General features: G+C 37.9%; 1 protein-coding gene across 4 annotated transcripts; it reads right to left on the bottom strand.

The window, feature by feature from the left end:
• Nucleotides 1-19144: 19144 nt before the first annotated feature.
• GNAI1 (G protein subunit alpha i1) lies at nt 19145-56334 on the bottom strand. 4 transcript variants are annotated; one of them, XM_074827904.1, is made up of 10 exons: nt 56318-56334; nt 55262-55446; nt 35509-35551; nt 35288-35429; nt 30506-30663; nt 28588-28716; nt 23573-23702; nt 22216-22369; nt 21078-21292; nt 19145-20976 (listed from the first exon to the last, which is right to left on the bottom strand). In XM_074827904.1, the coding sequence occupies exons 2-9, from the start codon at nt 55377-55379 to the stop codon at nt 21102-21104; spliced, it is 1065 nt and encodes a 354-aa protein (XP_074684005.1). In that variant the 5' UTR covers nt 55380-55446; nt 56318-56334; the 3' UTR covers nt 19145-20976; nt 21078-21101. The 4 variants fall into 4 exon arrangements, with proteins under 4 accessions (XP_074684005.1, XP_074684004.1, XP_074684006.1 ...); XM_074827903.1 differs by lacking the exon at nt 56318-56334 and adding an exon at nt 55538-55756; XM_074827905.1 differs by lacking the exon at nt 56318-56334 and having other exon boundaries at nt 21089-21292; nt 55262-55749.
• Nucleotides 56335-72089: the final 15755 nt, after the last annotated feature.

The following is a 72089-nucleotide window of genomic DNA, read 5'->3' as shown; positions in this document are numbered from 1 at the left end:
TAAACTGCTCCAGAGCCAGCTCTGATAGATACTGCAAAACCAAGGAAATCATGTGTGCAGAAAGATTTCTGTCAGGTAAGAAACCAAGAGCCATTAAGCCCACTATAGACTGTATTATTTTCAATCATTTATATATATATATGACTCAGTGACAATACCCTCTCCACTGCCTTTCTTTCACTTCATGTTATTTTAAATGACAACACATAGACAGTATTGTACTGCAAGACTCAATGTGATAACAGATTTTCAGCCAAATTCTCGGCTTATGGGACCCAATAAATATGCAATTATTTAATGTAACCGGACCAAATTACCCAGCTGAGCAACTTGGCTCTCCATGTATATAAAAGACCCACAGTGATGAGCCTAAAGTTTAACTTTGTAATTTTAATCACTTGCTACAATATACACCAGTAATTCTACACAGTTGTATACACCTCCCCAGGAAGCAAGCTGTCAACATCATGACCGCATTTAAATAGTGTTTCTGAGATCAAGCTGATTTAAAACAATGAAAAATATAACAAGTCACTAGCCTTCACTACCTGCTGCTTGTGTGTTAGCATCGTGGAATGACTGTTTCCTTACAGCCTTCCTAGGTGGGAAACTCCAAACTTCCCACTCCAAACTTTCTATCTGCAGCCGGTAACAGATATTACAATGCCAAGCAAACGTGTGGTGCCAAGAGACTTCTCAGTGTTTGTTTCTGATAACTCTACTGCTGTCCATGCTGTTATTCAGCTAGAGCAGCCATGCTAGGCTTCTGTAATTCATAATAAGTCATAACAATAATGGGATTGTCTGTGGATAATCATCCGTGAGAATTGCTGACAGAGCGTCAGGAGAAAAGACTCTCCATTACACTAAATCCAGCTTGGAGGAGGCCAAAAAGAGAGGAAATACAGACCCATGGCCCTGGGGTGCTTTCAAAGCACCCTACCATGCTCCAGGCAACATCCTCCCTCAGCTTTCCAAAGATATGACATGCCCAAGTAGGACCACCCAGCAGGGTCAAAGGCAGCCTGTTGTCCTCTTACAGCAGCTCTGTTTGTTGGAGACTCTCTACATAATAAAAAGCCCAGAAAGGCAGAGGGTTGGATTCCACCTCGTAGTCCACCAGACTCTCCCTTCCACAGAGGACGAGGGCAGAAAATATTTCCTCTGTAAAATCACCCACGTTATGGAGATGGCTTGGCATCGCAAGAGCCAGTGTTGGTCCCAGGAGCATCAAGAGGAACAGTATGGTTAGATCCACAGGACAACCTTTGTTACTTGTAACTCTCCCACTCATCTTCAGTGCCATTTCTCTAACCTCCAGCAAAGCAAGCAGCAACATATTCCACACTGTTGCTTAGAAGAATTTTTAAAATAGGTGTTCTACAGGTGTGTAGAGTACTCAAAGCAGAAAGGAATTCTGTTGTGAAGAATTACAGCAGATAAGAAAAAAAAATCTCGATTTCCTTTGTTGCATTCATTGGTGCATTTGTGCTATTTTGTTTCTGACACGTTTGTTGTTGCTATGAAATAGAATATTGATTGAAGAAAGCAGAAAGAAGGCACTCATAAAAGCCTGAAATGTCAAAATTGGTAAGTATGCCAATTTTAGGAAATGTCTGATCTAGAATACTCCAAAGAGCATTTGATTTTTGCTTTTTTTCCCCTCACCCACAGACATAAGCAGCTGCAAATCTAGGTTTGAAAAAACAAGTGATCAGTCGCACAAAGAAAAAGATGTTAACTTTAGAAGTTGTTTTATGTCTCTTATTGCTGATTATTAGGCATCATAAATATTTGCTTAGAGTCTTTACTTTTATTTTGTTAGAGTATAGGTCCTACCTATAACATACCCTATCTGCTTTATACTACCCCAAAGATGAAGAGCCACCATTATCTCTGCTGAGAAAACCTGGTTACACTTGCTTTGTATGGACAGAATGAAATAAAACAGCAAGAATATACCAGTCAATGTAGACATAAAAATCTGTCTCCGCTGGTAAGACATTTTGCGTTCCTAAAATGTTAAGCTTTAAATGGAAAATGTGTCTCTTGGCTACTGACATAATTTCCATCTTTCCTATAACATTGAGTTATGTCTTTAAAATCGCATATTCTGATAGTAGTTCATGTTTTTCAAAGGTCGCTTATATCACATTTCCAAATCTGTTGTTGATCGAGCTTAAACACCAGGGGAATGATTCTTGTAATGGCTTTGTCTGTTCAGTGTCTATTTCTCTCTACTTCCTGAAGGAAATCACATCATGAGGAATATTTAAGTCCCTGGTCACATATGTGAATGTTTCATAAGCGACTTCTGTATTTATTTTACTAAAAGAAAAGGGATTCATCACCTCTGAATTACTCTCTTCATAAAATATTACATCCAAAGCATACAAAGGTCAATTCAAGTCCCCTGAATAACATTAGTAGGCTTAACATCATGCCTTAAAGTTGTTTACTGGAGAACAAAGGTATCCCTGTGTGCCTGGGTTTTTAGACTGAAAGCCACTGAACTTGTTCATTATGAATAATTTAATGATTTGAACATTATTTGTTGTACTTTCCACTCCAGATACATGTCAAAGACGACTTGGAAGACCATTTCCTCATTTTATCCTCACCTCCCTTATGGTTACATATTGCAACCCAAAGAAACCGTCAACTATATATACAGCAAACCTAGGTAGTACACACAAAATCTGTATGTTATTCAGCTGTTTTCTTTATAGCTTGCAGCACTTTGCCTGAGCTGTTAATGTAACTGTCTGTGTACTAACTCAGCCAGATCAAAAAGCATCAGTAGGTACAAGAGCTGTCTACTGGTTGTCTTTCCCTCCCTGCTAGATCATCTCTATTTCTCAGGAAATAGAAGATGAAAAGTTCTCAAAATTCTGTCTGTAATTTGATTCATCGTTCAAAAAATATAAGAGCTCATAGATCTCAGTCATAAGTAGCAATGCAGTTTTCAGGTTGTTTAGCTAGAATCCCTATTTACTGAAAATCTTGCAACATTTTAAAAGGTTCTGGGGGTTTTTTAATTACACTTGAGATAAAAACCAACATTGTATTCCTCTCCCAACAGATAAGTAGTTTGATATTGTTTTCATGACAGTGTTGTCTTTAGGAAAGAAAGTCAGAAGACCACCAGCTTGCATTGTTCAAGCAACAGAAATAGGCTGTGGGGAACCCTTCTTGCTAGACTTTGGCTGTGATGACTATTTAGTTACATGATTCAAGTCATGTGATATCCCTCCTTGGACTCATCTGAAAACAGCAATATAATATTTTGAGGACAGAATTATAAGCAAACCTACCTGAAAGTAGTAAGGATGCCTGGCAGTGAAAAGCACATGTATTTACATCACCTTTGAATGTAGCTGAATGCATTAAGCTGCAAAGAGTGAAGAAAATAAATGTTCATTTGCTTTTGACACTCAGAGTCAATGCAGCTTATTAAACAAGATGAATAGAGTTGGTGTCAGACATCCAGAAACTCTTAGGAGTCCTAGTGTTAGGCAGAACAAAGTCAGAGCTTCACTGCCTTTTCAAGCCAGAAAGGAAATAATATTACATAAAATGACATCTGACCCTATTCAGCATGGCAGGACACAGATAACTTCATGAACTGCACAAGTAACCAAAATATGAAATACAGATGTAAGCCCTCCTAAAGAGGGAGTCATACACATATGGGAACTTCAGGCTTTGGCTTTTTGCTCTGCAAACTTGCCATTATCTACAGGATTTTTGTCTTTTGAGTAGAGCAGTGACAGCCCTTAATATTTGAACATATTATGTTTGCTTATGTGGATGGTATGGGATGCATCGAAACAGAATTCTGAAAACAGGACAATCTTTCAGACCTTAACAGTAGGCTGATGTGTTGCCCCAGTGACTGTTTTCACTCTCTTCTCCATCAGTTTCCCACTCATAGGAAGGGAATAACTGTATTGACTTTTAATAAAGCATCTTGAATGAATATTAATATATTCATAAGAATTCTGTAACACTGCACTATGAATAATTTCTGTAACATAAGAATCGTAACATTTATTTATAATTAATTTAAGGATGCCATTCATATGAATCTTGATAAAGTGATTGCACTAAGGTAAAACACTTCACAAAAGTGTTAAAACGCGTAATGCAAAAGGTGGCTGAAAATAGTAGTGCAATCAGGACAATCCCTCCTCTTAGGGCCAAGGTACTCACGAACACCAAAATCTTCAGACACAAACAAAAATTTATATCACTTGAAAAAAGGAAGCCAGAAAAAACATGGGGTTCTTCATGACTGAAATTTAATCACTTCTGAGATTAGATTTCTGTTAGGAGTCTAGGCTGCAGCCATTAACACATTTAAATAGACCTAACCACCCCTCCTCAGGGAAAAAAAAAAAAAAACCACAAACAAAAAAACCACAACAGGAAATAAGCCCCAAAGCAGCAAAAGTAAGAAAAATCACTGAAATTTGGAATATAGGTTATAATTGCAAATCTTTCTCCTAACATTAAAATACCATTGGCTATTAAAGTAGCCACTTTAAATAGGCTCATGAGTTACAAGTTTCATTTGAAACCAATACCTTTAGCTTGAGCCAAGGCACTTCAAAAGAAACTTTTCATCTGCCAAAACCATTATCATTGTTTTCTAGAAAATAGGAGAGTACTTAATTGAACAGACCCCGCATTTCCTTTATTGAGACAATAGAGTAATTTTTATTCTTTTTGTTGCTGTTTGTTTTTGCCATTTTTAAACAACAAATAAGAATTCTGATAGCCTAAATTAAGTGCTAATTTGTGTCACTCAGATTGCCAGGTGATTTCATTAACTGGAGAAATGAAAGGAATAAGGACCTGCAAAAACACCATTTTAACTGTATTGGCATAAGGAACACAACATTAAATACATGAGTTTTATCAATGGCTTTATCACATAAGCAGAAAAAGTGTATATGAATATACTTTTTTTGAAGATAATAAAAGGTGCCTCAGAAGAAAGCTCAGATGACCCTGCCTTCCTATTAATAACTGCATATTGGCTCAGCCAGATAGCTAAGCAGAGATCAATTCATTCAAGCATAGGATTGTGGAAAAAAGAAAATTACTACTGTTGTTTTCAGGACCTAATCCTTGTTTTAGAAAGGTGACATCATTATCAAGCACTAGTAAACTGAAATAACACTGAGCTGATTTCCTGTTACGTTGTGTACCTCCTTTAAAGATGCATTTTACAGTCCGTGTTCACAGCCTTGCAGGAAGAGGATGTTTATTTTTAGCAACATCCTTGAATGTTTCTACCAATGAGCAGATCTATAAGAAAACAGTACAATTGCTAAATCTCATTGATCCAACTGGTTTTCTGTTACTGAAGAACAAAGTTAAATAGATTGCAATGGTGGATTTATATCATGCAATCAAGCACCAAAGACTGGAAAGAACAATATAATCATCTTACATTCTTTTTTTTATTACCATTTTAATTTTAAAAAATATAAGAAAACAAATTGAGGTCACAGCTTATTTTCCCAAACAGAATGATTCACATCTACAGTTATGAAAACGTTACAAAATTCAGGCCATGTAATCGAGTCCTGTGGTACAGATACAGACCAGCTTCAGAAGATTTGAATTCAGAAACCTCCAGCAGCAAACCGGCCCTTTTCCTTTTCTTCCTGTGCCATCGGCATCTGTTTTGCCATATTATCTGCCATAAAATTCCTGACAGGAATTCTGCGCTATGTCACTGGATTTTTCTTCACCCCAGTCAGTTCTAAAAGGATATTTCTTGAATTGAGACAAGGACAGATGTTGCAGATGCTCAGGTTTGCTGTTGTGGCATTCCAGAGTACCAGAATCCACATCTCCTGGTAGCTTTCCTTGGATTTGGGAAATCCTAAGTATTCCATATTCTGTAACTGCATGGACTCACTATGCTTGAGGACACTAAGGCCACTGAAGGCCTTAAATACATCATCACCCATCCTTCTGCCTCACTCATAAACAATTCACCCCCTAATCCTTTATGGTAAGACAAAATGCAGAAACAGCCCTGCTGTATTACTGTGGTTTGATTGTGCTTGCTTGGGGCAGGAGGAAGTGCCAACACAGGCTGCACACTGGGGACACATGGCATGGTTTGAAAGCAAGTAACTGTTGGCACTAGAGGATGGACGTCACAAAACACCTATCATCCAGTACAGAAGAAGCCCTGATTACTATCCCACTCCCATCTTCCCTGCCCTCCACACTCCACCTTCTTCCACAAGACCACTCCAGGATCCTAAGGCTGCTTGTCCTCTATCAGGACAGCCTGTCCATGGTAGGGATCCCAAATGTTGACCTCCTCAGGAGAAGGAACATCAGGAACTTTTCCTGCAGTGCCCACTCCAGGTATTTCACCACCAGAAAGAGCAGCAGATCACACAGACTCAGTCCCAAATCTGGTTGAGAAGCAGCAAGATTAAGAGCAGCTCCCAGACGAGGAGGCTGTTTCCCTAAAGGATGACGTGGCTATTGTGGTTAATGATGGAGCAAATCCTTGCAACAGCACAAAGGAGTCAATCCAATCCCTCCAGAGCAGACAAAGAAAAAACAGGGATGGACCATTAGCATCAAACCCTTCCCACAGCAGACCCAGACCAACATTCCCATTTCAACTGCTGTTTCCCACAGTTACAGGAAAGCTTATTCCAAGTTCTCATCTCTAGCTTACTACGAAAACAGAGAGAACATTCAGACTGAACACAGGGCACTGCCATCCACTCCCTCTCCATGCTGAAGGATGTTTAGCAGTAGTCAATAAGTCTTCTCGGCAAAGGCCCTTCTCCAAGAAGTCTTTTTTTGGTATGATCATCAAACTGAAGATTCTTACCAAAAACTCTGGTTTTGAGGTCCCAATAAGCTAAGTATAGATATGGACAACAGTATGTGTCTTCAGACTAGAACAGTTCCTCACCACGAAAACATCTGAGAATTTAGCCTCACCTGTTCTCAGGCTGGCACATACAATTCAGTGTGTGTCATCCAGCAGCAAGTTGAGCGTCAAAATGTTGCAAACGAGAAGGAACAGAAAAAGATTGTCTCATGGTCTGCATTCAAAGGAAGGTCACGGATACCAAGAAAAGAGCAGTTCCTTGGTTGTGTTTTCTAATCTGAGCCTCCAACCTCAGAAGACCCCATGGCAGGACACTTCTCTGGCCCCAGAGGAATAGCAGGTGTCCAGGAAGCAGCTGCCCTGGCAGAGGCCAAGCAGACTGCCACCAAGACAGCTGACAAGTTCTTCCCAGTCTGCTCCCCACACACAAGATGGCTGGATCCTTACCAAAATTGTAAAAGTAAGTCTTAAAAATTTGTTTCATTGTTTTGTTGGGAGCTTTTTCAGCTTCTACTCCTTTTCCAAACAGCAAGCTTTTTGCCAAGAAGGCAGCCCACGTAGAAGGGTTGATATAGAAATCCAGGTTGCTAGACAGGAGAGATATTACAGAGGAACAGTTTATCTCCATAGATTAAAGACTGGCAGCAGTAAGGAGGAATGCCCAGAAGCTTGTAGAGGTTTGGTAGTGGCTAAAAAGCAGCTTTCCAGCACCCATGCCTGTGAGTTTTTCACAAAAATTTTCCAAGCCCTGTAGAATAGGGATGAAGTTTATGAGGATTAATGGTCTGAGTAAAAAGCAACATACTACTTACGCCTTGTATTGTACAAGTATCCTTGTAAGTGCCCTTATACGGTATAAGATGTTTTGTGCATATAGCATGTTTTCACTACGGAGAAAAGATCAGTGCTTTAGGCAGGGAAACAGAAGCAATACAGATGCATGCAATGTCTAGTTGTGCTAGAAGGGAGGCAGGGATGTTCGGAGAAAGGCAGCCTGGGCCAAGGCTGAGCCTGCTGACTCCTGCCCTGCTGAACAACTCACTGGAGTAATGCCACAGCTCACAGCATTCTGTTCCCTGCACAGTGATTTCAAGCACTTTGCATTACTGGGAGAAGGGCTGTCCCACAGCATCCTTCTCCTTAGTGTGATGACAGAAAACACACTGCATGTAAACACTGAGGAGTTAGGACCCTCTCAAAGAAAGTGCCTCTTGGTGTCCTGGTACAGCTGAATGGTAAATGAAGAGTGTGGATTAATATACTGGTATCCTAGAGGATGAGGTTTTCTTTGAGGAGAAATGCATCTTCAGTGGAAAATAGCTGAGGTAAAAGCCAATTTGTGATGTAAGCTGTTGCTGCAGAGACTCACAGAAACCACTGATCTTCTACAATGGTTCACAGAACCTGTAAAATAACAGATAATTATTATCAGTTAACACAATTGTATTATGAAAGCTGCATACAGGGATGCGTAGTCCTTTCCAGTTGAGAGACCCCTGATGATACCACCAGTACCGATTAACCTCAGGTATACAACCATTACGGGCCAAACTACACTGAAACTGAAATATGGCATCACAAGCTTAGGTCACCAGCAGATGGTTGTCTTACTTTGAACTGATTCCTCACTGACCACTGCAAGTAAAGGATTTCCAAGATCCGGAGGGGAATGGCAAGGCTCTCTTCCAGAGAAATGGATTCCCAGGAGACTGTATGCCCCTTCAGCAGAAATAAGAGCACTGGGCATGGTAATTGTAGACAGGTTGTTGCCTCTTTCTATAGTAGTGATTCACAGTCACTGAGCAACTGTGCATAGACTCTCACATCCAGCAAATAGCATAACGTGTCTACATTAGATTTAGTTTTCATCAGGAATGTGCTTCCAAAGCAAATTTCCTAGCCATCCTCACTGGTTCTCACTGTGGAAAAGTTCTGCAACATCTGAACCAGGAGTGCACCTACCATGTTCCAGCTGCTACGGGGCACTTGGTCCAAAAGAGCAGTAAGATCCCCTGAAACGCACAAAGCTTGGGCATTGCATCCTTAGCAATAGGCATTTTACTTGAACAAATCTGCTTTGCTTGGTCTGTACTGCTTGCTAACAGGTATAGCCAAGGTGAGTGTGAGACAAGTGACCCACAAGCAGGGGTAACACTAGAGACACATTCCAGAAGCAGCAACAGCGTGGGCTGCAGTTGAACCATGGTACAGCCCAGGGAAGCCACTGTAGAGCACAGCAGGACAGAACAGTATGGTCACAAACCAGTCTGCAATACTTGGAAGAAGGACTTTAATGCACTCCCTGATAATACCTATTAAATTTAGCATCGACACAACTTTCCTCAGCTTCTTTCTATGCTCAAGGTGTGTTTCTGGTGTTCAGTTTTCCTCTAATGCATATAAAAAGCATGTCAGAGTGGAACAGGTCTGGCAATTTCACTTTCAGCTACAAACTGGTTTTAGTATCAATTTTTATGAATCCTTGAAAAATATTTTACACTAATAGGATTGCTGACAGATCATACTGTAAACAGTGTTAGTATGAAACTTACTTACAACTGGATTTGATAAGCACACAAAATGTGAGGAGAAGCTATGGAATATATTTCTGAGAAGTTAATCCCACTCTGAAGTCAGCTGTTTTTTAAAGCAGAGAAAACATGATAAAACAGACTAATCTAAGGTTCAGATAAACATGCTTCCTAAAAGGACATAAACATACATTTTCCAAGAAAAAGGTTATATACCCAGTTTCTAAAGTAGCATTTTACTCTTCCTCTGTGGAAAGTTTATACTACTTTTCTAACATATTCCTTTAAAGAAAGGCTCACTACCTTTCCAGGCCATAAGGATAATTAAGCACTAAATAAATTGTCTGTATTCAATCACTGCAGCCCAGAGAACCAGATCTCAAAAATGACTGAGGAATAACAGTGCAGTTTTGGAGACATCCTAAGGAGTAAGGCTGAATATGATTATCTCATACTCACTTGTTCTGCCACAGACTTCACATGCAACTTAGAGCAAGAAATCTGTTATAATGAATTAGGTATGCCAGGAAATGGTCTTTGATTCTACTGAAGTCAATTTTGGCCTTTGTTTTTGGTAATAGTGTAATACCCCACGTAATTTTCACCAGTGGAAGAGAACTTCCAGTTTGTTCTTACAGAAAATATCTTAAACACAAGACAGCACATTACAATGTGCAAGGCGTCTGTTTTACAGGTGCAAGAACCATCCTTGCCTGAACTGTACATGGTATTGTTTATATATGCATACATAATAAATAAAAAGCAACTTAATTCAGAATAAAAGTGGAATTTTAAAGTATATAGTAAAATTATTTAGATGTGTTATAATATAAATACAGGAAGTCTTGTTGCTAGTTATTATACGATGCTATTGTTTATGGCAGCATTTAGATCTAATTGCATCAGACTAAACAGAGACCATCTTAAATGCCCTCTGGATGCCAGATCTCTTGCTAAAAAGTACTGCTTCTAAGCCATTACACATCAGACAACATCCATTAAAAGTACAGCCGTGTTAGAAGGTGGTTGTTCACCTGACTTATTATCCTGCATGGAGCTTTCTGGCCATCACAGGTAAGTCAACCAGTCATCCTCTAACCTTAGTGGAAGCAGAATTCAGTTGTGTGGGATAGACAATGTTGAACACAAAACTCCCGTCTCAAAACTTTGGCAGCAAAGCAACAAAAAGCACTGTCAGGTACATACTAGTGTTGTATTCTAGTACCAGTAGCTTTTGCTAGTGTCTTGAGAGAAATTCCCTACCTCTAATGCCGTTTTTTGAGGGATGAAGTGTGATAAGTGTTTTGATGCTTGATCAAGGTTTTCTAAAAAGGATTTATATCCCTCTCAAAACCAGATTAATCTGTCAAGCTTATTTACTGCAGTAAAATCCTATCTGACTGGTAAATCATGATGTCATCTGCACATGCTGCAAACTCCTTTGTCTGGGATTAACTTTGTGGGATGACTTCTTATGTGTCCTGATTAACTGTGAGGAACTGAATCTTAGCCATGTCTTATTTCCATTAAATGCTATTCCAGATAGTTCACCTCAAATGATCATCTATGGAAACAAAGCCAAAAGGGTTTTGCATTGTTGGTTACAGCAGGTAATTTGTCTAGGAAATGAGGCAACTTCCAATTCAGGATGAGTTTGTACACTTTAAGTGGGAATGATTTAGAAAGTCTGGTTTTGGCAGTCCTCTTAAATCCTCTTGTACCATCACTGCTTTATCCCTAATCCAGCATGGTTTCATACTTAGCACTCCACTGCCTTGGATCAGACAGACCAGCTGTGACTACCACCATTAACACAGCAGCCAGTCAGGAGTTCTCTCTTTTCATCAGCAGGGTAACAGTGACCGAGAACTGCACTTTTAGAAGTACCAACCCCAATAAAGACACACATGATATAGTTGATAGTCATGCACTGAGCACTTAAAAACACAACACAGCAAATGCTCAGAAACACATGCCCAAACCTCCTTTGATTGTACATACGGCATGGAGTTCAGGAGTTCCATGGAAGACAGCCAGAGGCTCTGTGTAAGTCCATATGATCATCGTATGGAGACTGTTACAGAAGAGACATCTACTCATAAAGATTATATATTGCTTTAAAAGGGCTTACTCTTTATCTTTCCATGTTGTGCTGATCTGATAGTCTCCTTCCATCTGCTTCCTCTCCAAAACATTAAAAATAGCATTCACAACAGAGATGTTTAAGTCTTATTTTTCTGCTACAACAAATCCCACAGCCACTGGCATCCCCAGCTGCTTCCTCTTCCCCAAGATCCACTCACTGCCTTTCCTGTTACCTCCCTCTGCTACTAAAGATCCCCATAAATCAATGAATTACTTGGCAAGTACATTTATTGTAGCCATAGATAAGTAACTAGAGGGGAAAAAAACCTGTAAGTAGAAAGGTACACTGGCTCACAGCTTGGGTTCTGTATTTGGCTCTTACTCCTCCATTATCTAGAGGCTTTGGCATTAGGAGCAAATTCATCTTTGTGACTCAAAATACATTTTGATTATGCTGTCTCATGATTATCATGCTCTGTGGCATGCCCTCCATGTTGTCTGACAGCAATAAAAAAAATCCAATTTTAAAGATTAATAGATACAGGAAAGTAAAAGATGGTAGCTTCTCACCATATTTCTCATGTCATCTCTTTCAAAGAATTCAGCACAGAGGCAGAATGCAGCACCACTGGGCACCTACTCCGAATAGAAGTGAAGTGCTGTGCTGAACAAGTACCTTATTTTGGTATAATGAAATTCTGTAAACATCAATTTACTGTGCTTAAAGCACAGAAGCCTGTATAGACATGTTAACTCCACTATTTTGCCTTCCAGAATACAGCTTATAAGAAAAATCTGCCTTAAAAGTCCAGCTTACACCTCCTGGGCCATTGTCCACCTAAGAACATAGAAGTCCTCTACGGAGTTAAGAGTTAAAGCGAAGAAGAAAACTGACTTCCTAGGAATCTTTTCTGAACCCAGCAGTTAAAGACTAATGGCTCTAGAGCTGAATTCCAGTTGGCAATTTGGCAAAGAATTGCTTTAGCAGCAGCCTTTAGTCAAAATCAAATCAGGCAAGAGAAAAATACCTCACAAGGAAGCTGCACGCCTTCATTCAGAAATTTAAGAAATGTTGTCCTAAAGTGTTCTGGTGTCTGCAATCCTGTTTCATTGATGGCCTTTCCTCAATATACTACCTGAATCCTTCCAGAATGAACACAGTATTCTGATTTTTGTCTATCTTTCCCCAGTCTAATAACATCATGACTTAATGGAAGTCATCCATTAATTACTCTGGTCTGACCAGAAACAGCATGGAAGTAGAAAGGGGTTTTGGTATTTCAGCCTTTGATAATGTATTTTTCTGTCTTTTAATCTGCATTTTTTTTAAAAAAAGTGCATTAAACTGTTTAGTAATTACAAATCTCTCAAGCAGTATCTAAGCTTTGGGAATGGAAAATTTTGAAGCTTGTTGAAATGATTCAAACTGATATTTTTTAGTAAAATGCTCATTTTGTATTCTTTCCCCATCCATCTTACCAAAAGGAAATTTTTTTTTAAAAAAAAGCTTTCCACTTTTAAACCCTTTTCACTTATAAATAGCTTTGCAAGATACACAAGGAGAAATGGAAACTGATGCAGGAAAGAATTGCAAGAATGGAAGGACTAAAAAAACGTGCACTGTACAGAAAAAGTCTCATCAGGCCGAATCCATCCAGCTCAAAGACACAGCTAAAGGATGACCAGATCAGTCTTAAGGGAGCTCTGTAAGTTTCTCCTGTTTGCTGGTAGTTCAAAAAATAACTAATAAATTTCAAATTGGACATTGTAAAGCATTATAAATAACATGGTGTCTGGAAAAAAGGTCTAAAAGGATGGTTTTGTTACCATTCAAAGGTGAAGAGCAGGGACATGGCCATAGTCTCACATACAGCTGGCTAGGGTACTCCTTCAGGACACAGGCGAGTTCAGCATCTGCTTTGGTTCAAAGCATGCATCTGAGTAAATGTCTAACTCTCAGATCGTCTATTGAACTTATTCGTACAAGATACACACGTTTGTTGCAAAATAATTAATTATTAGGATTGGTAACTGTGATACGTACAGATTCTAGCCCCTGCAGAAATGAGAAGTCATATTATCTAAAATGAAATCAATTTAACAGGACAAGTTAAAAACAACCATTTGAGTATTTACTAGCCCATTCATCAGGGCATTTTTCTCAGTTTGAGCATGTCAAATGTATTTCAAAAATCAGGCTGAATAGCCTTGCAACTGGACTACAGAAAATACTGTTAGTGCCATCATCCCCTCAGTTCTGTATATAGTATGATGATAAGTGCTATCTCCAAAAACCTGGCATAGATCTACTTCAGAAATGAGTTTCTGAAATGCTGACATAATGTGATTATGTGTTTAAGTGTTACTGGAAAAATGCAAGGCTTTGTTACCTAATATGAAATCTTAACTTTGCAAACTATTTCCTTAGTGATCATGTCCTCCTTACTTATTAGATGTATAAATTTCATTGTGTTTTAAATAACCTGAACTACATTGCACTTGCCAAAGGCTAAGAAAACACACTCATTACCACATGCCAGCTGATAGGCCATCACTTGACAAACTGTTTTAACTCACTTGAGATGCTTCACTTTAATGTTCAGCAAATTATCCCATTTCTAACATAACTGCTCATTGCTTTCTGAAGTCCTTTTGAAAGTGATGAAACAGCTAACTCCTTTTAAAGCTTTCACTGAAAGTCAGTTTATGTAAACAACCCTTCTACAGCAGTCATCGCAGTTTGGCCTCAAAGGACCTTAACACTTGTACTTTGGTAGTTTAGGGTCCTGTATCACTGATACTATTTTACTCTTTCCTCTTTGACAAGAACATCATCTATCAATCTACTGGATCAAAACATTAGAGCTATCAGGAAGTGCTATCAGTTCTTTGCTGCAATTCCACAGAAGATACAAATGCTTCATTCTACCTCTCTTACAGCCTATGGAAGCATTGTATTTCAGCACTGCTCTCAGGAAGGCTCACACTGAGCACTGAGTACTCATTAATCTTCTTTTCACAGGTCTACTGGGGAAAAAAAAAAAAAAAAGAAGTGAAATGAAATAGCTTGTCCCAGTCTCTGCACTTTAATATTTAAAACACTATAAAACTCATTAAACAGTCTTGGGATTTATCTTTCAGATCATCTTTGAGACTCTACACTAAAAATTCTGGTTTTGAAGAAAAAACTCATTGAAAACTAGCAAAGTATTACTCTACAGCTGTATTAGCATTTTATTCTTTCTGGCATGGTTTTTAAGTAGAGGAAGATAGATCTTCAAGGGCTGAGAATGTGGATAGGACAAGATGTTTCAAGATTAAGTGTACAATACACTAACGTTCTTCTAGCAGCACCCACACACATCATCTCTTCTTGTAAAATTGTATTAAACCCTGAGAGCATTCAAATACAAACTTAAATATCCATTGCAGCTGCCTCCCTCCCTCCCTCCCTCCATCTCTATTCACCCCTCCAGGGAGTGCTCCCTCTCTCCTCTCCAGGAGAATCAGGGTGCCTCTTGCCTCTTCTTTTTGCTAAGTAGCTCACAACCCTCTTCCTCAACATTTGTAAGATCAGGCTGCCTGGTCCTTTAATACACAGACATCTAAGAGCCTCACCTGGAAAGGGGCTAGGAAGCTGAGCAACTGCAGATACCTCACTGTATCTCCTCAGAATTAAGAGCCCCAGACAACCACAACCATTAAAAAACATACCAAAAAAACCAACTTTATGCCACATCACTCTCCCAAAGTTGCCTTCTTCAATTGCTGGAACACAGCTGTGAAGTTTATCATGGAGTATTTTCTTTAAAGCCTTCCCAGAACATCATCTGCCTGATTGACTACAAGTATCTTGAAAATGTTCTTTTTGTCTCAGTAGATGATATAGTTTATGACTTTCTTCCATCCTTTAAATAGTCAGAAGGCCAAAGACAGAGAATTTTACAAAGAATTAAGTTATACATAGAAAAAACAAGGCAAACTAATGACATTTAAGCCAAACCAACATAACTTGGCTATGAAAGATACTGGCAGAATCTATAAGCAACAACTTCAGAATGTACTCATTTCCATGTGCAGTATCTAACAAATTTGACTTTTTTACAATAACATTTCTAGAAGTATGAAGGATTTAAACCATATTTATGTTAAAGATTAAAAGTACTAGAAAGATCATTAGAAACTGGATGTGACGAACTATACTTGCTAACTTACAGATAGCTTTAAAACGTAATATACAGGACAAAAATCACATCCCGAACACATGTTCAAGTATGTTTCCTACAATTACGTCACTGAATATAATTTGGATATGCTTTTTCGGATTGCTGCTGTTCAGTTTCATATTCTATATTATGCAGTTCAAATATAATTTTTGGCAATTTACACCAAGTGAAAGGTAATATTATTCTCATTGAAAAGTTATCCTTGTATTAATAACAAAGCTTTGAAAAGTTAGACAAAGTATTTTAAAGTTTGTGATTTATGGAATCAAAACAGGAATAGCTGAAACTTTGTTTTAATCTACCAAAAAAATCCTGGCATACAGGACAAGTAATAACCTTTTTCAATCAAAAATATGTAACATTCTCAGGATTACTTAGTTCCATAGAATTTTTAGAACCGATTTCGGGGGGGGGGGGGGGGGGGGGGGGGGGGGGGGGCATATCACATTGTAGTAGAATCATTACATTGGCAGAGCAGGAGAGCGAGAATATGTGACTATGCCTCAGCAAGTTTTTTTCAGAGTAAGACATTATGGTTCCTGAGGTAAATTATTACATCTTTTGAATTTATGTGCAAAACTGATGGATTATTCATTTCTTTTAGTTCAGATAACCGCTACTTTATTTTGACAAATGGCCAAACCCTTCTGGAAGTATCTTAGTATCTATTTAAAATGACTCCCACTCAGCCATTTGTACTGTAGAGTCTCAAAGTGCATTCTGATTTTGTAGAAACAAGGACACTTATTTGCAAGAGGTATTTGAGATGTGCTCTGTGTCATACTGTAAGGACTTATGATCAGACTGCGCATCACTCTGGAACTATAAGCTACATAACTGAAAAGCTTCACCTGCTCAAGTTCCTGGTTTCCCAAACTTTTCTTCATGATTTCAACACAAACACATGCAGTTTTAAGTACACTTAGTTATTCTATAATTAGTCTGCGTATTCTTATATTGGTGTAATAATTATTTTACATTGCATAGACATTAGCATTTTATCTGCAAAAGAATTAAAGACCAGCATATTCCACAGGATTCAAGGTACACATTCCTTAAGATGTCTACACAATAGCACAACCCGTGAGTGGGAAAGCACAGTGACAAATGACACCTCTTACCAAACTCCTCTATTAGCTTAAGGACAGAAAACGAGAGAATAAAGAAGTTAGCTGGAAACAGCTAGTTCTGTGAAGCCACAGTGGCTTCCACTGACAACGTATTTGTCTTAAAACATCTTTTGTTCCATTGCAATTAAAACCAGTCAAATTTCAGATAGCACATTCTGATCAGTACATCCTGGCATACATACATCTTTCGTTTGTAACAGCTGCTCTGCAATTCCTTTCAGAACTGAGGCATTGCACTACAGAAATACAGTTTTACTACAGAACTATATTTCTATATTGTGGGCTTAACTGTTTCCCCTTCCTAAAATCCAAAAGGGAGTATGACCAAAAATGGTATAGCACTACACTATACCATATGGATCTCAATCCACAGACTGCTCTTTAAAAAATAATCTGAATTATGCCACAGTTCAAGCAAATTATTACCAAAATTAGGTAACCCTCAATAACCCTGATCTCTGCTAAGAGTCAGAAAGCCTTCCCACTACCACAAAAAAGAAACCATATGCAGAGCAAAACAACCAGAAACACCTTGTCTGGAACCATGACCAACTTTGAAAAAGGCTGCTCCTAAACATGATATGCATAAAAAGCTTGATTAATGCACTTTACTCAGCCACTTTCAAACACAGCATATTTTCATGACTTGTAAACACATCTGATTGAAATTCTGCTCCTAACTTCCTCTATGTCAAGGCAGGTTCTTTGCAAGAACTTCAGAGACAGAGCTGGAAATGGTTTTCTTGCACCTATGCAACTGAAATTAATATTCCTGTTCTTCAGAGTCCAAAAAAAAAATCTCAATTTTTATGAAAACTGCAGGCACTGATATAGCTAATGACTAGTAATTAACTTACTCTTTCACCAGTCTCATATTTCTCATTCATAGCCTGTGAGTGTACTCTCTCACAGGATAAGCTGCTTTCAGCCTCTTGTTGCACCTTCTACACATTTTTCAAAATGAAATAGTCAATGATTTGAAGTTTACAACTCGTATTACTCTTTGACCCACAGGCTCTTAGTTATTAATATTAACTACAACAACTTCAAGAGACATCCACACAGTAGGATAGCCAGTATCTTGGTAGGGTTTCCTTTTTGCTTGATTTGGAACAGAAACTTGCCTTTTCATTTTCCCCAGTTCTAAACACATACTAGCCATCATGCTGTTCAGCATGTTGCAGATTAATCTCTTTTGTTCCCTAAGGTTTTATGTAGAATTTAAATCATGAAGCTGCTAATTACACAGATAGAAACAGAAATGGCAATCCAGCAAATGCTACACTGTTCCCATGCTATGATCTTGGACCCTGTTTTAGTTACGAAGTTACTACATTTAACATCAAGCTTCCTCCAAATTCAGTAAGTAACATCATGAAGCCAAAAAACAAATCTTCCAAGCCACACTTCCCTCACAGTTAAACCCCCTAAAAATAACTGCATGTTTAATGATAGCTGCATTTTATTGAGAGACCAACCATGGACAATACGCTCACAAGACCATGGGGGCTGAAGAAGCATCCATAAAGTTATAATTCCTTACATGTAATAAATTTATAACATTTAATCTGAAGTAACATCTAAAATAGTAGAGGGAGCTTCCTTGTATAAGGCTAGAAAAAGCAGTTTCCCTGGATACTTTGCATAAAGAAATGAGGAATGAAGAACTGGAAGAGAACAGAGCCTCAGAATGCCGAGGAACAAGACTATCCCCAGTGGTGGACCTGCAAGATTTTGTCTATTTTCTGCAGTGCTCTGACTAAGCACCGTCCTGACAGAACAGAGATGGAGTGGAGCCCTATTACAATTGCAGTGAAAACTACGTGTGTGGCTCCCACCACTATTTTGTGTAAATCCTCTTGTAGCTTTTCCTAGAGCAGTGGCCTAGGCTGACAACTTCCGTCTCGGGACGAAGACTGTTCAACCAGTACAGAGCATCTATAAGGAAACATACCTGCTGTCTGCTCATCAAGTCAGAAAGACAGTCTTATTTGCCTGGACTAGCAAGCAAAAATATGTCACAATTTTTGTTCTGTGTTAAGATGTAAAAACTTTACAAAACACCAGTTGCAAAATTGCAAAAATTCTCAAACTGAAGGTGTTAGGAACACTGGTAGAGGAAAAATATTCATGAATTAATCAATAATCTTCAATTTATGCTCATTTTCATGTTACTGTTCCTTGCATAAAGTTTTTGAATCTACTCTTGACTTCCTATCTTCTCATTTTTGCTACCTAGTTATCTCCACAGGATGGATGCAAAAAGATTTTAATCAGCACATTTAATGAAAAACATTTCTTTCAAGCAAGGCACAAAATTTAATTTATTTATGTAATTTGATTAATCCCAATTCTTGTTTTACATTAAGTACAAAAACCAACTTAAATGTAGGTGTAAATACAACTTCCACAAAGTAGTTCAATGAGATTTAAAATCAGTTATGTACCCAGAACTGTAAATCACAATTAAAAGCAGCCCAGGATATACAGAGTGCTTACTGTAACTGCTAAAAGAGCTCATAATTTATGAATATATTTAACAACCTCCAGTAGTAAGTTATCTCCTTTCTAATCTTTCCTTTGAAACACATTTAGCAATTCTGTACCTAACAAAGGAAGCATTAAAGAATAAGTGCAGACAAGTTTTACTCAAGCTGAGGCTTAAATGAAACGCATACACTCAAAAATTAAATAACAGAATATTGACTTAAATATTTTGGTTGAACATTTCTAAGAACATAAATGCTAAGATAATATAGAAAAATAGCAACAGGTTCAAAGACTTATTCTCACAGAACTTATGATGTACTGTAGCTGCCTGAAATATTTTAACAATTATAGAAAAATCATACTTCCATGTTTGGTACGTTTGTATCTTCTAGATGACATACATGTAAGACAACCATCCATGAACTTATTTACAAATAGAAGCTTATTCATTTTAAAATCTGTATAAAAAAAATCAGTTTTGGCACTACCCATAAGGCAACGGATGATATGTACCCAAGATAACAAATCACATCATGAAAGCATAACCAGAAGAAAATCATATTCTTTAACTTATTATTTAAAGAAACTGTGAGAGTTTAGTTATAATTAAAAAGGAAATTAAAGAACCAGCATTTACAAGTCATTAAAACACCTTATCCAAAATACTGAAGATTTTTATATGCAACAGGAAATTGCCTTAATCTGTGAAGCCACTGTGTCATGTCTTGTAGGAGAACCTAATATTTCTATAGTTATTAAATTATCAAACCAGTTTTATTACCAGAAAATAGCAAAAAGTTTAAGGAGAACATGATTTTACTTCTTAAGTAAGCAGAAAAAAAATATTACTCTGAAGTCCAGCCTTTGTTAATGGTCTATAAAAAAAACAAACCAAAGATAGTTTTGTCATTCACTCCACTGAGCAAAGACCACAGTTTCACACTTTTTTTATTGATATTAATGGTTTTAACAACTTCCTTTGTGCATTTCCATGAGCTTCAATGACAGTTGAACCTTAAAATTCAATTTCTCAATGTTGCCACATTTGCCCTGCAAAGACTGCAAGCCCAGATTTCATAAACTGTGGATTTCATTTAAATTTTAAAAATAATCTTTGCATTTATCTTAAATTTATAAAAAGATTTTTTTTCAAAACTTAAGGCAAAAAACAAGTTTTATTGGTTATTTTTCTTTTAAGTCTGAGCAGGTGTATGAGGCTTTTTAAATATCAAAAAAGCTAACGCCATATACAGTATTACGAACAAAAGTAAAGAATAAGGCAGCATGCACCCTTAAGACGAAAAGAAAATTTAATTTTACAAGATGTTTAAATAATCCAAAGGCAAAAAGTGTCTGTCTCCTCTAAGAGTATGTTCATAAAACATGGAAACTTTAGAGGACATCAAGTTACTAAAATATTCCGTTCAACGTTTATACAAATACATTACTACAATTATAAGTTTACATACAATCAACTGACATCTCAATGTTAACTAATTAAATTTACAAGACAAACATAAATAAAGCTGTTAAAACAGGCAAGTACAGTACTGATCTATCATTCAGCACAACGTATTTTTTATTTCGTTCTCCTCAAAAAGAATCAGATTAGGATTGTGCGAAGTCGTTCTCCAAACCTAGAAATAAAATAAAAGAGAATTAAGTATATCTATGCAGATTTTACACAGCATGGGCCTATTCCAAATGCCTAAATCCTGTTTTCAGGCATGTAATTTACCATTTAACAACCTTTTGTCTGTTCTCAGAAGAGGCCACAGTCTTTAAGGTTATTTTTAATAATGACATCAGTTACAGCATCGAAAACAAACTGCACATTTTTTGTGTCTGTGGCACATGTGAAGTGAGTGTAGATTTCCTTTGTGTCTTTTCTCTTGTTCAGATCCTCAAACTGACATTGAATGTAAGCAGCTGCTTCTTCGTAAGTGTTTGATCCTAGAAGGAGAAAATTGCTCAGTAAGCAGGTTTCAAACTTAGAAAGATCAAGATGCATATTCTATCTTTGAAGGAGATAGTTCTTTGGAAATAGTCAACCTAAACCTGAAGAGGAGTAATTCCACAGCCATTGCTTTAAGATGCTACAGATAAATCCAGAAGGAACCTTTTGGACACATTTTTTAAAAATAAAAACTAAGGACGCAATTCAATTCCAGCTGCAGGAAGTCTTTCCACCTACTGCAGTGGCAGACGGAGCAAGTCATTAATGACCCATCACTGTTCCCTGGATTAGGATATTTTGCTTCCTTCATTCAAGTTATTCACGTTCAATTTTTACTTTTACAAGCTTTGGGTTTCTCCCAAACTCACAGACATTTGGCATACATATTTCTCCTAAGATTTTTACCTCCAACATGCTATCCTCCGTACAATGGAATAGTCTGAACTTACTGAATAGTCTGAAAATACTACAGAAAAAGGCAAAGACTTGTTAAAAGAAATCATACTCTTTTGCCATATATTTCCTGAATAAGCCACCTACTTCTAAAATGTATACACACTCCCTGTTCAAATAAACTCTCATGCATCCTCAAGGATTCCTGCTAGCGAAAAAAATTACATCCAAGTACAAAACTAGGAGGACATCAGAAAAAAGAATGGGCTAAATAAATTAGGCTGAAAAGAGGTGCAGCAGTAACACGTAAACACTATCAGTGGACCAGCATTATTTCACCTAGTCAAAAAGATTGATCTGATTTAGCACTATTTTATTTGTGATCCATAAAAACAACTCCCCCATCTTAAACTTTATTTCATTTAAATATTTTAGATACCTAGAGTTATTAAACTACTCCTGATTTCTGCATGAAAAATGAGGTAATTAACCAAAAATTACTTGACACCTTCACCCCCTCCAATACCTGCATATTCAGGGTAGCAAATAGTGAGAGGACTCCTTTTGATTTTTTCTTCAAAAAGATCTTTCTTGTTCAGGAAAAGAATAATAGAAGTGTCTGTGAACCATTTATTGTTGCAGATACTGTCAAACAATTTCATGCTTTCATGCATCCGATTCTGTAATTGGAAAAAAACACTTCGTTGTATTTTATCAGACTTCAGTAGTAAAATCGGGATACATTATTTTATTAGTTACAAATGAACTGGATAAGTTACAAAACTAAGTCTTTAGAACACAGAATCACATTTTACCACAGGGAAATACAGAGAGGCCAAGACCACTACAAATAACAAATAACAGTTAAGCAACTACTTTTCTCCCCCCTCCCCCCCCCCCGCCCCCACCTCATTTCCAGGTTTAAGCTCTTCAATATTTTAGAAGTTTCTGACATTTTGCAGTACAGATATTCTACAAGAGTTGTTGAGTTACCCGAATTTGTCTTATACTGATTAGATCTTCTGGAAATTGAAAATTAAATTCTGCACCTAGCTAAAATTCCAGTATAAGAAAAAAAAATAGTTCTATAGAACTAGAGAATCAAATGAGCAGTTTTTTAACCCTTACCCTAATTTTTAACTCTGTAGAAAAAATATCCAACATTTAAGTACTTTGGTCAAGCTTCAGTCATTTAAGTAGCAGTATGACCTTCTTTGACTACACTTGACTTGAAAGGTTTTATTTATTTCTCTTTCCTCCCCAAACTATGTTTTATAAGAAGTTGCAGAACATGAGGAAGAGCACAGAAGTCTATTAATGATTCACACACAATAGATAAGCATCACTTTACACCACTCAGTAAAAAGCATGCACTCTGTGCATACTGATATGGAAGGAGTCACACCTTGAAAGAGGAAAAAGGAGTGGAGAGGGTTGGAAGGGAGAAGGAAGAGAAATTTCTGCAACTATGGAAAGAGATCAGAGAAACACATTTAGAAAGAAACAAAAACTGAAGACTGAGGAAGGAAAACAAAACATGCAGTTAAGTAGAAACATGTAAGTCAAGCAATTTCTTACTATATACTTCTAGCATCCATAGACTGAAATGTTTATTACTGACAATCTCTCCTCATTAATTTATGCATCCTTTAACACATGAGAGCGTAGCTGAGAAGAATACTTGTCTCAGTATTCCTTCTAAGAATCTGAGGAAATACTTCAAAACCTGAAAGCGTGAATTCTATCACCATTCCTCTAAGACATTTTACACCAAACCCATACATCTTATAAAGCAGTAGTACACTAAAAGATGTATTTACAGTTTTCCTTATATTTAGCTTCTACCCAAAAACTATTCCCTTCTTCAACATTAAGGTACTTGCCATTTCCTCATCTTCAGCCAAGACCAAGTCATAATCACTTAATGCCACACAAAAAATAATTGCTGTAACACCCTCAAAACAATGAATCCACTTCTTCCGCTCTGATCTTTGGCCTCCAACATCAAACATTCTGCAAAACAGAAGTGCAAAGCAGGGAATGAACTTTGGAATTTCTAGCTTTTTGAATGTTAGCCACCAAAATCTGAAATTATCAGCTATGTAAGTCTGACCACAAAATTTTTAAAAAGGCACAAAAATCTGCAATGTTTTTTACTATTTAATATCTCGATATTAAAAAAACAATTTTAAAGCCTTAAAAGCCTTCCAACATTTTACAAAACAAGAGGAAGTGAGATGAAAGCTAAACAAAACTAATTATTTACAATACTGTATTTCGTTAACAAAGTGTAACCTATAAAAAAATAAAAATACAGACTTAGCTTTACTAAATGTAAACTAGATGAAAGTGTTATTCAACCTTTAGCCCAAATGAATAAAGTCTACAATAATAAAAGGTACTGATCAACAAAAGATTCTTTAAGAGCAGAGTGGTGTCTGTTTTACTACTTGAAAATAATGCAATACTAATGCAATACTAAGGAAGTGGGACACAAGTAGCACTGACATCATTGGTATTTCAGTATTCTGAATATGAAGATATGAAATCTAATTTTCACTTTTTCAAATTTAATCTGAAATCTCTAAATCCTGGTGAGTTCCAGCTCCTCTCTCTCCTGAATCAAAATGCAACTTGATCTATTTTTCAACTGCCCATGTTTAAATGGGATATTTTTTTAAGAGCTCCTAGAATTAATTTTGAAATTCTCTTAAAAGATAAAATAAGTGTTACATAATAAGAATAATCATTTTTCCCACTAATAAATGCATTTTTTGGAAATGCAGTTACGTGGGAAAACTCAGCTATAAAGGTGAGTCTCCTTTCTTTTGAATTCTTAGCTTAACAGAAATAGAGCAAGAGGTAAAGACCACATTCCAGAACTCAACAGGATCAGCAAATTAGCATGATATGAATGGATTTGCTTTTCTCTGCTAAATGCTTTAAATGGCCATTTGCTAACTATTATGGGCTACAGTCACTCTGAAAGACAGAGCTTTCCTTAGATATCATTAGGAACCTCAAGTATTTTGCAAGTCAGATAGCATCCTGATACAATGAACAGTGAATCATGGTGTGGGGAGATGGGAACCAACACCTGTATTAATAAAAGTCTGCAGTAAAAAGTATTCAAAGAACACCAAAAATAAGTAAAGAAAAATAGGTCTACACAAGAGGAATTCTATGATTTTGGCTTGTTCAGACTATGTTGGCAGCAGGTATCCTTGGACGGGAGAGAAAATGCTGTAGACTGACAACTTCTAGAACACAGAATTGTAATTTCCAGTTCATATTTGCAGATATTGATTTTAGCCAGAAACATTTCAGTTCAGATCAGCCTCTCTGCCAATGGTGGATTTCACCAGTGATGCTTGTCTCTTTTGGGGGTTGTCTAACAGTGCACCTAACAAATTCCCTGTTCTTTATGCAAGCCATCTTTTTGCACTCATCTTTGAAATTTTTACATACTAAATTCTAGTGCTGGATGAAGTTGTGGCACTACAGTTTCACAGTGAACACCTCAACAGCAAGTTAGAAGAACCTGATGGATTGATTTACGTAATGAAGCTTCTTTTCCATATGATATCAGTACAGAGAAATTACAGGCATACAGAAAAAAACTTAACTACTCGGCACACAGAATTCTTAAAAAAAAGATAAGGCTGCAAGTATCTTTCAGAACAATTAACTATTCTGAACAAAGCAGTCTTAAATTTCATAGGCTTTCCATCTGCCCTGTTAGAAGTCATACCAAGGCCTGTTAGGTCACAGTCCCGAAAGACTGAAACATAGAAGCTGCTTAATCTGCAGATAAATTTTAAAAAGTTTTGAAAGAATGATTTACAGATTCCACCTTCCAATACAGGATGGTGTGCACACAGGGTTGAGTGCAAGAGCATCTATTAAGCACTTGCCTCAGGTGCTAAAATTCACAGTACTGTCCATGGTCTGACTACTCAAAAGAACCATATTGTGCTTATGCAAGGTAAGTCAGAATCTACAATGAACTAAAAAGAAATACAAGGCAGTGCTAAAAGAATTGACGTTTGTAACAGCTGAATCCACCCCTCTTATCTAAAGAATGAAGTTGTTAGAGAAATGCTTTAGTGACTTGCCATTATTTAAGGAAAACAGACTTTAATGAGATTACAAGGTGACTATGCCACATTAAGACAGATCACTGAACTAAATGCAAAGCATTGAAGACACTCTACTAAGCTATGTTATATTGCTATATTAAACAGATAGCTTTCTGAATGGTTTATCTGCAATTGTGCAAATGTATGGACTGATGCAGGGTCGTTTCATTAACACAATACATTTTTGAAAACTAGCGTTGCTACATTTGCTATGTTCTGCTTCTTTCAGACTATTTAAGCAAAGAACATGATTTCAGTACCCATATAAAATGGGATACAGGCCAAAAGGACACCAGATATTTATTATGATTGCTTTCACTTCTTTTTTAAGTCTATACAAGCTGTTCGTTCCAGTCCCCAGCATTGCGAAAGACACTGAATTTGACAAATATTTTTTTGAGGCAGGGTGAGTGTTTACAAAAATATGATACATATCTGGAAAGTCTCACATATTACACACTTATTAAAACCAACATGTATTTTTTATTATCCCCTTTTCCTGTTTTCCGGGGGCTGTGAGATTGCGGGGGTAGATAACGATACAGATTTCATGTTACTGTACTACATGACTAGGTAAATTGCACTTGAAGGGATTCTATTACAGCTGTTATTTTTAGAAATCTTCAAGTGGTCTGAGTTGCTAGATTTTTATATAAAAAACACAGGAAAAATAAGTAGGGATGGAAACAAATTAGAAGACAAATGAAGACCCTTCGCTTTCTGATCAAAAACTGTCAAAAACATCATAACCTCTAATGAGGTCTTCTACTTGGGTATACTATCATGCAAGTGACAATGCTCATTGCCCATTTAATGTTCTACAATGGAATAATGCCATCTTAAAAACATTTTAAAAGTTACTCCCATTAAAATTTAAAAATAAAAAAGTATTCCTTAGAAGTGTTCCTTACCTTCAGAGACATGTTTGAGGGGAAGTCCTGGGGTAACAACTTATAAATGCAAGTCAGCCACCTAGCTCTACTTGGTTCTCAAATAGTGATGGCTGTACCCATAGGAAGATATTTCATACTTGGATACATTAACAATACCTTAAATTGGAGTCATTACTTCTATCAATGCTAATGCTAATGTTTTATAATTCTGTACTAAGATGCTTTGTCCGTAAGAAATGTTTAATTATCAGAAGAATATTTCTACAAGATAAAGCGTTCTTTGAAGACAGTAAATGATCAGACTCAACTTCTGAAATAGCCTATAGAAACAGGATGAAGATGACTTGATATTTGCATTTTAGATTGAATCAATAATCAAACCTATGCTAAGCACTTTATAGAGAAGGCTAAAATGAAGCTCAACCTCAGAGAATCTAAACACACACAGCAAAACAGGAAAGAATGAAAAAATCAAGTACACAATATTGCACAGCTAGTCATGTTTATGTACCTTCATCTTCGTATAATCAAGCCTTTTATGCCCTTAGTTCATCTTAAAAGCTCTTTTCAATGTTATGTAAGAGTATACTTCAAGTCCTTCCAGTAACTCATTAAGCCTATCTCCTAAGGCACCTAAAATTTAAACACCTGCTGTAAAGGTGTTTAAATGTACAACATTAAGGCCTTCAGAAGTATTTAGCTGTGAAGTTACACGTTTTATAGCAGTGTAATCATATGTCCTTGTAATGGACTTTATAGAACTGTGATCATAACAGCCATATACCATAACAGTCCCAATAATCAGTACAGACTGGAAGTAGCTACCTGCATACAAATTCTTTGAGAGTATAGAAGACTTTAAACCCATCTACAATAGGGAACTAAACAAGAAACATTAGAAAGTGAGTGTGAAAATGGGTAGGTCCTCAGAATTCTGAAGACTTCTGGAGGCTTGGCTAAGGACTACTCTCCTTAGGTTTGTGAGAGATTTATTCCCATTTACCAGCTATTATTTTATGGATGAATATGGATTTTGTATACTTAAACCCTAAAACAAGGAAACAAAATATATTTCCACAGTACTGATGGCCCTAAAACATCAATATTACAGTACTTGCTATGAATTTACATGAAAAAAATATTTTCCATGAAGATACTAAACAAATATATTATATACATGCTGACAACAATCTCTACACAATCTAAATGCAGATGCAATGTGAGTTTTACTGAGTTTTCTTCTCATCCTTCCTGATCAGTAGGAGATAGAATTTTATTACATTTATACTATCCTAGGCTTTCATCATGAATGTCTTTGGACATAAAATATTTAAAATATTAACATTATTTTGTAAATCCCACACCACAGGAAACAAGTCACATTCTCCCATCACTAAATAAAGTACTACCTTAAAGTACAACACATATTTTAATTCAGTTCTTCAGGAAAACGTATTTACTCTTTCATACAGCACTAGCAAACATTTATAAGCCTCCATCTCTCCAAGTGAATTTAAAGGGAAGCATCTGATAGAACAGCTATATAACATGGCAGAAAATGGAATGTTTTGAGATTTAATTTACATATAAAATATCTTTACAAAAAGCTTCCAATAAAACCAAAGCATTTACTACTTAATATCTGCACATTTATTCTGAGTTATTACAGGAGTTCCACTGACTCCCACACCCATTCAGAAAATTAAGCCAAGCCTGGGGAATTTTTTTCAGAAAAAAAAAAAGGGGGGGGGGGGGAATCAAAGTTGTGGTTAGACAAATTTGTTAAATTACGTCGTTGAAAGTCCATCTTCTAGAACTTTACAGAAACCCTAACAGACAGATGAACATGCAGCACGATTTACATACTTAAAATGAAGATCTTTGAAAGTAAAGTGAGTTTCTACTATTCCTGTAGTTTTCACTCTAGTCCTGAGAACATCCTGTTGGGTTGGAATGTAGCTGGTTTGTGCTATCCTGTCCAAGTCATTCAGGTAACTGAAAGTAAAAATAAATACTGCTTTCAGTTATTCATAAAATAATAACAAGATAATTACAAAGAATTACAGAAGTTCTAGGTCCAATTCATTATACTGTGCTTGACTTCTATAAATAGCTTTCTCTAAGAAAAAAAGACACATCATTCTCCTCAATTTTCCAAGGTTTTCTGAAATAAGCTTTAGAGACATAGAAGATATTTCATCCTAGAAGAAAGAAAACTTATGCAATTGACTCCACTACAAAGAATTCTTCTTTTGAAATCCCCAAATGCAAACATGGTTCCACATACACCAATGTTATTTGCACTAACTAGAAAAACACCTTCATCTTTGTAACCTACCGAACAACAAGTTACTTTGAACGATAACCAAAGTCCAAAATTACCGTGGATTTGATAATAGCTACAAAAAGAACAACTCAGTGTTTGGGCCAGAATTAATGTGTTTAAGAAAATGCTTAATACATAACAATTAACTTTCTATTGAGAATTTCTAAACGCACACATTTTTTACAATAGTATACTTTCCTTGCCAAAATCCTTGTGATGCAGGCCAAGCAGCCCAGCGTTTCTAAAAACTATACAAATATTATTTGTGTTTTTCCTTATAGCAAATAGGGAAGGCATTATGTTCTTCTTTCCTTGTAACCAGAAGTTAGCAATTTTAAGAATACAAGTGTATTGCTAGAACAGTTTTCTTATGAAAATGGAGGCAGAGGTATCTAAAACAACAAAACAGAACAGAGGAGGTTACCAGAGTAAAGTGATCCTCCAAATGAAGCGCTCCATATTGAAGAAATTTTATACAAGTGCTATCTTTTAAGTCAAGAGATCTGCCATCGTGACCTCAGCTTGTTGCTGTCTACCCTCTGTACGCTTAGAACAACTTCAGCAAACAAGTAACAATCATGCTGGAACTATCAGTGTTATTTCAATACAATTTGATCACATTTCTATTAGTTCAGCATGCCTGTAATTACATTACTCCAGATTACATTACTCCAGTAGTCTTCTCAGTTACCTCACCTGCATGTTGTTTATCTATGTATGGTTATTCTAAAGAACAGAAGTACCTTATTTTAAGGACAGGGAAAACTAACTTCAAGCACTACAAATTAATTCAGAATGATAAAGCTTTAAAAAATTGTGCGTTAGGCCAGTATCACTGCTATGCCATTCTTTAACATCTTACCTCTCCCTCGATGGACTCTTTTCCTTGACTGAATTACCATTACTTGCTGTCATCACATCTTATTTCTCACATCTTTGATTCCTATTTTATTTTTTTAATGAAGTACCCTAGCACAGAAGACACATCCCCATTGTTACCTTTGCTCGATGTATTTCTAACAGACCGTTAATTAACAAAGAAAACGCAGCAATGTTGAACCATAAGAGAAACTATTATGAATATGAAAGTAGTGTCCTTGGTAATACAGATTCACATCACGTAATCAAGCTTCTGGGACACGTTCAGATACTGAACGGGTACTTGAGTCATGTTTTTGTAATAAAAATGCTATTAAAGCACCTTAAAGCAGTTTTTATCTTCAAGAGGATGAAACTGGTCAGAACACGATTCCAATTCGTAATTACACTACACCTCTTCCTTTCCACCCTTGAAGCCCAGTTGGGAGCATTTTGACCCAAGTGGACAATATCTTTGTCCATTTACTTCTAAATTTTCCATCTACATGAGAGCAGAATTTTTCAAAAGATGAGACTTCCCTTGTATTCCTTTATCTATTACTTACAAGACAAAGAGAATCTTTGTCACATAGTACTTACTAGGCAGCAGAGTCATTAAGCTGGTATTCTCTAGATCTGTTGAAACAAGCTTGAACTCCACTGTCTTTCCACAGTCTCTTGATAACTCCAGCAAGCTCTGCAGTCATAAATCCTTCTTCTGCTGCTCCAGCTAACACAAAGAGTTGACGAGCATCATCCTTTAGGATGTAAACAGAAAGGGGAGAGACGGTTGAGAAATACAACAGAAGTATTATCACCTAAGAACTATATTCAGCAAATAAGTTACTTTCTTAACCCAGTAAATGTGAATGTGACCAAACAAAAAAATGTGAAGGAAAACAATTGGTTTTAATGGTCTGCATAGGATATTAATTCCCACGGTTTTCAACAACAGAAAAAGACTAGTAAACCAAATTTCTCATTAGCTGATAAAGCTTCTTCTGATGTCTTTATAACTTGAACTAAGCTTCTATAAACACTAGTAACATATTTTGTGCTCAAGTCTAACACTAACCTTATTTGCTTATCAAATATCACAAACTGGTTACAATGGTTACAATGCATACTAGAACCTTCAGAAATGCAGATGTATATTGATCGACTGAGGAAAACACATAAGCTTCAAAAAACAACTCTGAAAGTGACAAATGATCATTTCTTCCCAAAGCATGCATCAGGAAATAGAAAAATCCTTCTTAAAACCTTTTCAGATAAATCAGTTACAAATATCCATTACCTTAATTATTCTACAGAGACCAAGTTTCCTAGGTAATGCAATATCAAGCAAACATCAAGAGTTTTAAGAGACCAAATAATGACTGTCTGTGAGAGTGAGGCTAATGGACTACAGGATGTCGATCCACCAGTCTCCTTTAACAGAATCTGACCAGTTGGCTAACATTCATCCAATTCTGACTGAGGAAACTTAAAAATGTTAGACCTGTAAGGCATTGGAAAAAAGAAGATAGCAGCTGGGTAAAGAGATCCACATTAGTACTCATGTGGGTAGTCGCTTGACCTTGGTTATTTGTTGTATGTGATCTAATGCCAAGGTATGTGAGCCAGAAAAATCAGCGTACTTGTGGCTTGTAACTGCTACCCACAGCATGTACTGTTTGTCCAATAATTGAAAGAGAACAGATGATACTGGAAAGGAGTAAGGAGAAAAAGACTTAGGCACATCAGCTGAGAACTGAAAGTGTTTCAAGAAAGAGGAGGATTAAAGAAAGCAACATATAAGGTTATTCTCACAAAACATTAAGTGAAGATACAGATACAAATCTGTAGAAAACTCCGGTTCTGTCACCTTTGCTGTTCAAACAATAAGCTGTGAGAAAAACATTTTCAGGATAAGAACAGAAAGTAATGATCCTTCTAAAGATACTGTCTGCTGTGGACTTCATAATCATTATGACAGCTAACAGGGAAACTGTTTACAGATGGATTAATACTGATATTCACAGCTTGAAAGCTAAAAGCTTACAGTTCAGTCAAGTCAATGCAAACTTGAAGAGATTTATATATAACTATATGTATGTAGTTATACATATGAACAACAGGTATCTGATACACAGTTCAAAGTCTTTTGAAAGCTACAGTAGTAACAAATCTAAAAATGGGTATTTGTGAAATTAACAGAATACTGATTACTGTACTTGCACAGGAGAAATTATGGCCAACTAATAAAAATTCAATGGATTGCACTAATAATTACATAAAAAACCAGAGCAGTAAAGATCAAAGGACTGGATAGTCAGATCACACAGACTGTAGTTTGAGCAATACGCCTGCATAAAAGAAACCTGAATGACAATTCTGGTCTTGAATATTGTTTGTGGATGCAAATGCCAAGGACCTACAACTCACAGAAGTAGCAGACCTTGAGGAAGAGCCCATATATTAAGACACATGGTGGAAACAGCTTAGAAACTGACAGTCAATTTTGTCATGATTAATTATGCCATTTTATACCTAACATGGTCTGACTTTCAAATATACAAAATTTACTCTGTTTCAAATAACTCTAATATCTACATGCTCTAAAATGGGAGGAAAGGGAAAGGGGAGGTAGAACGAGAATCAATTTCAGCTTTTTAGAAGCCTAAACATTAAAATAAAAAGCGGTCTCTGTTACCCCCATACTCCCTTCTCTAAGGATGGCAAGTACTATAGAAACCACCAGGGATGTAGTATGTAGTGATCAAGTCCTATTTTCGCTATTAACCAATGCTAGATGGTTTTCTTTAATTATACTGGAATGAGGTAGCTTCCTCTTTAGGTGTCATAATTTTTATACCAGATTTCAGAACAGAGATAATGTAAAGAAACTAGTTTACCCATCTCTCTAGCTAATTACAGCAAATCTCACATTCAGAAAGTGGTCCATAGTCCTTTAAAGCACATTCACTATACGTCTGTCAAAACACAGTTTCTACCTGAGTACTGAAATGTCCTGTAGGACAAAGGAAGATACAAGAGTCTTGAGACTGACCAGTACTGAAGCTGCTGCTGTGCTCCCTTGTTTCAATAGCTTTAAAAAAGTTCAACTCACTGCTTTACCATTAGTCTTCGGACAGAAATAAGAGTTTATGATTTTCCAAACAAAATTATCCCGTTTAGAGTAAAACCCTAAGAAATTTAAGAAAAAGAGCCTGAATGTAACAGCAGGAGTTACGTTCTAAGGGCTTTTTTTGCTGAAAAACGACATAATTACAATAAAATAGAATACAATTTAAAAGAGTATATTATAATAATCAAGAAATAACGATACTTTTTTTTTTTAAGTGAGACTGATGTATAACACAAGCTCTGAATTCCTTTTTCCATTTCTGACCTTATAATTAGCAAAAATCTAACACTGATGTTCCATAGCAGTGTTACTCTGAAAAAGGCATTTGGACCACCAAGACCTGCCTAAGTGCAAAGGGATGAACAGCTACCCTTACAAAAGTTTGACTCCTCATTTATATAGCTCTCAAAAAAAAAAAACCCCACACTCAAAAAAAACCCCTAAAAAAGAATCAAAAAACCATCAAATTTATATCATATATAAAACAGCCCTCAAAAGCTTCTTGTTAGTCATTTTATCTAACACCTAAATTTACTCCTCCTCCGTTTTCTCCTACTATGTATTTAGTAACATGGGTCTACCATCTGCCTCTTTCCAACATAACTGCCAGACTCCAGAGAGGACTTCATGGCACAAATACTGAACTAACATGCGATAAGATACTGTTGCTGCCCTGGAAAACTTTGGCCTTAAGGGAAGACAACAGAAAGGAATAACCAATGAAAACAAAGCTTTTACTAGTAATGGTTACAACTGAAGAGGTTTTAGGTAGAATTAATGTACATAAAATAACAACTATCAAAAGAGCAAAATTAAAACTAACTAATAATTCACAACTGCCTATCAGATTTAGACTTCAGATACAACTTTATGACCCACCTTACTTAATGTTATGAACGTTTGTCTTCCTTATGACAACCATACATAACGCATTTCACAAGGTCACTGAAGGTATACTCTCTAATAATTATAAATTCCTTTTTAAGCAGTCACTAAAATCTTGACCACAAGACTTTGTCATGAAGAATTTACATGCTGTTTCTTAAGACCCTCCTCTACTTCCAAACTGTAATTCAACTTTAACATAACAGAAAGAACTTAATTATGACAAAATATCCCTCTGACTACCTTACATACTTATTTCAATACATGAACAGCAAAAAAGCCATCTTTCCTGCAAGAAAGCCATAATGTGTCTAGTTCCTGCTTCAAAAACTGTACTGGTGAGCATTCCATATTCTGGCATTGATTTCTATAGAAAGAAAATAAAAGCACACATCCCAAACTAAGTTTCAGTGCTATTCAGACCAACAACTTTGGTGATCAATTTCAGCACTACAGCACAGAGTGTACTGCTGTAACCAGAGAAGCAAAACCACTTAAGTTAAGCATTTTACAGAGAGATACAGAGCATCTAACCTTCTGACCAGACATGGACATAATCAGGGTCACCCCAGGTAACAGTATAGGGTTAGGACTGGAGAAGCAATAAGCCAAAGAATCAATTCCGCAGACCAGCTTCAATAGGTGGAATGGCAAATACACCCATCAGAGATGTGTATGCAGGACACTGGATGAAATGAGATGGAAAAGGTGCAGAGAAGGTTAGGAAAAAGTCTCCTATTTCCTGGGAAAAATCCTTAGTCCATATGGTATCATGGAAAAATGGAATACCAGCAGCAGGGCTACCCCCATGTGTCTGCTTCAAGTAAAATAAAGTCCTCCACACTGGAAATCAGTATGAAACAGGATCAAGCTCACAAACTGGACATGTTTTAGGCATCACTGTGCCTATGACCTCATAGAGAAGTGAAGACAATAGCTAGATGCTTACCTATTTAAGCTGTGTTTTTTAAGGAACATGAAGATGCCTAACTTAAATGAATTACAGAACATAATAGCCCACTAGTCCATACAAATAAAGAGACATGACTGCATAGTTTAATGTTTTTCAAAAACTCCTTAAAACTCAGATGTTTATTTCTCCAGATTTAGATAGAATTTGGAGAACTGTATCTAAACCAAATAGCTGTTGTGAATCAACCCAGTGCTGATTGCTCTGTAGGTCACCTTGCCACGTAAAGACCAATGCCACTTAGTTTTCAATCAAACTTTATAACCTACAAAGATGATTTTTTGGATATCAAAAGATTTTTTCAGGAAATAGAAACAGTCAAAAATTGAAAATGAATTAACATTTCAGTTGTGTATCTGTGTGTGTACTTCAACTATGTGTGTCCTTCAATACTCACAGCCCTGGTTGAATCACCAAAGTCTATCTTCAACCTCCCCATTGCTCTAATGATAGCAATAATGGACTGAATGGTGTTACTGTAGACAACAGCTTTGTACTGTTTACATTCTTCTTCTGAATAACCAGCTTCATGGATAATCCTACAGAAGAAAAAAAAATAAATTCTCTATTCAAATAAAAAAAAAATATTTCTCTATCACAGTATTTCACCATACTTACTTCATTTGTTTGACAATTGTGCTTTTCCCTGATTCACCAGCTCCTGAAAAATAAGTGTGTGAAAATTCATTAGACTTTTAGTAATCTTAGAAAATACATTTAATTTCTACACTTCAAATGCCTAACCAATATAAAAACCTTCAACAGTTAAAAGTACATTTGTTACAAATTAATTTTTAATATCAAAATGTATCTTGAGCTAGCAGTTTCAAAATCAAGATATTTTAAGAGCAAATCATGCAGCTCTAAAAAGTCTTTTCTTTTTATAGAAGCAAGCATAATCTTTAGAGTCTGCTGGTGTTTCTAATGCAAACATGATCAGTTGTTCAACTTCAAAGGGGTCTAAAGCTCAATTCCTCTGCCTTTTTAATCAACACCTAACCAAAAACCTCCTTTATGAGTTCTTCACACTGTATAATGGTCTTCAGTGTTGCAAATGAACATTTTCAAACTCTTCAGGGTTCTAGTCCTTGCAACCATCTTTTGGTCCTTGTAATAATAAACCAACACAGTCAGACTACTTTTTGTTGGAACAGATTGCATGAGATTTGCCAGACATGCTGATACCATTCTCAATGCTTAACAAATAAAAAAAAAAAACCAACATTATGTTAAAATACAAAACTTACAAAAACAATCAGTATGTGTGTCAGCATACAGGGGAAAAAAAAAATGCAGTTTTTGCTGTCTCAACCACCTTCGTTTACCTTCACTTTCTTTAGTCTACCTCATTCTCTGAAAAAAATACGGAATTCTTAGAGCTGAGAGCTAATCCCTTCAGACAGCATGCTCCCAGTTTGTCTGTGACTTATGCTGAATTCTCCCTCTTACATTTCATCTTTCTCAGTATGGTTTTGTATAAGTGAGTATAATCTTCACACAGTCTACAGGTGCACACAAATTATCAGTTGTCCAATTCCAATATAACCAAAGAAAACTCTCTTCTTTAGAGGTCCCTGTGACCACGGGAAGCCACTGATAAAGGTTGTATTTATTAATCTTCAAAAAATGGGCAGGAAGGGGAATGTGAGGCATTATGAGAAAGCCAGCCTCACCCTGATCCTCAGACTACCTACACAGCAAATACTCCTGGAAGTCATTTCCAGGCACATGAACGAAAAGAAGATGATTGGGAATTGCCAGCATGGATTTACAAAGTGCAAACTCCACCTAATTTGATAACTTTTTATGAGGAAACAGCTGATTTTGGGGATGAAGGACACCACTGGATGTAATTTACTTTGACTCTAATAAGGCTTCCAATGCCACCTCCCATAGCATCCTTGTACCAAACTGGACAAATATCAACTTCAGGGTGTCTGAAAATCTGTCAAGACAGCCAGACTTAAAGGTTTGTGGTCAACAGTTTAAAATCTAACTGGAAGCCAGTTAGAGAAGGCAATCTTCAGGAGATGATACTGGGCTAATACAGTTTATCATCATCATCAGTGACCTGAGAGCCAGGATGGAATGCACCCACATCAAGTCTGCAGGCGACATCAGCCTGGGAGGCCATGAAGTGGTCACAGTGTTGGAGAACAGAGGGTCCTCAACAAGCTAGAGGACTGAGCTGACAGGAATCTCATGACAGTGAATGGAGACAAATGTGAAGTCCTGCAAGTGGCACAGAATAACCCATGCAACAATACAGACTTGGTGTTAATGGGTTTGGGAACAACCTTGCAGAAAACTGTGCAGATCAACAACCTGAAGAGTCAGTAGTGGGCCCTTGTGGCAATGAAGGTCAACCACATACCAGGCTGCAGCACTGGGTCTGGCTGGGATGGAGTTAACTTTCTTCACAGCAGCCCAATGGTGCTGTGCTTTGGGTGGCTAAACCAGTGTTGATAACACACTGGAGTTTTTGCTATTGCTGAAGAGTGCACACACAGAATCAAAGCTTTTTTCTCTTTTCCACCCTGTCCCCAACCCTGGCGAGCAGGCTGGGAGCGGACAAGAAGCTGAGAAGGGACATAGGCAGGATAACTGACCAAAGTTGACCAAAGGGATAGTCCATACCACAGGATGCCGTGCTCAGCAGTAAAAGCTCGGGGAAAGAAGGAGGAATGGTGGACATTTGTGTTTATGGTGTTTGTCTTAACCTTTGTTTGTCATAGTCTTTGGAGGGGTGGCTGTGGTGAAAGGTCTAGAGCACAAGTCTTATGAGGAAAAGCTGAGGGAACTGGGGTTGTTTAGCCTGGAGAAAAGGGGGTTCAGGGGAGACCTTACTGCTCTCTACAACTACCTGAAATGAGGTTGTAGCAAGGTGGGTGTCAGTCTCTTCTCCCAGGTAACAAGTGATAGGACAAGAGGAAATGGCCTCAAGTTGTGCCGGGGGAGGTTTAGTTTGGATATTAGGAAAAATTTCTTCACTGAAAGGATTGTTAAACACTGGAACAGGCTGCCCAGGGAACTGGTTGAGTCACCATCCCTGGAGGTATTTAAAAGACCTGTAGATGTGGCACTTAGGGACACGATTTAGCAGTGTTAGATTAACAGTTGGACTTGACGATCTTAAAGGGCTTTTCCAATCTAAATGATTCTATGATTCTTCCCACACAACCGTTATGCATGCTGATACTTTGCTTTCCAGGAAGCAGCCAAGCATCTGCCTCCCAATGGGAAGCAAGGAATTAATTCTTATTTTTGCTTTTCTTGTTTGTGTAAGCTTTCGCCTTCCCTGTTAAAATGTCATTATCGTGATCCACAAGTCTTCTCGCCTTCCTTCTATTTTCTGCTTATCCTGAGGGAGAGGAGTGATCAAGCAGCTGTGTAGCTGTTTGGGTTGACCCTGGCCAACAGCTACCACTGCTGCACTGGCAAAACTGCAATCAACAAGTCAAAAGAAGCGGTTATTCCCCAGCAGTCAGTATTCATGATGCTGTATCTGAGTACTGCGTACTGTTACCCCCTCAGGACGCAGTAAATGAGCTACTAATAAACTAGACAAAAACCAGTAGGTCACTTACTGCATGAGGGTGCTGGTGCACATGGCATAACAGGAAAAGCTACACGTAACAGGGTTTTTTAATCCTGGAAAGATTGCGGGGGGGGAGTTAGGCAACCAAGAAGCTGCAGCACAGGCAGTTTCACAGAGGTATAAGGGAGAGGCTGGGAACCAATCCCCATGGAAGAGGTTAAGCACTGGAACTAATTGCACATAGAGGAAGTACAAAAATCAGCCCTGGAGATCTTCAAGATTCAACTGGAAAGGCTCTGAGCAACCATATCTATTTTGATGTTAGCCTGGGTTTGAGCCAAGCGTTGAGCTAGTTGACCTCTAGAGGTTTCTTCCAACTTAAATTATTTTTTGATGTCAGTATAACAGAATATTTCTGTACTTTGACTACTGTACAGTAATGCCTTTGGGATATTCCTCCTATTAAACCAAATATGTAGCTTCATGACAGGCTCAAGCCGATTTAAGACTGGCTGCCAAAAGCTGTCCCACCTCCTCCCCGTCACTGCTACTGATGTGGCCAGACTTCGCTTCCTCCAACACACAGTATAACAAGTGTTAGCACCAACAGAAGCTAGTGTGCTGAAGAATTAAGCAGCTAAGGAATAAAGTAGGCCTGTCAACATCAACCTAAGATTGCTTAATGCTATCTTTACCTAATGTCCAAGTAAAAGACCATTTTTTTTATAAACTTGCAAGTTTCTTTATAGAGTAGCAACAGTTCTCAGACTCTGAGCTACCATGCAAGTTCAATATCAGTATATTAATATAAACAGACAACAGTACAAAAATGATTTGTTATCGTGACACCCAAAGCATTTATAAACCAAATTAACACTTAATCTGTAAATACCTAATTATGCACTTAAGCACAAATAGGTGTCAAAAGTTTAAAGATTAGCTTTATGAATGAAATTACTGTCTTTTGCTTTGGGTTAGTATTTTTATTCAAACAATTTGAAGTATATACCCTGCATTCAACATCAATTTTAGAGCTATTAATATTACAACAGCATTTAATTTACATAATCTTGTGAAGTGGTCTGTTAAAAATTTGCCACATTTGACTAACCAAGCAGGTCAGTGTCAGGGCTAGTCACAGTATCAAAATTTACTTGTTTTGTAATACACTTTCTACTAAGTTCTTCTCAAGTCAGATATGCATGTTTCTCTACGGTGCTGGAATACACATGTACCAAATACCTAGAATTCTCATAAAGGGTCTCTCAGTAACATAACCACAAACACTCATAACAAGTACGAAAAAAAAATTAAGTCATTTATTACAGAGTACCTAACATCAACAGTGAGTTCCTGGAAGATGCATTCCCCCATTTTATTTAATGCAAAATAGAAACAGCTGTGTTTGGTTTGGGTTTTTTCTTTAACTGCATGCTAAAATGCCTGCAGCTTGCCTAATAATCTCTGCAAAGTATGTAAAAAAATTACACCTTTCAGTCCCATACTAAAAGTAGAGTCATTATTTTTGCACTCCTGAATGCAGAGCTCAGACAGGTTTTCTGATGGATGCATTTGTAAAATTTCCTCCTTTATCTCAGTGTAAGTTGCCCATAAAGCAAAATGAGAACTAACTCTAGTTTAGAAAGTTTTAGACAGGAGCAAGCAGTGTTCAAGTGACAGCTGCATATAAAATGTCAGAGCTAGATGTACTGTCACAGACAAACCCTACCCAAATTTAGACAGACTTGATTGTATATTCCTCAATCATCTAGTAAAGGATGCTATTTATTGCCTAATACTTAAGAATGATACTTGACTTCAGCTTCACCACTGCCAATAATTTGAATAGACAGTCTTTATTGGCTCAGTCACTATTTATGTATAACATAAAAAGTATTAATAAAAAGACATGACAGTTCTGCTCTCACTAGAAAAACAGCAGTGTATCAGTTCTGAATTTGTAAGAATGGTGGGCATTTTTTGTTTGCTTAGTTTTAAATGCAAGTTTAAGTTAACTGTTAGGTCATCACTTTGACAAAAGAAAGTTTTAATAACTGATGAGTATTTTCATCTCTTGCACACTTTGTGTCCTTTATGCACTCCTCAGAAAAAAAAAAAAAAAAACAGAGGGCAACACATCCTATGAAAAATCCAATTTTAAGACTTTTATTCTCATAGTTCAGTAGGAATATAACTTCAACTAAGTCTAATACTCTTACCACACCTGCCTGCCAGAAAGCAGATAGATCCTTATGCTTCATTATACAGACTGACAAAGTGTAGAAGCAAAGCATGTCCAACTTAATCAGCACAATTTAACACAAGAAATGGCAGAACCACATTTTCCTCCATGGATTCTACTATAATCTGACGGGTCTTCTGCCTCAAAGTTTAGTAACCAGGCTCTACCTTCACATGTCAATACTTCCACAGCTAGTATTGGTGCCATCCAAAGCAGTCACTTACCTGGATCCAGCATGAGTTATGACAGCACTCAGTGAATTCATACCCAGCACCTAAACCCAGGCCTATGACTACCCCTTCTGCACCATCCATGGCACAGTTAATCTGAAGCTCAGCCTATAAGAGAGACTTAATTTGTATTATAATTTTTCTCTCAAAGCCAACTTTCAACTTTGGAAATAGAGGTAAAAATCAAAGCATCTTCATGTTCAAAAAACCAACCAAAACCAACATTTAACAGACCAACCTCACATATAGTACTCTGAAGAAAATAAATAGGGCTAGCAAAGCTCAAATAAATTTAAGGAACAGCTACAGCAATATATGATTCTCCAAACTGCTATTTGGCCAGTTCCACAAGAACTTACTAAAAAATACAAAAAAGACAGACTTCATTGGACACGATCTTAAGGGTCTTTTCCAACCTAAAGGATTCTATGATCCTATGACTCACTATCATGAAATTGTAGCAAACATCATTTCAGACAGATTCAAAATATTCTTTTACTTTCCAAATGGAGCATGCCTGTGTTTAAAGAGAATTGAAATAAGTATTTTATAATTTGATTAAAAATAACAGGTCAGCAAAAAATGTTACTTTAAACTACTCAGTGTCTCATGATTTATTATCCCACACACTGCCTACATAGCAAACATTCCAGAATTACAGATTTCTAGAACAAATGTTTTATGCACCCAAGCACAGAAACTGTTGTTTGTAAGTGCTGAGATCTTAATAGTAACATTTCTACCTTGTGAAGCATTTGCTAATTGCTTACCGGAGAAACTTATCAAATACAAACAAAATAAAACACAATGCAAACTTTAAGTTCAGAGTATCCCTTTTTGGAGGAAACCAACTGTCAAGTACAACAACTCCTAATAGCACAAATATACTCCTTGAAACACTAACACGGAAAAAAATGTAGACTAAATTTTTTGGGGAAAAAACTAGATTAAGAGAAGAGTTAGATAAAAACTGAAGATTAGAACAGGGCTGGCTTTGAACTACCAAGTCAGACAAATGAACAAAACCCACAAACAAGTAGAATAGTTTTGTATGTTGCCAGAAGAGAGCTCAAGTATAGACACAAGCAATTAACATAGAATGTTCAACGGATGCTTGTCAGATTTTCAGACTGTGAAACAGGAGACATGCACCAGATTACCTTAAACATAGAGACACATGGGAAAGTTGAGATAAAACACACTGGCTCGTAGATTGGTGGATTCACCTACTGTAAAGTCCTTTCCCCACAACTCTCCAATCCAATCCTCTGTCAGATGTTATTCACAGCAGAAAGCACACGATGAATGATGCCTGTTCCTCAGCTGCCACTGGTCACAGCACAAGCTAAATGCCCAGTGACTTCTAGTGTTTCTGCTATGGGGCCAGTAATCTCTTACAAAAGCACACGGCAAGCAGATAACTTGGAATTATGACCTCTTAAATTTAATCACCTCATGACACATTAACAGACATGAGATTTAAATTAGAATTCAAGCTGCTAATCACTGTTACTGTATCCAAAATACATCAATGCTAGTACAAGAAACCCACAATGAAAACTTGCTGCTACACATCCACTAGACAGGTTGACCACTAAATAAAACATTTTCTGACACCAGAACCCACACCCTTCATCTCCCTGATTTTTTTTTTTTTTTTTTTTTTTTGTGTCTTGTGGCCTCACTCCCCTTGTTTGAAGCCACCCAGAAGTTACACTTCTTATCTACCACCACCTTGTATTCTTCTAATTTTTGGGCAGCTGTTACCACTGACAGAGTTTACGTTCCTTTTCCCGTTCCCAACTGTTTTCACATAGTCAACCAAAGGTTGACAGTACTCATTACTTACAAGGTGGCATTAGTCTTGGAATTTCCATAGCTACTGGAATTTGAATGTGCCAGGAAGCTTTGAATGTGTTAAGAAAGAAGCTGTGTGAATAATACCTGGAAGAAAATATTTCAGTAACTTAGCCATACAGCAATAGTGTAAACCCCAGATTACATCACTGGTTGAAACCACAGGAGTGACAGATTCTAAAATTATGACACTGACTCAGATAAAAGATCTGAGATAATTCTCAAAGTTTCAGTATCTGCATGCTGGCTTAGTTCTACAGAAGCAGCACCATTTAAACCTATAAGCCACTGTCACTTTTGTAAATTTTCTAACAAATCAAGAATTAATTACAACTAATTATTTCTTTCCTATGCCTTCAGTATTGCTCTTCATAGATATTTGAAATCCATAGGACACAACAAAATAGTCAATATATTATATATAAAACATCATTTAAGAAAACTGTTAATATAAAATGTTACCTCAAGAAGCAAACACATATTAACTCATGTTAGCATCCTGTGTGTTTATTCAGGCCTAGACCTCCAATAAACTGCTTTAAGTTTCTTAGATACCCAGGCTATTACTATAGTAAACACATAAGCAAGTGATAAAGACTGTATTAATTAGTTTAGTACTGAAACAAAGAAAAAGCAAGGGTTTATATTCAGTATAACCTCTGGAACTCAATGAATTCTAAAAAATAAAGCTTATGGTGAAACAAAGAGAGCACACACTCCATTTTGCAGACCTTAAGGTTAACTTTTATTCATATCTTTAGAAGTATCAATTGACTTTCCAGCTATTTCAAATTTTCTATTAGTGCTTAATATCTTTTTATGAAATCTTTTGGCTTTGAATTTGATGCATGTGATAAGCAGACACCATAGCAGAAATTTTATGTGCAGTTTTATGTACAACACACTTGAATGCATGCCGCTTTTGAATAAAAATATTTAGCTCTTCAAAATTGTTCTTATAGTTAATATTCCTCAACTGCTTCCAATTACTGGCTGTACAGCTACTGCTAGTAGGAACCCATTTATCAATATGTGTATCACTTACACCATAACCATATTGTGGACTCATTGCCTCGCTATAAAGGACCGTAATAGTACAAACCCAAGTGTCATATTTCAGAAACTGTGAAACGTTCAAAAGGAAATATGGTACCTTGGAATTGAATCTATTTTAAAAAGATGCATCTGTTGAGAATGTACAAGAGAACTCTTAAAAAACAGTATCATTGCCTTAGAGGGACAGCGCCATTGTACTTTGAAGCATTTTCTTCAGTTAAGATATATAGGAGTAGCTTCCTTTAGTTGAGGTGCCAAACCCAGAGGGACCGTGACAAGCCGAGACTGAAAAGTTTGGAAATAAACCTATTACCTATGCCAGAAATTAAATAAGGGAATGGATGCACATTTAAAAAGGAAAACCACGTAGTAATCATGCTAGCTGCTGGATGTATGCCACATCCCCAGTGGCTGAAAGATTTGTGGCTCCAGATTTACCTAACAGGTCAATTATGAAAGCAGCTTGGTCAGATTATCAGCTGACTACTGAAATGTATCAAAGGCCAGCCTCCACATTACTATCCTTTATAAGATCTGGGAACCTCCTCAAAATTTGAAGTCCAGAAACTCATTAGTGTTTCTGATGGAATTTCACTAATAGCAAATAACTGGTCTTATCTTCAAAATTAAAACAAAGATTTACATCTGTTACTTAAAAAAATTAAAGTGGTTATCTTCTTCAATATGTAGTAGTACACTCAGAAACAATCACTACCTAATTTGAAATCATCATATGAAAGAACACGATTAAGGACCTAGAACATGAGTTTGAGTGGATATTGTATATGACCACACTACATGACATAAGTGCTGAGTGCTCCAACAGAAAGAACCACCTCCTTTGCTCTTACAACGTTTACCAAGACAGTTACTGTCAAATTCCGCCAATAGAGTACAGCATGCCTCATTCAAACCTCCAAATATTTATCTAATGAACCTCCAGAAATCTGGAGTGCCCTGACATTTTTCTTGACAGTGTGGTTGGCCTTCATGGCCTTTTACTGTTCACTGAGCTATAAATATGCTGTGCAAAGATGTTATGTTCAGTGACTGAGATACTAGAGAGAGAACTTCTACTACTAAGCAGACTATCATTAATCACGAAGATACTTTACAAAAAAAATCACCACTGCAGAGGCAGAATAACTGCATGGAATTCACAACATATTTTCATCTCGGGCTCCACTTGCAATTCAGAACAACACTACTGCTATATTATCTACAATTGTGACAGATCCAACTGTCCCTGCTACCTCATATTACTGTGTAACTGTACAAAGAGTCAGGAAAAATTAGAAAGCAAAGTGTGTGCTCCTATCAAAGCAGGAAGAAGATCTCTCGCGTAAATCTCAACTGATTTTATTCAAAGTTCTACGTGTCATGTAACACCAAGGCATTATTTGCAAATGACATAAATGGGGTACTGTCAAAGTTTATACCAGGGCAAATGCAGTTATACTAAAAGTCAGCCCATTATTGTAAAAGTAGTACAATAAACTTTAGTTCACATAAATTCTCAGTCTTCATCCGCACCTAACTTAACAGTTTTTCATCTTGTAGCTTGAGGACTAAGATCCACAAAAACAAGGAGGACAAGCATATTGATAGTTGACCTAAATTGACTACAAAAAGGCCTCCACCAAAAACTTGTAAGGCTTTACAAACTCACACAGTTGAAATGTTAAATGAAAAGATCTAGCTATCCAGACTGATCTTTTTCAAAAGCAAACATTTTCAGAACTCTTATTTGTATTTGAACCAGGAAAGAAAATTCATGTGTACACTCAACCATGTTCTTGTGTTACATGCACTTTCCACAAAGCTACATACAAGCACAATATTATTTGTGATTAACAGTACTAAAAGAAAAAAATCTGGCTTTTTTTATTGTTTAAACAAACTTCGTATTTAACTGGTCTCTAATTAAACTGAGAAACCTTTGAAGTATATGAAAATTTCAACCCATTCAAACATGCAGTTGCACCCAACAAGCCCAGAGCAAGGAATTAGATACCTACATAAATAGCAGCTTGTTAGGCCTTAAAAAAAGTATATTGTCAAAGCCCAATCTAATCGAACCCCAAAAGGTCCCATGTTCCAGAACAGCAGACAGAAAATAACCTAAGTAGTCTCCCATCTAGGAATTAAATGACAGCCTTTGCTAGCAAACACTGAGGCACTAAAGCATATTAGAAGGAATCCCTGTCAATGTCTTCAAGAGCTTTAGAAAGCATATAATGGTTTTGCCAAGAGTTTACCGGATTTATTAAGGATCAGTAACTGAATCTGCATACAGCTGAGAAAGACACTTTCAAAACATTTCAAGAAATATTTAACGCATCAGGAATACAAGACAACACTTAAATGACACTCAGCAGCTTATTTTCAGTCCACCCTTGTACAGTACATTGCTGGTAGATTCTGAAATCAACGAGCATTCAAAATAATATTTAATTAAATAAAAATCTATAAATACTCAAGACAATTGTTGTTTACTCTGAATTTTGTTATTGCAAAACATTTATCTCCAGTCATAGCAAGTTTTAAATTTGCATTCCAATACTACATTCACACTGCATGCTCTTTATAATATTAGTACAACTTTACTGTTTTAACTGGAGACTAATGGCTCCACTCTCTGTTTCGACACTGAGCTGGCAGTTATGTTTCTTGTCCACTACCATCCTGCATTTTTCACAAAGTGCTAGGTAGAAGAGGATTCTTCCTAGTTAAGCCTACAACCTATAAATTAGAATAGCATAAGGAAACGTAGGTCTGAGACTCCTTGGACTTTGAATGAAAACAAACTCCTACCTCCATTTTCTGATCAAATGCCTTAATCACCACGCTCCTTGAGAAAGACTGGCACTATCTCCTATTCCAGTAATGAGGTTTTAAAATAAGTGGGTTCTGAATAGGGTTTAACATGTCTACCAACTGGACCTTGCAAGTGAACACAATTTCGCATTATTCCTAACACTATTCTACAGTACACTGTGACAAAGAAATGCAGAAATTGAAAGACTATTCTGCAACCATTTTCCCCTCCACCCACTGCCATGCATTTCCAGCAGGCTATCTGCATAAGGCATGTATCTCTTCTCCTCAGCATGCTTTTATTCAGGTCCTAACCACACCATTATGAAGTACCAGTTAAACTGTCCACTTCGGCAGCAAAGTCAGTCCAAACCGGACAGCCAATCTGGCTATTAAACCAGCACAAAACTGAATTAAGCATTTAGAAGTGCCAGGGAAGAACAAAACTATTCAGTCAGATGCTGCAAGAGCACTCTCCTTCTGAGCAACACAGAGCTTCTAGAATGGCTCAACTGCTTATTAGACAACAGGCACTGCTATTTCCAGCATTCTGCTATGGATTTAGAAAGTAGGCAAGAACCTCTTGAGTTTTACTGGGAAATGTTAAAAAAAACCCCAGAGATTCAGAACCTCCTTACAATCATGATGGGTAACAACTCCTATTATGAGCTGAACAACTTAAACCAGCTTCATCCATGTAAAAAAACAAGTAGTTGTATGCAAGAAATTATTTTATCAACTTTGCAAAGGGAAGATGGCATACAGGTAGCCATTCGATGCCAACAGTATTTTCATTTCAAGAAACAGACCGTTTTAAATTCTAGAAGATATTAAAAATTATAAACCTGCTTCACAGCTTCAACAGGAATGTTCATTACAGTACATTGATTTCTTCTTTAAAAGTAATCTGTTTAGAGCAATGATTGTAAAGACTTCCTGTCCATTCTGGTTGCCTAGATATTGTTACATTTCACTAAAGATTTAATCAGGTACCTTTGCTAAGTGTATTACTCACTTCAAATGCAATACTACATTTCTCAAAAGCACACAAGAAAGAGTAATGAGGTCAAGTTTAATTCTAAATTGAAACACTGTATGTTTAAATGCTGTTGATTCCTTTAAATAAGTAGCTTTACAAAAAGTATTTTCTAATTTCAGTATCAATTTATATAGGTACATATAATACTGCAGTGCACATGCATCTCTAAATATAAATACATAGTGTCCATAGATATATGTCAACACCTCTACTTGTTTTATTAAGTTGATCCCTAAACATACAAGAAATTGTGTTATTCAGAGCTTCAATGATCCTTTAATTACCAAAGCCAAGAAAGGAAAACAATTTATATGCCTATCATATGTTTAACAACGAATCTCTTACTTAAAGAATTGGTTCCTAAATGCTCAATGTCAATTACCCCCATCAGTCAAGATCCTGAAATAATAATATCGTGAAATTTTTAAAAATTACACAGAAATATGGTTTTTAAGGAAGGGACTAGCCATCAATTAAACCAAAATGAAGTGGAAAGTCAAAATTTGGCCTGATCAGATAACATTTTCAAATCGAGGAATAATGCACACGGGTATCTGTGATACTAGGTGATTGTTTGGCAATTTTGCTGGGACAGCATGAACAGACACATGAAACTATCTCCTGTTACATATTTAAGCTGTAGATAATTCCAAAGACTTTGAAGCTAGCTCCACAGCTTTGTAAATTCTGAGGGCAAAGCCATGATGATGAGAAACATCTCCCAAATCCCAACTCTTAACACTTCTTACAGCTACACTGTGAAAGGGTTATCAGCAGTCACAAACATGGATAATTAGTCTATGACATCATATCATTCCTTCATTTCCCATCCTGATTCTCATTAAGAAATATTATTTTGTCTTGTCTGCTCCTACTTAATGGACAAGGAGAACAAAATATGTTTAGCATTAAGAAATTAGTTCAAATCTTTTATTGCAAAAGCATACATTCCTAGTACAAGTGTCAGCAAAAAGTTTGGTTTTGTCTTAATTGTCTAATAAATTCCAGCATCTTAATTATCCTTCCACTCAGAAATGTCACTAAGTTGAGCCACTTCAAAAACTCTGCATTTTTCCGAATAGTGCACATAAAACTTTTTGCTCTCACAAGTTCAAAGTTCTGATTTTTCCAGCTGCTCTCTGTATACATTACTAATGTAAATACTTCTTGGATACAGAATCTCTCAGGTGAAACCAACTAAGTTCCACTTACAGCATAACAAAACAGTAATTTACCAAAGCCTAAAGTAACAGTAGGACATTGAGCAAAGAAGGCAATAAATAGAACAGCTGACCTCAGTAAAGCTGGACAATGACTAAGACTCAACCTCAGAATAGCAAGTATTCATCAATACAGTTCTCCTATGCACATCTTGGAAAAAAACTTAATAGCTAATTATCAAGTCAGTTCAGATCATTATTTCAGCGTTTCCATGGCAGAAATACTTCACACTTAACAGAACATCTTAAATATCTCTTTTCTACTTCCAGTTTTCTACCTCCACATTTGCAAGATAGCATATTACAGGAAACACTGCAGATATCCATCAAGCTCAGCGGCAAAACTGACTTCAGAATTTCATGCCCTCTGAAACTAGTCTCATGGCTTGGTTTCAAAATATTTAGCCAGACTTTAGGATGTGCCAACTACTCAGTCCTTCCTTCTCAGAGGACCAAAATAACTAAAAGGTACAATGTGGCAAAGGAACAATCCACTTCAGCAACGTGATTATATAAATCAGCACAGCCTAACTCTTTATAGCACAAAGCCTGAGTTCAAGTTGTGCCAACAAAACTATGCAAGGAGCTATACTGTAAACTTTAGTTCTGAAGTGAGTTGAAAATAACTTCACAAACGGTTAGCTTAAATACACAATCATTTCAGTAATATAATCTATAGGACTGAAGTAAACTGCCATATCAGCACAGTGATGGCACAATAAACTGTGCTGCCAGAAAAAGTATGAAGAAACTAATTGAGACCGTGTATTACAGAACTTATGTGTAGTCTTGAGGCACCACTGATGCTGGGAGTGAACAGCTTACCAAAAAGAACCTTACCAGAGCTTTTTTGGTCTCTAATTCAGGGGTGGAGGGCACGAAGAGAAGCAGCATTACAATTGTTTTTAAAAGACAACTTGAAGGAAAATATTTTTTTAAGCTTAAAATGTTTTCTAACTCTTAAAATATTAAAAAAAAAAGCCTTAATGCCTGATGGAAAAGATAAGTTAAAGTAATTTTTATATATCCATAACTACACTTTTTAATCAAGAGACAAAAAAAGCAAAGTCACCATTAGTGGTATCATGACATACTACAAAACATGCAGTTTCTCTTTAGCCCTTTCTGAAACAACATGTACTGAAGTAAATTTTTTCCTAAGAATGTTAAAGAATTAAAATCATGATACAAACATAAATGGTGACTTTATAAAGAAACTTCCAAAATGAAGATTTAAAATAATAATGCAACAGATGACCTGAAATCACTAATTTGCATTGTAGTGAAGAAGTCTATACACACATTAAAGACCAATATGATGATGATGTAAATTATGACACTAACATTCAAATAGAAAGAGACATAAAAAACCCAAACTGTAATTATACAAACACAACGGTAACTGAATGGCTGTGTTTTCTGTACATCCATGAGCCTCCTTTCACAAAAGCAAGGGTGATTATTACACTATGGGAATGTAGTAATTTTGACTTTGTTCTTTGAAATTATTGTTATATTTAGTACAAAGGGTTGAGGATTTCATTGACTTAACTACAAAGTCAGATATAAAAGTCCACATAAATAACATCCTGATTGCCAGAATCCGATTGTACAATATAAAAATGCAAGAGAGCTCCTAGTTCAGCACTCTAGCTAAATCTAAGCAGACAAGCAGAAAGTCGGGGGAGGGGGAGAAGGCGAGACAAACAAGACCTACAAGCAAAAAAAAAAACCCCAAACTTTAAACACTTCTTTTAGGTATCATAAAAGGACTTTTAAATAAGAGGTGAACTTTGTAAATATCTATAGATAGTTGTCTCCGAAGGTGAGACAGGAAATATTTTGTCAAAAATGTTTTAGACTAGGCTGGCATAACTTACAAAAATGAGGTCAACATCTCTGAAATGTGCAACACTTGTTTGTGAGAATAAGGCTTTTTCGAGAAGTTCAGACTTCTGAAGTCCTTTTTATCTGCAAGTGTGGAGAAAGAAAATACTCTGGAGAAAAGGCAAGACAAGTAATGGTACAAACAGCATATATTTTTTTTTTATTCCAGTGTGCAGTCAGGTCTGCAGAAAGGCAGGTATTGCCAAGGACTGCAAAGATCATGCTGTTGAAAAGATGAGTATGCAGTGGGAGTCAGCTGACTGAGCAGACAGAAAGATGCAGGTCTGTAACAAAAAAAAAAAAAAAAACCAAAACAAACAAAAAAAAACCAGCCAGAAAAGGATGCCTGAGATTTGAAGATTTAGAAGAACAACTGAATAGAATTGTTCTGGTTACTGCCTTAGGGAACAGGAAGAACTGCAGTGAAAAAGATTAAGAGCAGTACTCTGTCTTAAGTTAAAACACAGGCATCTTTAGGAATGCGACATGCCAGCGTTCCAGTATGAATCACAAGGATCTATTCAGGAATGGAAAAGTGGCTCTGCTGATCAGGAGTACAAAGGTATCCACTGAACTTAAATCTACAAACATGATTTTCCAGAAAGAAGACAGATAATTACAGTTGTTCAGATATATGGTCTGTGACCTCCTAGATCCCAGGATCTACCCCTGAAGAATGTTTAAGACATATCTATTGCCTTTTTCATTCATACCTGAACACTGTATTTGCTATATTAGGTGAAGAATGTGATAATCCACAAGACAAAGCACTAATCCTATAAACTCATGCTGCCAGTTTGAATGTATTCATAAAACTTGATGCGTTAACCTCATACCAGAAGGCTTTTACTAAATGAGGTACTGCCTGTTCTCCTGCAGTTGGCGTAAGTTCAGTCTTATGTGCTTTAGCTAATTCAACAGAAACGTACTTGCAAATCCACACCTGATCTGGATCACATGTATATTAATGCAGCACACAGATCACTCACACAGAACCACCATCTCTCAACATGAGTAGAACTACATTCATTCTGCAAGCATCACTGGAATTTTTATTTGTTGAACGCTAAAAGTTAAGATGAGGAACCATGGAAAAGAAAAACAACTCAGGTCTACTGCTTTCTCTACTTGGAAGCCAGCCAAAATATACACTGCTTTTGAAAAATCTTGTTCACATTAAGTATATGAGATTATCTATAAGAAACAACAGCAACAAAAATACAATAAAACAAAGTACTACTTCAAACAATTAGGAAACAGAAGTTTAGGAACCATCAACCTGACACAGAAATATTAAAGTGCTTAAGTACGTTTGTATGTTACATTTTTAGTATTGGACAATATACTAGACAGCACTTGCATTTTTTGTTGAGTTCCTATGAAATGTAAATATTTCTTTGTCAACCATTGATTGAAAATAATTTTAAATGAAAGAAGGTCATTTATTTAATGATTTGAAAAAATAAATCACCTAATTCCATGTATAAACAAGCATTTTTCCATTTGGCTTACAAACTATATGCTCAAATTCAGCTTACTTCTAATAACGAGGATGGTTCTCAAATTTTCCAGAAAAGGTTCTCCTGCTGTTGGGATAGCACACTGAACTGCATAGAATTACAAGGTTAAAATATTGTTATACATGGATAATGTTCAGAATCCAGTATTTTTGTTCCAAATGACCTGCAGTCAAATTTGTACAAAATGATGCACCAATTTACAGATTGAAATCTGTATTTACAGAATGAAATAAGTTAGATAATCCAGGCCAACAGTATTTTGAACAGTTTAAATATGTCTGCTTCTTCCTAGAAACAGGACAACAAAATCTAAATCTAACATGGAGCAGTGATATTGTTCACAAAGTCATGGTTTAGGTAGAGCAATGTCACATCTCTCCTGTAATTATATCACTGCAATTTCCTGGTTTAGAAAAACCTTTTGAAAAGCATATAATGGAATAAATTAAATTTAAAGGCTAGAAATAGACTGATTTTATAAACACATATTCCTTCAATTGAGCATCCTAGCTCAAGCTTCAATAGGATTCTCTAATCACCACACAAAAGTATAGCTTTTGTAGATGTTGGAATAAATCTGTCTGATTGGGTCAACAGCTGTACAGCCACATGCTCTTTTTCTATGTAAGCAAGGTATTTTAGATGCCTCTCACACATTGTATTTTCCTGGCAGCAGACCACAATTTGTACTTTTCCTTTTATTTCGGTATCTTTTTAGCAGAACAAGCCCATAAATAGATGTAGGAGTACAACCGAGTAGATGATAAACTATGACATATGGGCTGAACAAGCAATTGGGAAAGTGAGCGATGAGAAGAAAGTGACTCTAGTGGAAGTAACTTTAAATAGTTTCACCATCAGATAAAGCATTCACATAACATTTAAGACATCTGACACAGTTGCAAGGAAACAGAAAAACTTTCATAGTGAAATACACAAACGCATCCATGGGTATATATGCAAAACCTCATTCTGAGTTCAGTAAACATTTAGGCAATTTTTGTTTAAACAATGATTCAAACACTAGTCCTAACAAGTCAGCCTGCTAGTTTTAACCCCTCTTTTTAATAGGGGAGGGGGAAATATTGAAAACATGTAAAAAAAATTAGAAAACACATGTATTTGAGCCATTGTTCCATATCCTACGATTTCAAGAGATTTCAGCAGAAAAACATACTTTCCTGAAAAGCTTTTCTGTATTAGATACATAGAATTTATAAAATTTAAAAATAAAAGCTTGTAACACAGGACTTTATGCATAAGAGCACTAAACAACCGAAAACATTGACAAAATTCATTCTCAAGTTTAAAGCATCTTTCTACAGATGTGGGCTTGACCCGTATCCACAGAATACGGTGGAAGCTATGAAGGTGACTACCAGACTACATGTTCCATACAGAAGAGGAAAATACTGAAAAATCATTTTAAATGCCTTGCCAGAAGACATACAAAGCATTACTTTGCCACCTCTGAAAAAGTCAGTAACATCTTCTGCAGTATTGCTATTGATCGCATACAGGATAACCTTTCCATGAACAATGTGAGGATTCCAAAGGTTTGCAGGACTAGACAACGTACCAGCCAAAAGCCTAACACTTTCTGGAAAACAAACCAAAAAGAAAAGCTTTAAATGTTTCTCTCACAAGCAAAATTTTAACTCTATAAACGCATTTTAGGATGATTTTTCCATACTAGGTTTGTTTCATCTCATCTACACATGAAAGCGCTTCAGTCTCCCGTACCCTTCTGGAGCTATTTTAGAGTTTAGCAACAGAAAGACGTTATTTAAGAGGTCTACTACAATGTAGTGAACAGAGCACTGTAGACGAGCAATCTAGAAAAATCAATGTCGACGGGAGTGACAAATTGGGCAGTCGTTTAAAAAGTTTGCCTGAAACTGTACCTCTGGGAGGGGAAGAGCAGCACGAGAAAAACTGCCACTCAACAGCTACTTAACTCCGGATTAGAAGGTTTATACGGCATATACTGGAAAACTCCCACAACATTAATACAATGCAAATCTCGCAGCATTCAGCTGTCCGCAAGCTGTACGGTAATTTTAGTCTCGCACAAAGGTATTTCCAATTAAAATCCTCGCTTTTTTTCTTGTAATTTTTAAAAATCTTACTTATCTTTACACACAAACATATCACTTAAAATATACAAAAAAGCTAGCTTCAAGCACTTGTGCGAAGAACTCAAGAACACAATGGCATATTATATGAGTCACTAGATTATACATTTAGAACCCCCATCAAGGTTGTACTTCCCATTGTAAAATTTCTGCAACATAAGCAACTTCCACAAAAATAAAACAATGCAAAAAATTTAAATGATGCTTTGTTTTGTGTTCCTTTGATGCTTTCTGTGCCTTATTCTTACAGCAAAAGTTTGGGAGATGTTCGGCTCCACAAGAAACATTAAGAACAAACATCCTCCAACCTAAAATTCCCTTCCTCTGAGCAGAGGTACACAGAATCTACGTCAAAAGTTTAAGATGTTATCCTCTCCATACGGAAGTTAGGGCCCGCTCTAAAGAAGGGCCCCGGGACACATTACGAGGTGCCGTTACCCAGGACGGCCCTGCCTCCAACCCCAACAGAAGCCGAGGCGCTCACCTGACTGGGCGGGCTGCTCTGCCTCCCCTCACCCCGAAAACTTCTGAGGGGCCGTAAGCACCCTCCCCACTACGGCAGCACAGCGGTGCCTCTGTCCCGTTACCCGAGGAAAGCCTCCCACCGCCCAGCCGCCCTCCTCGCCCAAGAAGCGGGGCCCTCTCCTCAGCCATCCTCCAGTGCCACACTGGCTGCGAGCTGGCTCGGCGGGCACCTGCCCCGCCCTCGCCTCGGCAGGGGCCCTTACCTCAGGGCTGCGCGGCGAGCGGGCACCTCACCCCACGGCTTCGGGGGGGGGGGGGGGGGGGGGGCTACCTCAGGGGCACCCTCACCTCACGGGAGCTCTTACCTAAGAGGAGCAGCTTGACCTCCCTGGCCGCCTTCTCGCCATCCTCCCTCAGGTTCCTGTCGATCATCTTGCTCCTCTCCACCGCTGCCTTGTCCTCGGCGCTCAGCGTGCAGCCCATTTTGGGAAGGGGGTTGTTTTACTTCGCCGGGAGAAGAGAAGCAAGGGAGCGGCGGGGTTTCGCGGGGCTGAGGAGGGAGGGGGAGTGAGTGCCTTCCCCGCTCTCTTTCGCCTTCCCCCCCTCCCTCACCTGAAACGCAACGCCGGCGCCGAGTTTACCTCACACGCAAGCAAGCGGAGAGGAAGAACGCGGCGGGGGGGACACGAGGGCGAGGGAGGCTTGCCTGAAGCCGTCCCCAGGGGGACGCGGAAAGGGAGACGGCGGAGCGCTGCTGACGGAGGCTGCTGCTCCCGCCGCCGCGGCCCTCGCGCTCCCGCGGCACCGGCACCGCCCCCGCCCTCTCCGGAGGCGCTCTGTCGCGCGCAACCGCCCACACGGCGGCGCGGGATAGCGGGGAGGGGGGAGGATGGAGGCGGGGGCGAGCGCGTGCACGGCGGGAAGGGCCGGGCGGCGCGGCTGCGCATGCGCACGGCACCCGCGAGCCGTTGCGCGGGACGCGAATGAGGTTAAAAACGGGCGCGGGAGGAGGGCGGCGGCTGTGTGACGTCATCGCGCGCGAGCGCCGGGCACCTGCGCGTGGCGCTGGGGGAAACCGCCGCGAGCTCGAGTTTAAACGGGTCTGAGCGGGAGGGGCCGAGGGAGGCAGGGCGGCTCCAGAGGCTGAGGCCGCCTGGGGGCAGGGCAGGAGCGGGCGGAGGAGCCCCCTCTCCTCAGTCACGGCCCCGCCTGGGGGCCGCTTCCGTCGCTGTTGGCTCCCGGCGTGCCCGCCCGGCTGCCTTGCGCTCGCTTCCCGCCGCTTCGCTGCCGACAAAGCGCCTCGGGGTCCAGCCGCCACTGGCGCTGGGTGCCCGTGGGCTGCGGGGCGACCGTCCCCTCAGGAGGGGGAGGCCGGGAGGGGGCCTGGGGCAGCAGCGGGGCTTTCTACTCTTGAGACTCACCGGTCAGCAGCATTTTTCCCTCACGAAAAGAAAGCCAAACGAAACGATCCCACCCCACGGCTCTGAACTGCTCAGTCAACTTTCTCCTCGTGTGCCTGGCGTACTTGTCGGAGCTCAAGTGTAGGGCTGTCTGGATATCCACATCCTACCGAGGGGTTGTTCTGTTGCTTGTTTTGTTCTTTAATATAAAACCCGGAAGAAAACTCGATGCAGTGTCTCCAACTCTTTCCCCACCGTGCACACGTTGAGCTGTTTGGATTACAAAAGATCCTATTACCTTATAATAGGATCACAGAAAAATTCGGATTGGAAGGGACCGCGGGAGATCATCCGGTCCAACCGCCTGCTGAGAGCAGGGTCAGCTGAGCTGCGACTTTGTATCCACCCCACCCCCCGCCAATTTGTGAGCGCAGTTTGAAATAAAGTAGATTTCACAGAATTTCTTAGCTGAAACAGCCTGCCCATGAGATGAAACTCTGAATCTCAGGAAAAGTTTCAGTCAAAACATAAGACTCAAGAGTCTACAAGGCAAATCTGTTAAAGTTCATCTTCCCCCGTGAGTCCTTAGGATTTTTTGTTTCTATAGGATCTCAAGAATTTCTTCCCCCAGAATGAGCTCGAAAAGAGCAGAATTTTACAGTACAGGAGGTGTTTTAGCATTAGAGTACAAAGACTTTAAGTCACATTCAGCTATTACTCGGTAATTTAAAAGTTTTTTCCTGTAATACTTGAAGGAAAAGTGTATTGCATGTTCAATTTTTATTGGATGTGTTGGATTTTCTTCTTTAAACGGGTCTTTGAATGCTGACGCTGAATAAACCATAAGTAATGGTCTAAAATGAAGTAGATAATGCTCAATTAAACGGTGACTTAAATAATTTAAACATTTTCTGGTTGGCAAGCATGCACTCAACCTTAGCAAAATACGGTATAAATTCCTTCCTTAAAGAAACCCTGAACAACATTAACTCTTAAGACTTCATAAGACCTCTGAGACATTTTATTTGGCCATCTTCATTGTGCTACTGCTATGGAGAATGGCTGGACACCTGAGAAGTGTGACTTGCTGCTTTGCCACCAGCGATTTTTCCTCCTGAGTGGTTCATGCATGCAGTCCATTTTGTGTTCTCTTGTGCTGACTTCCACACTGGTACCATGGGATAAGAGTTTTTACAAAACAGTTCAGCTCACGTATGGGAACCTAGTCTTGTTTTAGGGTTCCTGGCATCTCCTGTGACAAAGTGGCACAGGTAGTGATGTAGACTGTTGCTCAGGAAAGAATGGAGTGAGGCGAGAGGAAAATTAATAAGCTTAAGGATAGTTTTCTGCTTTGGAAATAAAGAATAAAGACTGATTTCTGAGATAAACAACACGTGGTTTGAATATTGGCAAGTGAAAGTGTGCAGATTAAGGGATAAGAAAGTAGTAAACAGAGATTACTGTAGGTAGAAAGATGTGATAATGAGGGAGGTAGATATTATAAGGATGGAGGTAATACAAGTAGGACACCCCAACTTTGCATGGATTTTGTTTCATTTAATCATGTGCCTAGCACACATTTTTATACTTTTGACTAAGATTGTCTGCTACAGTTCTGTCTGTGCCCTTTTGCCTTTCTAACACTGTCATTACACCCATGGATATAAAGAGTGAAATAGGCCCCAGTTCCTTTTTTTTTTTTATGACCCTGTAGCACGAAAACAGATCTGTATAGTATCTGCTTTTTTACACATTTAGATAGTCTTAAATACAAAAAGATTTAATTCTCCTTTTAGTTCTATTTATCTTAAAAACACTTTATTTCCTAATTAGGGACTCTTCTACTACCTTTTTCCTGTTACAGTCCTGTCGATAAGGTGTACCTTTATGTACATGACCAACATTACCAAAAACAGGGCTACTTCTGAAGATCTGCTTACATATGTTTTCTCTGACATGCATGTTACTTGTGTTGAAATTTGAAGCCAATTTGTATTGATTTTTAATTTTACAGGAGTAGAAGAAATACTCATTACTGTTTACATATGATTCACCAATATTATTTCCTTATGTAGTCTCTTTGAAATAAAAGAACCTCTCAACTGTGTTCACCAATGTCAGTTGTTTAGTTCTACTTATGGAATAATGACCCAGGTGATAACTTACTATGTTCTAGAGTTACTTCACATCAATAGAAGCTCTCAGGACCACGGAATAACACATACCCTTTTTACAGTGCCCCAGATGGTTGAAGAATGATTGTGCTAACTCTTGTGGCCAGGAAACTCCCAATATTCAGAACCAAGTTTGTCAGTGCAGTGCTTTACAACAAATAATGTCTTACATGATAAGTTGTAGACCAGTGGAGGCCTGCATCTATATCTGAAGCTGGTACAGATCTGTACATGATATCTTATACTTTAAAATACTCTACTGCATTATCAAAGAAACTATAGTTAAATATTTAAATATAGTCTGTATTTGGGAGTACACCATCCATCAGTTTTATTCCAAAATGTCAGGAATGTGTTTGCTCTAACGCATTGATTAGAGTTGCTTCAGAGCAGTATGGTTATATGAGATAGTGTATTTCATCCCTACAGTTAGAATTATATAGCTTTTCCCTTCATCTGACAAGTCGGGAGATTGCTCAGAAGCTCTGTGTGTGTGTTTTGCAGCCTCGTTCCTGAGAGAGGATTATTTCAAGAGATTTTGTTGTTTTTCTTGCTTTAGCAACAAATAGCTGTTGTTTGGTCTGACCTCCTTTTTAGTCCCCATCACCTGCTCTTGGGATCATTTTTGTGTAAGATTATCTTTAGCTGCTACTGCGTGGGCTTAGTAAGTAGAATTTCTTGTGTATGGAATATACAGTGGGGATAATTATCAGCCTTCAGCCTTCTGTTTTGCTGTTTTTCAGATTTTAATTTCAATTATCTGATTCAGCCACATTATTTGCTCTCATTTTTAACCAGAGACAGTGTGCAAAATCATATATGAGAAATTGAATACAATTGTTGTGAAAGAAATAGAGGAAAGCAGGCAAGAATTTGAATTTCTATCTTTGGAAAAGTGAATAGACCAAGGTAAAATGCTTTCTGAATAAAGCATGTAACTATATGCATAATTATAACTCAATGCCTAAACTAAAATAAAATCTTACCTAATTAATTTCTTTTTTGTGTTAAGAAAACCAAATGTTCCCAAGATTCACTGCAAGGTATCTTCCATGCTAGTGCTTCACTTTTAAAGTGTGTATATTGCAGTTTTTGCCTTTAGCCAACTCCTTGACTTTTACAGTTTAGTAACCCCCATTTTTTTTCTAGATTAACTAGGAGCCTCCCATGTGATGTTGTGATCCCATGTGGCACCATATCTAAATCATGTATTACACTATTTGAAATTCAAGCAGATGAAAAAATGGTAAAACAGACATCAAAGCAAATAAGAATCCACTGTATGAATTCAATGTCAAATGCCCCTCTGCCCCATTGCTGAGTCTTCTGGCAAAATACATGCAGTCCACCTTCCAGAACCTCTGGCTTATACTGTATGCATACACAAAACTGATTCTCCTCTCACGTTAGTGTGATTAATTAATAGATAGTGGATATTTTAGATGTTAACTAGCTATGATAATGTCCCTGTTCAGCAATGTCACTAATGATAGGGCAGACCTCAGCTGTCACTTGCAACACCTCTGTGAAGATCCTTTCTGACTAAGAGATTTTGTATGCTTAATTCAAACTGAAATTCTTCTTGGAACCACAAAACAAGTTCAGTTTTAAAATTTCCTAATGCCATAGCTGAGAGATACTGAATCGAAGGTGCCCTGCTGGACCTCCTTTTTGTGAACAGAGAAGGACTGGTGGATGATGGTTGGAGGCCGACTAGGGCACAGTGATCATGAAATAATAGAGTTCTCTATTCTTAGAGAGGCCAGGAGATGGGGAAGCAGAACTGACATCCTGGACTTCCAAAGGGCTGACTTTGATTTGTTTAGGCAACTGCTTGACAGAATCCCTTGGGAGACGGTCCTGAAGGGTATAGCGGTCCAGGAAGGCTGGGCACTCCTTAAGAAGGAAGCCTTAATGGCACAGGAGCAGGCAGTCCCCACCAGCGAAGACCACCCTGGCTGAACAGGGAGCTTTGGCTGCAACTCAGGGAGAAAAGGAGAGTTTACGGCCTTTGGAAGAAGGCACTAGCCACTGACAATGATTACAAAGATGCTGTGAGGCTATGCAGGGTGGAAATCAGGAGATCTAAAGCCCAGCTAGAAACTAATCTGGCTTCAGCAGTCAAGGATAACAAGAAATGTTTCTGTAAGTACTTCAACAGCAAAAGAAAGACCAGGGAGAGCCTCCATCCCCTGGTAGACGCAGAAGGAAACATGGTAACAAGTGATGAGGAAAAGGCTGAGGTGCTCAATGCCTTCTTTGCCTCAGTCTTTAATAACAAAACTAGTTGTACTGCGGGAATCCAGCCTCCTCAGCCAGAAGACAGAGACTGGGAGAACGACCCTCCCGCAATCCAGGAGACAGTCAGTGACCTACTGCATCACATAGAATACACACATAAGTCTGTGGGACCGGATGGGATACACCCGAGGGTGCTGAAGGAGCTGGCTGGGGTGCTCGCCAAACAGCTTTCCATCATTTACCAGCAGTCCTGGCTGACCGGGGAGGTCCCGACAGATTGGAAACTGGCCAATGTGACGCCCATATATAAGAAGGGTCAGAAGGATGATCCGGGAAATTACAGGCCTGACAGCTTGACTTCGGTGCCAGGGAAGCTGATGGAGCAGCTCATCCTGAGTACCATCATACAACATATGCGGGACAACCAGATGATCAGGCCCAGTCAGCATGGGTTTATGAAAGGCAGGTCCTGCTTGACAAACCTGATCTCCTTCTATAACAGGGCAACCTGCTTATTGGATGAGGGAAAGGCTGTGGATGTTGTCTACCTTGACTTTAGTAAGGCCTTTGACACCGTTTCCCACAGCATTCTCCTGGTGAAACTGGCTGCTCGCGGCTTGGATGGGCACACGCTTTGCTGGGTAAAAAACTGGCTGGATGGCCGGGCCCAAAGAGTTGTGGTGAACGGAGTTAAATCCAGTTGGCGGCCGGTCACGAGTGGTGTCCCCCAGGGCTCGGTTTTGGGGCCACTCCTGTTTAACATCTTTATTGATGACGTAGACAAGGGGATCGAGTGCACCCTCAGTAAGTTTGCAGATGACACCAAGTTGGGTGGGAGTGTTGATCTGCTCGAGGGTAGGGAGGCTCTGCAGAGAGATCTGGACAGGCTGGAGCGATGGGCTAAGGCCAACTGTAGGAGTTTCAATAAGGCCAAATGCCAGGTGCTGCACTTCAGCCACAACAACCCCCAGCAGTGCTACAGGCTTGGGGAGGAGTGGCTGGAGAGCTGCCAGTCAGAGAGGGACCTGGGGGTGTTGACTGACAGCCGGCTGAACATGAGCCAGCAGTGTGCCCAGGTGGCCAAGAAGGCCAATGGCATCCTGACTTGTATCAGAAATAGCGTGGCCAGCAGGGACAGGGAAGTGATCTTACCCCTGTACTCGGCACTGGTGAGGCTGCACCTCGATGACTGTGTTCAGTTTTGGGCCCCTCACTACAAAAAGGACATTGAATTACTCGAGCGTGTCCAGAGAAGGGCAACGAAGCTGGTGCAGGGTCTGGAGCACATGTCGTACGAGGAGCGGCTGAGGGAACTGGGGGTGTTTAGCCTGGAGAAGAGGAGGCTGAGGAGAGACCTCATCGCCCTCTACAACTACCTGAAAGGAGGTTGCAGAGAGCTGGGGATGAGTCTCTTTAACCAAGTAACAAGTGATAGGACAAGAGGGAATGGCCTCAAGTTGCACCATGGAAGGTTTAGACTGGATATTAGGAAGCATTTCTTTACAGAACGGGTTGTTAGGCGTTGGAATGGGCTGTCCAGGGAGGTGGTGGAGTGCCCATCCCTGGAGGTGTTTAAGAGTCGGGTTGACATAGCACTGAGGGATATGGTGTAGTTGGGAACTGTCAATGTTAGGTTAATGGTTGGACTAGGTGATCTTCAAGGTCTTTTCCAACCTAGATGATTCTGTGATTCTGTGAATTGATTAAGCCGTAACTTGGTAGCATGCTAACAACTATAGTGCTTGTTAATATGGATGCAAGCAATGACTGTCAATGCCTTGGGAGATTCCAAGGTGTATATTGTGCAAGGATGGTGCTGTTGGGAGGGAGAGGAGATGTACGGCACACAGGCCAGTGAGTGCTATGCATGACCTAGTACTCACTGCTGCCCTGAAATACACAGTGAGGGTTCTGTTAATTTTAATGAAGGCAGTGCTAATTACACTAATGTGGGAGGAGAATCGGCTTTGTGTATGCACACAGTGTAATCCAGAGGTCTTTGCAGGTGGACTGCATATATTTTGACAGGAGAAGGTTCAGCAATGGGGCAGAGGGGAATTTGACATTTAATTCATATTATGTTAACCTTTCCAAAAGATCAGGTTTCCAACAAGTTGTGCAAGTCTGTAAGTTGATGATTTCAGTGTTCAAAACACTGTAGATAAGTCCTCTCCTAGAATATGACACAGCCAGGAGCAAATGTTCAGCAAGTCAGATTTCTTTTTGTGCAGTCTGCATGTTTTTGAACAATTATCTTGTTAGATTTAATTCTGAACAATTACGGCAAAAAAAGCTACATAATCTACTGTCTGTTCTAACCCTGAGCTGCAAATGAACTAATCATTATAAGGACTTCATAGTATAAATAAAAGAAGAAGTCATTGAAAAATTGAGCATGTTGTTAATAAAGATTATATTAATTTGTGAGAGGGAGACACACACACACACACACACACAGATACACATTTGTTTCCATAGTGCTGAGAGGCCAGCACAAACTCCTGTAGAGCTTCAGAACATAATCCTTTAGTATACCCATAGCAGGAATGAATTACACATAAAATAAACCACAAAAAAATCAGGTAAACATGTAATATTATGAAATACATGCCTCTTTGGGATGTGGTCTGTGCAGTTATATTATTCTTTGTTCCTTTGTAGGTATGGATAATTTGAAATCATTTCACAGTAAGTGTTAAACAGCACTATGAACCACTAAGTGTTGTGTTTGTAAATGTTATTGCATGTGAGTAAAAATTAGATACATAAGTATGTATATTCATGCGCAATTGTCACATCAGCAAAAATTATAGAGTGGATATCATTCTATTTGTGTAAAGCTTTAGTAAATCTTTTTTGTAGTGACTGTTTCAATTTTGAATTGTAGGAAGTAAACATCAGTGTATATGCAAAAATGCCCATCAGTATAATGTTTACTCTTACCATGCTAGGTCATCATAAGTTGGTGTCTTTTTAAATGAATTTAAGATAAACATCTTCAGTCAAGATCCGTAAACGTATAATGAGTGAAGCAACTACCCAAGATGTTATACTAACAAGATATTCAGGAAAATTACTGCAGGAAGAATGTTCCATTTTTCTCTCACATAAGCACAGAATAACTATAAGAAAATAGAACAACTTCTTGACTGTCATATCTAGAGTCCTCACGTGTACTCTGAAAGGCAGCTCTTATGAGCAGGTACCCTGAAGAGTCTGTTTTCTTTTGCTGCACTTGAAAATTGCATAAGAACATTAATTATTGTGATAAATAGATTCTATAATGTATTAATAGAAGGTTTTAATTCATAGTTATAAATATACTACAAATGCAGCAACCATTTTGCTGACAAAACATATCAACAAACCAAAGAATAGGACTGATCACTTACGGAGATTCAGAGACTTTTTCAATTATTGCACATTTAAAATAAATTGCAAGTAAAGTCTATTGATTGAATGGAGTAGATCATGACCATGTTATCCAATAAATATGTTTTCTTGCAAATGAAAGGTACATGATATTTACATCTAAATGAAAAATATTTTTTTAATAAGTGGTCCTTTCTATTTTTGCAAATATTTATGTGTGGGTTATGGCAGTAGTCTTTCCTTTTTAGAATGTTGAATAACTGAGTACTGATCAATAAATACCAAGTAAAATAATTCTGAATGAAAGTGGGTTTGTCCTTCTCTTCCCCAGGCATGATGACATACAGTCTAATACTAGAACCTGGGATTCTATTACTATGAGTCTAAAGGATTCTCTTGATTACAACAGATGGAGAAGAAAATTGTAAAACTGCCTACCTCCTTTCAGTGATTGTTACGGAGCAGCAACATGAAGCAGGTCTGAAGGAAGACATTTGCCATGGTTTTATGTTTACATGTATGCTGAATCTTCAAAATGTTCCTGTGTGTTCTCAGTCATACAAGGTCCCAGATTCAATCCAGAGTCATACTTAACATCTGTGCTTGCTTCCACTTAGCTTGTAATTGGTTTTGAATTCTGCTGCTTCTGAATAAGGGGTTGTGTGTCCTAAAGCTTGTCTTTTCTTCCTTTGCTCCACCAGTCGATCTAAATAAACCAACAAACCTTAGTTTTAAGCAGTTCATTAAAAGCAGCAAAGTTCATGGTTCAAATCCTGGGTACACTGAAGTCAATGGAGACGTTACCATTACTATTACTTTACCATTACTGTACTTCAGTACAGGCAGAATTTCCCTTTTGGAACTGCTCGAGTGCTTCATGTGTTTAAGTGCATTCATGATCTACAGTCAAGGTGCTCAGCATGTTTCAAAATTCTTATGTAGTTAGATTATGCTGACACTGTGTTGCAAAAACATCATTTTTACTGGGTAAATGAAGAAAGTCATTATAACTTTTTTGTCTAAAATCTGATCCTAAGCGAATTGGGAAGAAAGGTAAGCTCACAGTTTAGGCCTTGAAATCATAACATCTAAGTTAATTTCCATCTCCATTCAAAATTTTGTGTTTCTGTGGACTGATTAATTTTTTTCATTTAAGTATCTCCTTAAATTGCCTAAAAAAAAGCAGAACACTTCCTGTCATCATAGAGATGTGGATAAACATGCAGGCTATTCTCTTATGTGGTGACAAGATGGGTTTTATTTTGTTGATTTATATGAAATGAATAATTACTCAGAGCAAAACAGATATTAGCCTCATTACAGGAAACAGCGGTTTCTAATGCTTGTTCCTTCATCTTCTGAACAGGAACAAGTAAACCCAGCACTTGGTTATATTTCAGTGCTCCTTTGTTTGCCTTGGCATTTGCTTCACTTCAATATAAATTATTCCAAGTTGCCAGGGTAATGCCATTCATTCTATTGTTTGTTTACATGTTCAATGTCCTTAAAACTTGTCCTTAAACGGACTGCTATTTTTTTTCAGACTTCCTCACTTTTCTCAATATCTGTGCAGAATACAGAAAATCAATAGCTGCAAAGTTTTTAATTTTTAATTTTCATTGTGAATTGAATACCATTACAGTATTTAGCTGAATAATACATTATGTCTAATGGTGCATGGTATTATAAATTACATTTCGAATATAATCTTCCCTTTGAAATCTAAGAAGTTTTGCCTTGGAGTATTCTGTTGATCTGTTTAAGTCTCACAAAAAAATAATCACACATACCACAGGAGGATTCTGACAGAAGATTTTTTTTTTCTTGAATAAAGTTAGTTGACTCTATTGTGTTAACAGAATAAAATCAAGTAACACAAACAATGTTTTTTATAAAAATGCAATGTTGAAGCAGGCATAAAATCTATTTGTAAAATAACAGAAATTATTTTCAGTAATATTGTGTCTTAAGAATGTTATGGTTAGCAATAAAAATAATATATATTAGCTAAATTCTGTCAACATTAATGCCAAATACCAAATCCACTGTAAGGAAGGAAGAACACTTTCATCGATACCCGTAAAACTCGGTTGTGACTTTGGATTACACAGCGTTGAAGAAAGCACTAAAAGACTCTAGAAATAAAATGCCTTGCCTAACAAAATAATTTCTTCTCCTCTCCAGTATGCAAAAATAATTCTTCCTTGTCTGCCACAAGATCACCTGATGGAATAATCTGGCAAATTATTCTACGCAGTTAATCCATCATGTTGAGTTTTCCCTGGTATATCCAGGTTTTGTTCCCAAGAAAGTAGATGATGTTTTCAGCTTCTCTCATGAGAGGCACATGGAAGATCCAGGTATTTCCCTAGCTGAAACAGAACTATAAAGCTAAATTGTGTGCCTTTGCTGCAAAAATTTGAGGAACTCAGATTAAGAAAACTGTGCATTGATAAAACTGCCTAATGGAACAAAACCAGGAAATGTGTTTAGATGAGAAAGAGCTATCAGGAATTTAAACAGGAAAGACTGAGTACTACTTGTTACTGCAGAATGCTAATGTTTGTGTGCAGAATGACCACTGCCCTCACCATCAGAGCTTCACAGAAACTCAGGCCAAGGTCAGGCAATGCAGGTCAGCAGCGCAGAGTGCTCCGCAAGGTACTTCGCTGGTTAAAAAAGCTGAAAATGGAATTAGAGCCAAAGGAGCCCGACGTCCAACTATTCCCTAAATTAGTGGGACCAAGTTGCAAACAAGAATTATGATCAGAAGATCTCGAGCACTCTAGAGAAAGCAAAGTATTACAGCTAGGGCCAAGGAGCCGGAGGCAGCCGGAGGGAGCTGGAGCTGCGGCCGCGACCGCGCAGCGCAGCTGCGGTGACTGGGAGCTGGTGGAGGCCCAGGCCCGGTGCTGGCACATTGAACGGGTCGTTGTCAGCGGGACAGAGACCCTTGTTAACAAGGGAGAAGTGGCAGCGGTTGAAGCGCCATCGTGCTGGCGCGACGCCTTCGGGCGCGGCTGGGGGCTGCGGGCTGCGGGCGGGCGCTCGCCGGGCTCCCTGCGCTGCTCGCCCCCGGCTTGCAGGGCTCGCCGCAGCCTGTCAGCGGAGGAACCATTACAGCTCTCCGCAGCCCCTTTCCTGCTGCTGCGTGAGGACGATGATGTCAGTGAATAGCTGCAGTTCACAAGTTGCCACTTCCTGAGGCTCACAGCCCGCCCGCCCTCTCCCATGGGTGGGCTGGGCTGCAGCCTGAGGTTCTGCTTTCAGAGCAGATCTGCAAGCGGTGGGGCAGTGATCCCCCAGAACTGTGTTTGAGACTCAAACCAGATAAGCAGTGAGCAAAACAGTTTGGAATCCACAAACTGTATTTTTACAAAAACAGAACAACCAAACAAAAACCAAACCACATACAAACAAACAAAACCAAAAACCTTATAAACTCATAAATTATAAACTGACCAATGCATTTGGTAGGTTTCCTTCATCTTAAATAAGCCTTCTCTCTCACTGATCTATGCTTCCTTCACATCTTGGAGTCCCATCACAAGCCCTGTTTTCTCTAGACAAAGTTGGCATGAGTTTGGGCTGTATTGTGCTTTTTCATTTCCAGAGCTACTCTGAAGTGTGTTCAATTAATGTATAAACAGTAGGTTTCTACAATGAGTTTCCGTTTCTGCAAAAACAGATCTGATGTTACTGTGTCATCTATTAAAAAAGGCAATAGGGTGATACATATAGAAATATAATTTTTTAAAAAATATGATATTAACATTGAAATAGCACTGCTGAGATATCCCTTGTTATAGCAGGCTGGTCAGCCTGAGCCAAAATAACAGAAAACAGACACACGATTAATTTCCTTAAGAATTAAAAGGTAGAAATATAATCGATTCCAATCAACATTTTACTGAATTTTATTTTCTAAAAATAAATATTTTAAACTTTTTTTTGAAAACCTGTAAGGTTTTTCACTAAGTATTCCATGACTTTCAGATTGAAAACGCAGCAATATGCTTTATCCATGATTCAGACTTTAGAGGGATTTAAGAGAAGTGAGCTGTCAGATTTTTAAAACATGTATAAAATTGTGTATCTTTATATAGACATGTATTTTTGTGATTTGTGACATTTATGTAAATATTATGTCCAGATTTTCACCGATGGATGGGATCTGTGGAAGGGTTCTGCAGAAAACAGGACTCATTTCTGTTCTGTTCAACATTGTGGTTGATAACTTTGAATTAATTATTAGACCATATCTGATAAAACTTGCATATGATACAGAGGCCAATAAAACATTAATTAATGATGAGCCAAAGGCAGTTACACAGAGTGACCTAGAATGATTGTAATTCTGGACCCTGGGGGGAAAAAAATGTTTATATAGCTAAATAAAGAATATGTGTATGAAGAGGCAATTTTATCTCTTCTTGAAGTTTTAATGAGGCCGATATTGAAATAGTACTTACAGAGCTAGGGTGAACACACCAAAACAAGGAAGTTGAAAATCTACAGTAAGTGTATAAATCATTATAAAAATGCTCAGGGAGAATTCTCTACTAAAAGGGATGAGGAATGTGAGCAGCAACAGGAGGAGGTGGCTGCACTGTGTCATCTCGTGGTGGCTTGGACAGTCTCTTCAGAAGGTTTTGCACTGTGTTTTACCGAGACGAAGGCGTGAGTTCAGAGCAGCCACCTCATGCCAGGCAATGCACTGAGGAGACTCTTGAAACTTTCTCTCTCGGATGACAGGTACGTAATTTAAGGATCAGTGATAGATGGAAAATCAAACTAGGTAATCTGGTTTTTATACTTCCTTAATGTCTGTATACCTATAATAAAATAATTTAGGAATGAACTGTAGCAAATCTCTTCTAATGAGAGATTACAAATTGCCTCAGTGATCTTGAGAAAGATCCCACAAGTGAAGCTGATTCCCAAAGCAGCATGATTGTCCCTTAGTTAAACTAAAGCTGTGTGACTTGCCACAGATAGCTGCGATACAGAATTCTGTAATTTGAATAAAAGGAACCTTTTAATTCATTATGGAACGTGGTGGAGATACCTGGCAACTTTCATGTTCCTTTGAATTCGCTTTTAGCTCATTTCTAGCCTATCAGGTGGTAGGCCTTGCAGTTATAGTTCAAAGCTTGATTTATGTTACTGATAAAAAATCACGTAGAAGCCATTGAAAAAGAGAAGTATGGACACGTAAATATGCAGTACAGTGTCTACCAGGTTTACCAAGCGTTTTACTAGATCTGGCTGCTGAATTTTGATTTTTAGTTACTAATGTTTCAGGTCTTGATGACTGGCAGAAAAGAGAAGCTGGTGTTAGCATTAAAAATTCACTTTTGTAGTTATATTATTGTGCAGAGTAGTCTGACTCTTCATTCTGTCATCTGATGTCTAAACAGGATAGTATATGTAATTGGTAAATATGACAATGAGAACCGGAGAGAGAACAGATAGTGCTTTCCGGTTATGGCATCATGGGTGAACATGTGACGCGACTATGTGACTCAGCCATGGAGATTACAGAGATGAAGGACACCGTGACCAGCACTGATAGTCAGTTGATTTTACACAGGGAATGCCCACACTGTGCAGTGGTCAGGAGCATGGCAATTTCTGAGCTAACAGGGCCATGCAAGAAAAACGCTTGGCATTACTGTGCTTCAAGGAGGGCTTAGAAAGTTGGGCGTACTGCGGTACCTTGCCTAAACTGCAGCATCGACTCCCCAGCTCCTCTGGCTCCTCAGCACAGTTTGAAAGTGTCTGTGTAACCCAGATATCCTCTACCAGTGTCCGCAGATACAAAACAGTAATGAACGTTCATAGCTGGCTATGCCCTATTTAAGCCATAATAAGAGAGCAAACAACCCAGATTTCAGGGACGAGAAATAATAAAGGTATCATAGAAACATGGCAGTTTTCTCAGGAATAGGTGTTGCAGTACTGACTTGGCCACAGCAGCCTAGCCTATCCAAATATAAATGTTATTTTTCACACCAAACTTTTTCATTTGAACTTCCTCTTTATATATGTATATATATTGTTTATTCACAAGCATGTTACAGCCTCCAGTGGGTTGAAACCGGCGGTGGGGTATCTCTCTATTCATACATTTCTGCTTTTTAATAGGAACTATTCAGAGCAAGACAAAAGCTTGACTGAATGCTGGGAGAAATTTCGTATCGTAGAGTCATTTAAATGTGAACTAGGACATTCTCTGGACAATTACATAAAAATGGCAAGTGACCCTCTGTACAATAGTTGCTTTCAACATGATCCAAGGCCAAGACAGGCTTTTGACAGTTACATAATGCAGATGGGTCATGATCAGCCAACACAGAAATATTCGGCATTGTACAAAACGAGAATCACATTTAGCAAAGTTGAAACCAAAAAAAAAGACAGACAAAAAAGCTTTCATTTTCAGTATGCTGATCAATTTTCTAGTTAATAATATTCAAATTTAGAAATATTTGTTTGTAGTCTGAAAGTCTAATACTAATAGGAAGGTTGGAAAAAGCTGAAATAAGAAATCTGGGAGGTCTTCAAAGTTCGACACACCTGTTTGCAAAAACTTCTGTAATATATTGTAAATGATTTGTGAAACTACAGATTAGTGATCATATATGCTATTGACCCTTATGCAATACATGTATTTTAGTTTAGAAATTTTTTACTATGTCTCTAAGATAGCTATAGAGTAATTTATTTACAAAACTGAATTCTAGAATTCAAAAATCCAAATAATTTAGCTCACTGATAGTGTCCTGCCAACTCTGCTTTTCTTCCTGCTTTTTCCACTGCAGAAAATGTTGCTTAGTACTTTGTATTAATGCTTATTTGCTCTTTCTTATGCCAAAGCAGTAATTTGACAGAAAAATGTCAACAATATATCTGAAAAAATACACCTGCATCAGTAAACACCACATTGCAGCAGTGTGAATTTTCTCTTCTCCCAATGGTAATAAGGTCTTAAACTAGATGGAACTGTAGCATTTCGGTGTGCTTAATCTATACTGTAAAAGCCAAAGGCTTTACAATCAGATATATGTATCTCTGTCTCTAAAGTACACTAAAAAGCCTTATATATATGTATAAATCTGCTGAAGGGAAGCTATAAAAGAAGCTTCTTTACTATCTCTACTATTATTTTTTCACTGTATCCTGAAGAGAAATCTGTTGATATTAAGGATAATTTATGGTCTTTCTTTGCATTCTCTCTTTCACTTCCAGGATGAGACCAAGAATGTTAATTACTGACATACAGGAATTGTAATATAATTTCAAATTAATTATACTTTTGTGGTGTCCCTTCTTTCAAAATAGCTGGCCCCTAATATTCACCAGCAAATATTCCAAAATACTGTAATGGACAATCATGTAAAAACAAATCAGTGAGGAAACTTTTTTGTAATTTAGGCTAGTTTGTGGTTTCTTTATAGAAACTGGTGTTGCAGATATTAGTATCTTTTTACTCTGATCTTTTTTTTCCTCCTTAAACTTTCTTATATCCACAGAAATATTTTATAGTAGTGAAGAAGTGAATTATAAGTTGTGTTAAAAAATAAGATTTCCATATCTGCCCTTAGGTTCCTGCTTTTAATATGTATAAACTGAATTACAGTGGTGAATTTTATCAAGAAGCAGATTTTTTTATGCTAAATCATAAAATAAGGCCTCTATTACTTGTCATGCAGTCTTTTGTGCTTCAAGGCTAGCTTGGTTACTACTTTTTATCAGGATATATGCTGTCAATCTGTGAAACAAGTATACAAAAGGCTGAATCTGAGAAGAGTGAAAATTAAATTTGATTCAAAACAATACTGAACACTGAACAAGTGTTGTTTAATAAGAAATGTTTTTATAACTTAAGTTGTTAATCAGTGCCTGTTACCAACATGATTGTCCTGAATTTGATACTAATTAATCTCTCAAGATTCTTTTTTGTCAGAACTTTTGTTCCAAAGCCTAGTTAGGTAGAGAATTTT

This window comes from Strix aluco, chromosome 5 (assembly GCF_031877795.1).
Source record: "Strix aluco isolate bStrAlu1 chromosome 5, bStrAlu1.hap1, whole genome shotgun sequence".
In the NCBI taxonomy this organism is placed as follows: Eukaryota; Metazoa; Chordata; class Aves; order Strigiformes; family Strigidae; genus Strix; species Strix aluco.
Note: the sequence above shows the minus strand (reverse complement) of the source record. Positions and strands in the feature narration are given on the sequence as shown.

What these genes read in the sequence shown, in the direction of transcription:
- GNAI1 (XM_074827904.1), bottom strand. Translation starts at nt 55,379, where the DNA reads ATGGGCTGCACGCTGAGCGCCGAGGACAAGGCAGCGGTGGAGAGGAGC. An exon ending in ACAATTGTCAAACAAATGAA is followed by an intron (nt 35,430 to 35,508) that starts GTAAGTATGGTG and finishes TTTCTTCTGTAG; the next exon opens with GATTATCCATGAAGCTGGTT. An exon ending in TTGGTGATTCAACCAGGGCT is followed by an intron (nt 30,664 to 35,287) that starts GTGAGTATTGAA and finishes TACATCCTAAAG; the next exon opens with GATGATGCTCGTCAACTCTT.